Source organism: Gavia stellata, unplaced genomic scaffold, assembly GCF_030936135.1.
Source record: "Gavia stellata isolate bGavSte3 unplaced genomic scaffold, bGavSte3.hap2 HAP2_SCAFFOLD_42, whole genome shotgun sequence".
Classification (NCBI taxonomy): Eukaryota; Metazoa; Chordata; class Aves; order Gaviiformes; family Gaviidae; genus Gavia; species Gavia stellata.
The window spans coordinates 1,170,183-1,240,072 of record NW_026776913.1 but is presented as its reverse complement, the minus strand read 5'-3'; the positions used below and the strand labels follow the sequence as shown (position 1 = coordinate 1,240,072).

General features: G+C 53.3%; 4 protein-coding genes across 4 annotated transcripts in view; 2 read left to right on the top strand and 2 right to left on the bottom strand.

Moving 5' to 3' along the window:
* Positions 1-15,096, bottom strand: part of LOC132321447 (antigen WC1.1-like) — a 15,453-nt gene extending 357 nt beyond the window's left edge. The window contains exons 1-13 of the mRNA XM_059834943.1: positions 15,030-15,096; positions 11,983-12,291; positions 11,006-11,329; positions 9,031-9,351; positions 6,103-6,411; positions 5,560-5,874; positions 4,690-4,782; positions 4,289-4,603; positions 3,617-3,931; positions 2,679-3,041; positions 1,802-1,939; positions 991-1,086; positions 483-566 (exon numbers count right to left, since the gene is read on the bottom strand). Of these exons, the coding sequence (XP_059690926.1) occupies positions 483-566; positions 991-1,086; positions 1,802-1,939; positions 2,679-3,041; positions 3,617-3,931; positions 4,289-4,603; positions 4,690-4,782; positions 5,560-5,874; positions 6,103-6,411; positions 9,031-9,351; positions 11,006-11,329; positions 11,983-12,291; positions 15,030-15,096 (3,049 nt within the window). The remainder of the gene's footprint in view (positions 1-482; positions 567-990; positions 1,087-1,801; positions 1,940-2,678; positions 3,042-3,616; positions 3,932-4,288; positions 4,604-4,689; positions 4,783-5,559; positions 5,875-6,102; positions 6,412-9,030; positions 9,352-11,005; positions 11,330-11,982; positions 12,292-15,029) is intronic.
* Positions 15,097-24,699: 9,603 nt separating this feature from the next.
* Positions 24,700-25,290, bottom strand: LOC132321446 (olfactory receptor 14C36-like). The gene has a single exon (XM_059834942.1). It carries the CDS (start codon positions 25,288-25,290, stop codon positions 24,700-24,702), a length of 591 nt encoding a protein of 196 aa, XP_059690925.1.
* A 14,801-nt stretch (positions 25,291-40,091) lies between these two features.
* LOC132321507 (olfactory receptor 14A16-like) lies at positions 40,092-40,841 on the top strand. The gene has a single exon (XM_059835002.1). The coding sequence runs from the start codon at positions 40,092-40,094 to the stop codon at positions 40,839-40,841; it is 750 nt and encodes a 249-aa protein (XP_059690985.1).
* Positions 40,842-54,476: 13,635 nt separating this feature from the next.
* On the top strand, positions 54,477-68,811 carry LOC132321445 (olfactory receptor 14J1-like; the record flags this gene model as incomplete). The annotated part of the gene is made up of 2 exons (XM_059834941.1): positions 54,477-54,938; positions 68,728-68,811. Coding segments are annotated over 2 exons (546 nt in total), but the record flags the coding sequence as incomplete, so codon positions are not given.
* Between the last annotated feature and the right edge of the window lie 1,079 nt (positions 68,812-69,890).

The window sequence follows — 69,890 nt, the reverse complement described above, 5'->3', positions numbered from 1 at the left end:
GTCCCTCCAAGGGAAACTCCTGGGTCAGGTTCCCTCTTCCCATGGTCTCAGTATGGCAGCGGCTTGGGTGGCGCCAGGGATGACACCCCCGGAACCAGCAACACTGAATTTCCCTCTCACCTCTGGCTGCATCCCTGGTCCCTGCTCCCTCCTCTGGCACCCTGGGCATTTCCCAAGCTCCCTGCCCAGGGGCAGCATCCTCCCCTGGGTCAGAAACCTCCCTGGCATCATCATAGCCATCCGCTGGCTCACCTCCGGGCAGGACAAGAACATCTGAAAGCAGAGGGGAGCTGGTGACAGTGAGAAGGTACGTCCTGCAGAGCAGAGGGCGAGAGGATGTTCTGGGACACAGGGCTGAGACACTGGTGTTGGCAGCACCACGGGAGACCCCCAGGTCCTGCCCATCTCTGACAGTGACACTCAGTGACACCTTTGTCCATCACAAGTCTGCAGGGAGATCAACCCCTTCCTGCCTCCGTTACCTGGTGCTGATCCCAGACCATCCTCCTCCTCGCTCACGCCAGGGTAGGGCTGCAGCTGGGTCAGGGACTCCTCTGAATAGGAGCCTGGAGGGATGCACAGCGGGTGTTATGGAGCAAGCCCCACTGACCTGGCTCATGGTCAGCACTGCTGGGGAAGGGGGACCCACAGAGCTGGGGCTGAATAGGGAAGAGGGATGGGAATTCACCCTGCTCCCCTGGGACAAACCCTGTCTCAAAGGTGCTCCCAGAGCTGCCCTAGGACAGCCCCTTCCCTCACTCCTCGGCTGTCCCATGGGGTGCAGGGGCAGGCAGAGAGGGGCTGTCCAGCTGGGATGGGCAAAACTGGTTGGGAGGAAGCTCCTCTCCCAGGCCCAGGACCTGCATGCTCTCCCCACAGACCACACGGCCCCAGCGCTGAATGGGCTGGGGGCCTTACGGGGATCAGCCCTGGGTTATGGCCAGGGAAAAGGGTCCTGCAGATGCGCCTCCAGGGACGACCCACACCCACCTGAGCGACCAAACCTCGCCTGCTTCTCCCACGCTGGGCTGTAACCAGCCTCCTCATACACGGCCTCGGGGAATGGTTCCTGAGCTCTCCAGGAGCCTGGGGACACAGGCAGGGCTGGCACAGGGAAAGGCAGAGGGGCAATGGGACCCCACTGTTCTCCTGCAGACCTGTTCCTTGGGACTGGTCCTACAGCACAGCCCCACTGTGTTGCCCAGGCACAGCTGCCACATCCCCATTGAGGGCAACATCACTGTGGAGGTTATCTGGGGCAGTGTCATCCTCGCATCATCCTTTTGGAGACAGCGCTCATGCCCCTCTGGCCCCTGGGTCATGCCCCCTTGCCTGACCCCACAGCAGCTCCCATGTTTCCTCTCCACCTGGAGCTGCCCCTTATCTGCCCCATGGGTCCGCAGCAGAGCCCCTGCCCTGCCTTGGGGTGGGAAGGGCTGGGCAGAGGGACAGCCCGGGGGCCTGACACCGTGGAGATGGACCATGCTGCCTTGCACTCCTCCTGTCATCTCCCTTGCCCCAGAGCCCCCTCCAGCGCTACCTAGAGCACTGCCAGCCTTGGCCATCCCCACTCTGCCATTTCTCTCCTCGCTCTATCGCTAGCTCCCCCCGCCTCTGGGCTCTCTCCACCCCTTGCTGCTGGTGCCCCACAGCCAGGCACTCAATGGGGCCGTGCATGGGACAGGTGGCAGTACACAGTCTCATCCCCCCAGCTCTGCTCGTGCCCCTTGCTGACACACCGCAGCACCCCAGAGCCCTTCCAGGAGGCATCTCCCCCTGGGACAGCTGTGGAAGAACCCACCTCTGCGCCCAGCCCTGGCGCTTAGCACTTGCCCAGCCAGGAGGGCCAGGAGCAGGCAGAGAAGGGCCCCCAGGATGATGCAGATGATGACGGGCACTGAGACTCTCCCACTGCTGGTCAGACGGCCTCGGGTGGGATCTGCATGGGCAAGAACATGGAAGGGGCAGCAGCAGGCCCGGGAGAGGTGGAGGCAGCACCAGTCCTGACCCCCATCACACAAGGCAGCAGGGGGTGGAGGGCCCCAGGGGTAGAGTGACGGGGAAGCTTCCACCCTGCTGAGTAAATTACAACCCTCCCTAACCCTCCACCACCCACCCAGTGCCTCCTCCTGGGAGTTTCACACCCTAGCAAGGAGCCCCTTCCATCCAGCTGTGGGTCACAGTCTGGGGGGATACCCAGCCCTGGGGGGAGGACAAGTTACCTGCTCGGGGTGGGGATGCTGCTGTCCTGGCTATAGCTGCAGAGGAGGAAAAGGAGAGCTTTGCTGAGAGGGCGGGTGTGCGGGTACCACACAGCCTCCTCCTCAGCACACCGTGTATGTGTCTGTAGGTGTCCTTGACACATCCCACCCAAATTGCCCCTCCTGTAGTGCTAGAGAGGGAGGCTGGGACTGGGTCCAGGGCTTCTGCTGTGGGCAGCAGGCAGGATGGCACAGCCAGCCCAGGGGATAGCCCTGGGGCTGCAGGGCCCCACGGGCAGTGGCCAGAGGATGTCCAGTTCCACCAAGACTGCTCCCCACCTGGCACCAGGCTCCTGCACTCTGCAGGAACGTTCTTGCTCTTGGGAGGTCAGGGGCCATGCCAGGACCAAGTGGACAAAAGGCCTTCCCCAGCTCCCTGCCAATACCCAAGCAAGGGGTCCCAGTCCTGCCACTCACCTGAGCAGCGCACGGCAGCATCTTCCTTATGCCGGCAAACACCGCTGTCCCCGGGCCGGGCCCAGCAGTCCTGTAAGGACAGCTCTGTCCCCTGGCACTCCACCTGCTCCAGCCAGATGGGGCCCATCCCCATCCCAAACGCAGCCTCATGCAGGGCAGACACTGCGGGGCCACAGCCCAGCTGCCTGCACGCCACTTCAGCATCCCGCATGTCCCAGGAGTCATCGCACACTGTCCCCCAAGAGCCACGGTGCCAGACCTCCACTCTGCCTGAGCACCCGTCCTCGCCTCCCACTGCACGAATCTTCTCCCTGTCTGGAGAAGGCAAAGACCTCCCATGGCACTGAGACAGCTGGCAGAGCCCTGCCAGACAAGAAGGGTACACAGGGAGCAGCTCCCTACCTGTGCAGCTCGTGGAGTTGGGGCACGGGGCCAACGGGCTCTGGGGCATTTCTGGGCGTCCCCCTGAAGAAGGAAACACTGTGGTGAAGGGGTTTGTTTGGGGGATCGTGCAGAACAGAGCAGGGCTGAGCTCTGCTTGGGCCTCCCTTTGCCATCATGATCACGGCAGCAACTGAACACCGGTCATTCAGGGGACACGCGTTGGACTGTGGGGGGACCCAGATTGCTCAGCCCCAAAAGGTCCCTGGTTTGCAGAGCAGCAGGAGGGTGTCCATGGAGGGAAGGCACCTCTGAATCCTGTCTGGTCTGTTCTGAGACCTCACCTAGAGATACCTCTGCCTCCCCTGGGCGCTGCTGGCAACCTGGGTGGCAACTGCTGCTGGACATGTGTGGCTGCGGTCATGCTTGTGCCACTGGCAACACAAGGGTCTGACATGGAAAAGAAAAGCCCCTCCAAGCCCTTTCTCTGTGTTTGACTATGCCCAGCGGGTAGCAGGATCTGGGGTGACACGGGTGCCCAAACGGCTCAGAGTTACCGTTGCAGATGATGTGGACCTCGTCTCGCAGGTCTTCGCATGACTGTGGGTCCCAGGGAGCCGAGGGACACTGCCAGAAGGAGCTGGTTTTCTCCCCACACTGCACCTTATCCAGCCACGCGGGGCCAGACATCCTACCATAGGGCAGGCCTGTTTCCTGGGATCCTCTGTCTCCGCAGCCCAGCTCCTTGCATGCCAGCGACACCGTGTCGAGAGTCATCGAGTTGGAGCAAATGCTCCCCCATGTCCCGTTGTAGAAAACCTGCAGGCGCCCAGAGCAGCCGTCACTGTTCTCCAGCCTCAGGGCCACGAGCTCTGGGAGGAAAGGCACCAAGGGGGAACAGGCTGGTCTGGGGCTGTGGGAGCCAGGACACCTCTGCACCCGCCAGGCACTCAGACGGGCAGGGGCAGGGCCAGCACACCCGCCTTGCACCCAGGGGCAGAGAGAAGTCCCTGATGGACAGACACCCCTGCCCTTCCCGCTAACCCTTGGGGACAGCTGAGCTCCCCAGGGACCCCCAGTGGGACTGAGGGTGCCCATGCATGGGTGTCCACAGGACGGGCTTGGGCAGGAGCTCAGAGGCAGCCAGGGAGAGCCTTGGCCATGCCCAGCCCTCCGTGTGTCCTGGCCTCCCCAGGAACCAGGCTCCCACCACAGCTCCCAGCACAGACCTGAACAGACGACTCCCGCATCCTCTTTGTGCCCGCAGTCGTGCTGCCCCCAGGGCCTGGCAGGGCAGTCCCAGAGAGCAGCTTCGGCCCCGGAGCAGTTCACGCCATCCAGCCAGATCTGCCCGGAGCCTTCCCCAAACTGAGCAGAGCCAGCCACCTCCACTGCCCCTCCGCAGCCCAGCTGGTGGCAAACGACGGCAGCATCAGACAGGTCCCAGCCATCGTCGCAGACAGTCCCCCAGCTGCCCTGGTAGTAGATCTCCACTCTCCCGGCGCAGCGCCCAGCCCCGTTCACCAGCCGGACCCGCCGGCTCCCTGTAGTGGGTAGAAACCCCTGTTGCTCTCAGGGGCCGGCTGCCCACCCACCCTGTCACCTGGGGGGCCCGTGCAACGCCGCTCACCCCAGCAAATGACTCCCACGTCCTCCGCAACCCCTGCCGCCAGTGCACTCTCAGGCAGGGAGGTGTTGCAGAGGGTCAGGTTGGCCTCGTGCCCTGTGCACCTGACCCCTCGCAGCCCCACAGGGCCCGTCCCTCGCTCCGGCTTTGGGGGGTTGTAAGCTCCCCCTGCCTCTCCGCACCGCAGCTGCCGGCACACCACGCTGGCCTCCTGCACATCCCACTGGTCATCCAGGACTCTGCCCCACGTCCCATGCTGGAAGATCTCCACTCGCCCATCGCACCGGCTCCCTCCACCCACCAGCCGCAGGGATGCAAAGCTGGCTGAGCCTAGGGAGAGCAGAGATACCACAGCCATTGGCGGCACCGGGGAGCATGGTACCCTTCAGGGAGCAGGGCAAGAGGGGATTTTCCGACCAAACAGGACAAGATTGAGCCTTGTGTTGGTGAGAAGAGAGGGCAAAGCTTTGGCCTGTTCTACAGCTCACACCCAGGTCTGCTGCTGCTGGGGGCTCCTGCCTGGGTGGTGGGATGAGGCTCTGCAGGGCCCTCTGTGGGGATGGGATGCAGCTGTCTGCAGCCAGAGGGCTGAGGCAGTGCCCTGCAGCCCTGTCCTGGGCTCATCCCAAAGTATAGGAACAGAGGAGCCCAGGCCTGGCAGCGGCACCAGGGCCTAAGCCACTGCCCTGATGCTTCAGTCCTCAGCTCTCCCGCAGCAGAGTGGTCAGACTAAGCAGGCAAAGCCCTCCCGTTGGCTCCTGGGTTTCTCCAGGGAGAAATTCAGCCTGGTACTGCCTTGCGACCCCTACTTTGGGTGGCCATGATGCACACAAAGGGCGAATGAAGTTAAGGCAGCATTTTTCCGGCACTCACCTGAGCAAATAACAGCAGCGTTGCTCCCGTGGGAGCATGGTGAGGCCCCCAGGGTGATCACTGGGCACTGACCCAGGTGGGCTTCAGTCCCGTCACAGTGGAATGAGTCTCTCCAGACAGGGCCAGTCTCTCTCCCAAAATACTCTCCTCCAGGAATGGACTCGGCAAACCCACAGTTGAGTTGATGACAGAGAACGTGGGCATCCGACAGATCCCAGTGGGAGGCACAGAGGGTCCCCCAGGTCCCCAGCACCTGGACCTCCACCCTCCCTGCACATGGCGTGCTGCCGTTCACCAGCCTGAACCCTGTGTACTCTGGGGACAGAGGAGGAGGAGAGAGGGCGGATTGGTGCTCTTGTACCCCCAGTAGCTGGCGGGGAGGCCAGAGGAACAGCATGCCTTTCTTCTCCTTCTGCACTATTTTCATGCTGCAGACAATCCCCTCATCCCTCCTGCCCTCACACCCGGCCCAGCACGGTCCTTGTTCTGTTCCCCAACCCCGGGCACAGCCCCAGTGTTCAACACCCCACCCCGAGTCCTTACGTGTGCAGGTGACAATAGCGCTGTTCACGTGGGTGCAGGGCTGGTCCCTGGGGGACCCTCTGGGGCAGGAGGCCAGGAGGGATTCATTCCCCACACACTGCAGCGCTCCATCCCAGATGGGACCGACCCCTTCTCCAAAGTGACCTCCTCCAGTGACAGGCAGGGCCACACCACACTGCAGCTCCCTGCAGACCACGTCAGCAGCTTTGGGACCAAAGTGGGAATCACAGACGGTTTTCCACTGGTCCCCATCACGGATCTCCACACGTCCTGAGCAGTGGCTCCTCCCTTCCACCAGCCGGACAAATCCTGGAAAAAACACAAAGCAGCTGGGAGTTCCCAGAGCCCTCTGGCAGTTACATTTCCACATCTCTGGTGACCTTCAAGCAAGCCATGACCAAATCACCCATTGCACATCCCAGAGGAAGCTGTGGGGGAGTGTTGGTGCCACAAAGGCATCCAGGAACCCTTGCGCCCCTTCACTACACCATCACAGCACTCAAGGGTACGTGCCTATCTCAGACCCACAGCAGACCCTGCAAACCATGTTGCTGCCTTTGGGACCAAAGTGTGAGTCACAGACAGTTATCCAGAGGTCGTCCTCATGCATCGCTACATGTCCTTAGAGGCGGCTCTCCCCTCAGACCAGCTGGACAGATTCTGGACCAACCAAAGACCCCTGAGATTTCCCACAGCCCTTTGGTTGCCACGGGCAAAAAGCCCCACGACCACCCCTGCTGTTCTCAGGGGGTGCTGATGGCACAAACACATCAGGGCCCCCCTGCTGCTCCTCAGAAATCAGCACAGCACTTGTGGGCTTGCTTCTCTCCCAAAGCCATAGCCACAGGCACCGCTCAGACAAACTGCTGCTGCCCCAGAGGCCTGGGGCTGCCTGGCACTGGTCCCTGGGCACTGCAGCACCTGAAGCACTTGGGGTCCAGGGAAATGCGCCCAGGCGCTGTTGGCTGCTGCAGCTTGCTCTGCCCCACTGAGCTCAGGGCCAGACGTGAGGAACCCCTTGGAGCTGCCAGAAATGCACCCCATTCCCCAGGGGGTCTTGAACTGTTGGGGTGCTTCGGGTAGATGGAGTAAGTCACAGAGCAGAAGCATGGTGAGGCTGTACCTGCGGTCAGTGTCTGTACCAGCCCCCCGCTCCAGCACCCTCCTGGGAAAGAGGTCCTCAGCCATGGCCAGAGTGCACTGCTGGATGCGCATGTCCCTGGCCAACAGCCGGGAAGAGGGCAGGAGAGTGGACAGAAGAGCAACCCTGGGCTTCCACGAGCTCCCAGTGCAAGGGCAGGCACAGAGGAGAGCCAGTAAACGGTGGCACATCCAAAAGTGCAAGGCAGCCCAGCACTGGGAGAGACCTGAGAGGCTGGGCAGCGGGTCAGCACTGCCTGGACAGGGCTGTATCCTCACGGGCAGTCTCTTGAGGGGTGACCCTGGGAGAGGAATGAAGTGCCACATGCCACCCCACTCGTCTGCCCAAGCCCCGTGGTCTTCCTCTCCAAGCAATCCCTTTGCTTGGGCCAAGGGACTCCTGTCTGCCAGGGGGCACAACCCAAAATTCCCCATCCATCTCACGCCCTTCCCTGCGGCTGTGGGTGTCTGCGTGAGTCACTCTTGGTGCCTCTGGCATGGGGGGACCTGGCCCTCCACTCAGTGCTGCCAGACAGGCCCTGGGTGAAAGGGAGGAGAAAGATGGGAACCAACAGACACTGCGGGGCTGGGTGGGGGATTTATCTGAGCCACTTCAGGGGCCAGGCAGGGTATGGACACCCTGGGGCAGGTTCCCACTGGGCCTTCCCCAGGGATGGAGGAAATCAGCAATGACAATCCCAGCTCAGCAGTTCAACCAGCATCATGGGACCCTGCTCAAGTGTCCATGTGTTGCTCCCTGAGGGCACAACCAGGCCCCTTTCCCTGTCCTACCTCCCAAGGCGGAGAACAGGCTCTCCCTTACCTGAACACGTCACTCCAGCATCCTCACCGTGACCACAGTCATGTTCACCCCATCCTCCGTGTGTGCAGTCAGACAGGGCAGACTCAGTGCCATTACAGCCAACATCATCCATCCAAATGGGGCCGGATCCTGGCCCAAAGTGTCCGTACTGAGGCGCTCCAACAGCAGACCCACAGTCCAGCTGCTTACAAACCACTGCAGCATCATCCATGCCCCAATAGTCACCACACACGGTCCCCCACTGGCCCCTGTGTTTCACCTCCACTCTCCCGGCACAGTGTTTGCCGCCATCCGCCAGCCTCACCTCCGCAGCACCTTCAAACACTGACACAGGACCAGTCAAGACAGTGCCGAGCCCCGGCACTGTGGGTCTGGGGAAACTCTTGCCCGGACGGAGTCAGAGGTACCAGGGTGGGAGCCCACTCCCCGCCAGGCTGTTCCCAGGGCAGTGCAGGGGTTCCTTCTATCCCCACGGGCTGTGCAAGGTTGGGGGTACCCAGCTCCAGCCCTACTGCGTCATTTGTGGCCCCACAGACCTTGACACTCCCACCCAATGGCCAGCTGTCCCCTGTCCCCAGCCCAGGGCACCCGCACCTCCCCAGCCAGCACCCTGAGAAGAGACCTGTCCCCACCAGGGCTCCCCCAGGCACACACTGCTGCTTCTCCCTGGGGCCCCCAGCTCCCCTGGACCACAGCCTGCCTAGGGCACCTCCCAACCCATCCTCCACCCTCAGACCTTTCTGTGCCCCCTGTGGGGCAACACGGTGATCCCAGGGAGCCCTCCCAACCCATGCCCCCTCCTTGTCCCCAAGGCCTCAGCCCAGCCCTGCCCTTGTCGAGGATCCCCCAGGAAGGTCACCTCTCTGCCAGCCTGTGGCAACAGATACCCCAGTTCCCTTGTCTCCACAGCACAACCTGCCTCCTCCGCCCCAGGCTGGGGCTCAACCCAGTGTTCAACACCCCACCGGAATTCTTACATGTGCAGGTGACAATAGCGCTGTTCACGTGGGTGCAGGGCTGGTCCCTGGGGGACCCTCTGGGGCAGGAGGCCAGGAGGGATTCATTCCCCACACACTGCAGCGCTCCATCCCAGATGGGACCGACCCCTTCTCCAAAGTGACCTCCTCCAGTGACAGGCAGGGCCACGCCGCACTGCAGCTCCCTGCAGACCACGTCAGCAGCTTTGGGACCAAAGTGGGAATCACAGACGGTTTTCCACTGGTCCCCATCACGGATCTCCACACGTCCTGAGCAGCGGCTCTTCCCTTCCACCAGCCGGACAAATCCTGGAAAAAACACAAAGCAGCTGGGAGTTCCCAGAGCCCTCTGGCAGTTACATTTCCACATCTCTGGTGACCTTCAAGCAAGCCATGACCAAATCACCCATTGCACATCCCAGAGGAAGCTGTGGGGGAGTGTTGGTGCCACAAAGGCATCCAGGAACCCTTGCGCCCCTTCACTACACCATCACAGCACTCAAGGGTACGTGCCTATCTCAGACCCACAGCAGACCCTGCAAACCATGTTGCTGCCTTTGGGACCAAAGTGTGAGTCACAGACAGTTATCCAGAGGTCGTCCTCATGCATCGCTACATGTCCTTAGAGGCGGCTCTCCCCTCAGACCAGCTGGACAGATTCTGGACCAACCAAAGACCCCTGAGATTTCCCACAGCCCTTTGGTTGCCACGGGCAAAAAGCCCCACGACCACCCCTGCTGTTCTCAGGGGGTGCTGATGGCACAAACACATCAGGGCCCCCCTGCTGCTCCTCAGAAATCAGCACAGCACTTGTGGGCTTGCTTCTCTCCCAAAGCCATAGCCACAGGCACCGCTCAGACAAACTGCTGCTGCCCCAGAGGCCTGGGGCTGCCTGGCACTGGTCCCTGGGCACTGCAGCACCTGAAGCACTTGGGGTCCAGGGAAATGCGCCCAGGCGCTGTTGGCTGCTGCAGCTTGCTCTGCCCCACTGAGCTCAGGGCCAGACGTGAGGAACCCCTTGGAGCTGCCAGAAATGCACCCCATTCCCCAGGGGGTCTTGAACTGTTGGGGTGCTTCGGGTAGATGGAGTAAGTCACAGAGCAGAAGCATGGTGAGGCTGTACCTGCGGTCAGTGTCTGTACCAGCCCCCCGCTCCAGCACCCTCCTGGGAAAGAGGTCCTCAGCCATGGCCAGAGTGCACTGCTGGATGCGCATGTCCCTGGCCAACAGCCGGGAAGAGGGCAGGAGAGTGGACAGAAGAGCAACCCTGGGCTTCCACGAGCTCCCAGTGCAAGGGCAGGCACAGAGGAGAGCCAGTAAACGGTGGCACATCCAAAAGTGCAAGGCAGCCCAGCACTGGGAGAGACCTGAGAGGCTGGGCAGCGGGTCAGCACTGCCTGGTCAGGGCTGTATCCTCACGGGAAGTCTCTTGTGGGGTGACCCTGGGAGAGGAATGAAGTGCCACATGCCACCCCACTCGTCTGCCCAAGCCCCGTGGTCTTCCTCTCCAAGCAATCCCTTTGCTTGGGCCAAGGGACTCCTGTCTGCCAGGGGGCACAACCCAAAATTCCCCATCCATCTCACGCCCTTCCCTGCGGCTGTGGGTGTCTGCGTGAGTCACTCTTGGTGCCTCTGGCATGGGGGGACCTGGCCCTCCACTCAGTGCTGCCAGACAGGCCCTGGGTGAAAGGGAGGAGAAAGATGGGAACCAACAGACACTGCGGGGCTGGGTGGGGGATTTATCTGAGCCACTTCAGGGGCCAGGCAGGGTATGGACACCCTGGGGCAGGTTCCCACTGGGCCTTCCCCAGGGATGGAGGACATCAGCAATGACAATCCCAGCTCAGCAGTTCAACCAACATCATGGGACCCTGCTCAAGCGTCCATGTGTTGCTCCTTGAGGGCACAACCAGGTCCCTTTCCCTGTCCTACCGCCCAAGGCGGAGAACAGGCTCTCCCTTACCTGAACACGTCACTCCAGCATCCTCACCGTGACCACAGTCATGTTCACCCCATCCTCCGTGTGTGCAGTCAGACAGGGCAGACTCAGTGCCATTACAGCCAACATCATCCATCCAAATGGGGCCGGATCCTGGCCCAAAGTGTCCGTACTGAGGCGCTCCAACAGCAGACCCACAGTCCAGCTGCGTACAAACCACTGCAGCATCATCCATGCTCCAGTCGTCACCACACACGGTCCCCCACTGGCCCCTGTGTTTCACCTCCACTCTCCCGGCACAGTGTTTGCCGCCATCCGCCAGCCTCACCTCCGCAGCACCTTCAAACACTGACACAGGACCAGTCAAGACAGTGCCGAGCCCCGGCACTGTGGGTCTGGGGAAACTCTTGCCCGGACGGAGTCAGAGGTACCAGGGTGGGAGCCCACTCCCCGCCAGGCTGTTCCCAGGGCAGTGCAGGGGTTCCTTCTATCCCCACGGGCTGTGCAAGGTTGGGGGTACCCAGCTCCAGCCCTACTGCGTCATTTGTGGCCCCACAGACCTTGACACTCCCACCCAATGGCCAGCTGTCCCCTGTCCCCAGCCCAGGGCACCCGCACCTCCCCAGCCAGCACCCTGAGAAGAGACCTGTCCCCACCAGGGCTCCCCCAGGCACACACTGCTGCTTCTCCCCGGGGCCCCCAGCTCCCCTGGACCACAGCCTGCCTAGGGCACCTCCCAACCCATTCTCCACCCTCAGACCTTTCTGTGCCCCCTGTGGGGCAACACGGTGATCCCAGGGAGCCCTCCCAACCCATGCCCCCTCCTTGTCCCCAAGGCCTCAGCCCAGCCCTGCCCTTGTCGAGGATCCCCCAGGAAGGTCACCTCTCTGCCAGCCTGTGGCAACAGATACCCCAGTTCCCTTGTCTCCACAGCACAACCTGCCTCCCCCGCCCCAGGCTGGGGCTCAACCCAGTGTTCAACACCCCACCGGAATTCTTACATGTGCAGGTGACAATAGCGCTGTTCACGTGGGTGCAGGGCTGGTCCCTGGGGGACCCTCTGGGGCAGGAGGCCAGGAGGGATTCATTCCCCACACACTGCAGCGCTCCATCCCAGATGGGACCGACCCCTTCTCCAAAGTGACCTCCTCCAGTGACAGGCAGGGCCACGCCGCACTGCAGCTCCCTGCAGACCACGTCAGCAGCTTTGGGACCAAAGTGGGAATCACAGACGGTTTTCCACTGGTCCCCATCACGGATCTCCGCACGTCCTGAGCAGCGGCTCTTCCCTTCCACCAGCCGGACAAATCCTGGAAAAAACACAAAGCAGCTGGTAGTTCCCAGAGCCCTCTGGCAGTTACATTTCCACATCTCTGGTGACCTTCAAGCAAGCCATGACCAAATCACCCATTGCACATCCCAGAGGAAGCTGTGGGGGAGTGTTGGTGACATAAACACATCCAGCCCCGCCCTCCCCGCACCCCTTCTCTACACCCTCAGGGCTCTAGAGGTTATGTGTCTGGTGCAGCACCAGGCTCCGCTCTGACAATCTGCTGCTGCACAAAGTGCCCTTCGCTGCCCGGCATGGTCCCCCCATCACCGCAGTGGTGTGCGCAGTTTGGGTCCACAAGAACTGGCCCAGATGATAATGACTGCTGCAGCCTGCTCAGTCCCTGCAGAGCTTGCGACCAGGCAGGGCCATCACCTTGATGCAGCCATAAATACAACGCACTCCCAGGGGTGTTCCAGGGTGCTGGGAGGTTCCTTTTAAGCAGGAGATGTCACAGAGCACAGAAATGCTGCAGCTGTAATCATGGCTGGTGCCTGTCCAGACCCCTCTGATGCCTGTTCAAGGGGGAATGTTCTCAGCCAGGGACACAACGCTCTGCCTGGATGTGTGCACAACCCGGATCAACGGCCAGACAGAGGGGCAGGAGTTTCACATGCCCCCCTGGGCCCATGCCTACTCTCACGGAACAGCCAGCACAGATGAGGATCTGCAAGTGCTGCCAAAGTCCCTGGTGTCATGGGGCAGTGTAGGGAGATGTGGGCAGGCAGGAGAGGTTGGGCAGTGGCCAGCACAACCTGCACGGGGTCATGTCCCCGCAGGGCTGTCACAGTCCCAGGGACGTCCTAGTGCCAGCCTGGGACTCTGGCGATGGAAGAAGCAGCCAGGGTCAAGCAGCCACCAAGCCCTGAGCCCTCGGGACAGGCAGCAAAGGGCTTTGTGGCCACCCTGCTCCTTTGCCCAGGGCCCACCACTCTAAAAAGTCCCTTCAATTCAGTCGAGGTGCTCATGTCTGTGAGGGGGAACTACCCAGTGTGACCAGCCATCTCACGCCAGTCCTCCAAGATGTGGGGTGCCAAGCAAGTCCCCCGTGGTGTTTCCAGGACAGGGACCCTCAGCATTTTTGTCTGGGAACTGGCAGAATAGGTGGAGATCGATGAAGCCCAGTGGACACCCTGGGCCAGGGATGGAGGACTCATCTGCAGCCCAAGACACCAACTGAGGCGGGGCTGAGAAACTGAGGCAGAGTTAGTTCGCCTTGGGGTAGGCTCCCACTGGGCTTTCCCTGGAGACCGATTACACCAGCAACGACAGTCCTGGCTCGGCAGTGTGATTGGCCACACTGGGCCCTGATTAGACATCTGCTTGTTGCTCCCTGAGGGCACAGCCAGGTTCCTTTGCCTGTCCCAGCCCCAAAGGCAGGCAACAGGCTGATCCCTTACCTGAACATGTCACTCCAGCATCCTCACCGCTAACACAGTCATGTTCACCCCATCCATCGTGTGTGCAGTCAGACAGGGCAGATTCGGTGCCTTTACAGCCAACATCATCCATCCAAATGGAGCCAGATCCTGGCCCAAAAGAGCCAGCCTGGTGAGCTTCAACAGCAGACCCACAGTCCAGCTGCTTACAAACCACTGCAGCATCATCCATGCCCCAATAGTCATCACACACGGTCCCCCACCGGCCCCTGTGTTTCACCTCCACTCTCCCGGCACAGCGCCTGCCGCCATCCGCCAGCCTCACCTCCGCAGCTCCTTTAAACAACAACATGGGATGGGTCAGGAGAGCACCAAGCCTTAGCACTGCATGTCTGGGGGAACCCCCTGCCCAGGTAGAGTCAGAGGTACCAGGGTGGAAGCCCACTCCCTTCCAGGCTGTCCCCAGTACAATGTGAGGGTCCCTTCTATCCTCAGGGGCTGCACAAGGCTGGGGGTGTTGAGTTCTGGCCCGGCTGAGTCATTCGCCATCCCACCACACAAGGTACCTTTTCCCATTACAATGACCACGTGCCCCCCTGCCCATACCCACCCGCACACTGCCCAGCCCTGCACTGGGCACCCGCTCCTCCACAGCCCAGCACCCCCTGAACAGCCCCAGGCACCCAGGCCTGCAGCTTCCCATGCAAACCGCCTGCCCCAGCACCGTCCAAACCCAACCCCATGCCGGGGCTTTCCATGTTCCCAGGGAGGACCGAGACGATCCCGATGGTCCCCCAACCCACATCCCCTCCTCGCCTCTGGTGTCAGTTCAGTCCCTGCACTGAGCCAGGCCCCCCAGGAAGGATGTCTCTCTACTGTAGATGCCCGGTCCCCTTCTCTCTGAGAGGTACGAACTGCTGTCATGGGGTCAGGGCTCCCCTGGAACAAGGGGGCAGCGAGCCGCACAGAAACCCTCTGGGGTAGCCCAAAGGTTGGCAGTGCCCTGGGGATCTCTGGGTGCTGCCATCACTAGCTAGGCCACCATCGGCTCCAAAGGCACCGTGTTGGGGAAGAGGGGGGTGTCCAAAAGGGTACCCCAGGACAGGGTGTCTATGAATCAAGCTAGGCAGAGGCTGCCCTAAACACTGGAACCCCGGAAAAGGAGACACTCTCTCCCACCCAGATGGGCACAGGGAAAGGCACAGGGTCCATGGACTTGAGCACCTTCTGGCCCTCGTCTCAGTGGCACCTGCAAAGAAACCCCGTTCCCAGACAGATCCCGATGACCACGCTGGTACCCGCTGGCCCTGGGCTGTGGGACAAGGGAGTCGGCACTTACCTCTGCACAGCTGCACCCAGAGCAGCAGCCACAGCACCTCAGGGGACAGGAGTCCCTCTGTGCCCATCCTGAGCCTTCTGCCCTGCCAGCGCATCCCTGCTCTGCCACACTCCCTGCCACAGCACCTGGGGACTCATGGGGACAATGACAGCGGGATGGCAATATATCTCCGCAGATGCCAGCCCAGCTACAGAAGGAGCCAATCGAAGCAGCAGCAGCACCTTTTTAGACATTATCGGGAGCTATCTCCCCTCCGACACAGCCGAGCCCTCCAATGAACTTCTCCAGTTCAATTCATGACCATATATGAGGGATGGCTCCGCTGCAAATGTCACGTCACTGTGGTGGTGGGACATCACAGGACAGGACCGGTTGTAGTGGGGGAAATGCATTTTTTCACCCCTTGAACCCTGCTGTGTGGACCAGGAGCACTGAGCATCTCCTATGTTGGGCACATCCAAGAGCCCAAGGCGCGAGTGTCCAGCCATCCCCCTGCCATGGGAACCGCAGGGCTGGGACTGCACTGAGGGCTGTGTCAGGAAGGGAAGGGAACAGCCCCTGCCCCTGCTACAGACCCCGCTGCACTGGGAGCAGCAGCTGCGAAAGGGCCTTAGCCCAGGCCAGAGCCCCATGCCAGGAATGCTGGCTCGCCTGTCCCTCCCTGGAGAGCCCCATGGAAGGTCCCTTCAAATGAGCTGGAGCTGGGATGTGTCCCTGTCCTGGCAGCAGACATGCAGCCTGCAGGCTCACATGCATCCCTGACTCTTGGCATGTTACCGAGGGGCCGTTATTCCCCGCGGGTGGCTCCGGAGCTGCAGCCTGCAGGTGCACAAACCACAGCCCACGTGGCCTCGCAGCGCTCCCCGCGCTCCCCCCATCACGCCCAGGCAGGAAGTCTGTGGTTTCCCCCTGGCGCCGTGCCCTGGCACATCCCTGTGGTGCCCCCGAGCCACCCCCACCCCGACTGCTCCAGCCAGGGCTGCAGGGGCTGCTCCTTCGGCCTCGCAGGCATGGGGCCGGGCAGCTCCTGTCCCCCGTGATGCCCTTGTGACAGCACACGGTTGCTCTGCACGGAGCCCCGATGGCCATGGGCTGCCACTGGTGACGTGACCTCATACCCTCCTACTGCCACTGCTGTGTGCTCATGGGTTATAGTGATGGTGACCTCATATTCTCCTACTGCCACCGCTGTGTGCTCATGGGTTATAGTGATGGTGACCTCACACCCCTCCTACTGCCACCGCTGTGTGCTCATGGGTTATACCTCCCCCATGGCATCCCTGTAATGAAATGGGATCTCCCCAGTGCACTGGGGAGATTAGCAGCAGTCATCCCCATCCAGCTGGAGCTGCTTCCCTCCCTGACCAGCAAGGCCAGTGTGGAGTCACTGGTGGCCCCAGGCACCAGAGCCAAATAGCTCTGCAGAGCAGCACCACGAACTCGGGGCCCTGGGAAGATATTGGGGAGCCATATGAGTTTGCTGCTGTCCCTTGGTCTCTGTGCCCAGCACATGCCCTTGAGACAGCCTCCTCCACCCCATGCGCTGGCCCTTACCCCAAAGTCACGCCCAGTCCTTGTTCCCCATACCAGCCGTTTCCAGCCCTGGCCATTCACCGTGGACCAGGTGAAGGCTGATCTTTGAAATATGACCAGCTCCATCCTCTTGCTGGGCTCAGTGTCTGCACTGGGGGAACAGCCAGACCTGCATGGGCTCACACATGCCCAGACCCTGGCAGGCCCCAGAGCAGGGCTGAGCCCCAGTGCCCTGCACCACAGCTCGTAGTACCTCCCCTCCCATGCCATCGTCCTCACTCACGAGCACCACCAAGTGCATTACTCCCTGACCAGGTATGCAGAGGAGCTGCTGGAGGGCTTCTCTGCTCACCCCTTCTGCCTCAAACTCTGCCTTGGTGCCAGCCCACAGGCACTGCCACATTCCCTCTGTGTGAGGTGCTGGGTGTCTCCACATGACCTCCTCTGAGCCCACGCACGGACCCCTAGGGTGTAGGTCTGCTTGGAGCTGGCCACCAATGCTTGGCTGTGCAGTCGCAGGGGATCTCAATGAGGCCACACTTGGAGAGAAGGTTGTGATTGTCCATGGTCAGAGTAGGCATGAGGATCTGCCTGGCAGTCAGGAAGGGCAGAAGAGGACAAGAGACAATGAGGACAAGAAGCTAGAAGGGAAATTTCAACTGAGGTTTAAGAAAACAACCAGTCACTTTCATAGTTGATTAGCACAGAGTGTGGGGCTCAGAGGTTTTCAAAACTCAAGTGGAAAAGCACTGACCAACGTGATCCTACTGACAAGCTCTCCCTGCTCAGAGCACATCGTAGCACTAGACACCTCCATTGGTTCCTTCTGACCCTTCTTGGCAGTATCTCTGGAGATTGCCTAGCCTAGTCTAGAGCAGGTTGCCCAATACAGGGTCCAGCTGGGTTTTGAGTATCTCCATGGATGGAGACTCCACAACCTCTCTGGATAACCTGTTGCAGTGATCAACCACCCTCACAGTAGAAAAGTGTTTTCTTGTGTTGAGATGGAAGTTCCTGTGCTTCAGATTCTACCCATTGTCTGTCACTGGGCAGCATGGAGAAGAGTCTGGCTCCCTGATCTTCGTTCCCTGCCATCGGGTATCGATACACATTGATGAGATCCCCATGAACCTTCCCTTCTTCAGGCTAAAAAGTCCCAGCTCTCTCAGCCTCTCCTTCTGACAGATGCTTGTGTGCCTTCATCATATTTGTGGCCCTTTGCTGGACTCGCTCCAGTAAGTGCATGTCTCTTTCGCTGGGCATCCCAGCACTGGACATAGCACTCCAGATGTGGCCTCACCAGTGCTGACTAGAGGGGCAGGACCACCTCTCTCGACCTGCTGGCCAAGCTCTCCTGAATGCAGCCCAGGAGGCTGTAGGTCTGCTTTGCCACACAGCCACACTGCTGGCTCGTGGCCAGCTTGGTTTCCACCAGGACCCCCTGATCCTTCTCTAGAAACGTGCTTTCCAGCCAGTCAGCCCCCAGCCTGTACTGGGCCATGGAGTTATTCCTGCCCACGGGCAGGACTTTGTGTTTCCCGTTGTTGAACTTCATGAGGTTCCTCTCTAGCCAGTTCACCAGCCTGCCCAGGTCCTTCTGAGCGGCAGTGCAACCAGCCGGTGTATCAGCCACTCCTCCCAATTTTGTATCATCCACAAACTTGCTCAGGATGCCTTTGGTCCCATCATCCAGGACTGTAATGAAAAGTTGAATAGAATGGGACCCAGTAACAACCCCTTTGCAACACCACTGCTGATTATCCTCCAGCTGGACTTTGTGCCACTGGACACAACCCTCTGGGACCAGCCATTCCATCAGTTTCCAGTCCACCTCCTTTTCCACTTATCTAGACCATATTTGCTCAGCTTGTCTATAGGGGTATAATGGGAGACAGGCTGACAGCTCCCTGCATCCTCCTCCTTGCCCTGCTTCAAGATAGGTTTTACCTTTGTTTTCTTCTAGCCCTCAGGACCCTCACTCAGTCACCATGACCTTGCACACATGGTTTCAAGTGGCCTACAATGACGTCAGCCAGCTTCCTCAGCACTCATGAGAGCATCCTCTCAGGTCCCAAGGACTTACGCATGTGCAGTTTGCTTAAACGTTCCCTAACCTGAGACTCCTGCACCAAGAGAAAGTCTTCCTTGCTCCTTGCTTCTGGTCTTGGGTGCCTGGGATTCCTGAAGGTTGGTCTTACCAGTAAACTCAGAGAGGAAAAGGCATGGAGTACCTTGGCCCTTTCTGTGCTCTCTGTCACTAGGGTCTCTGCCCCATCTAGCAGCAGGCCTGCATTTTCCCAAGCCGTCCTCTTGCTCCTGGACTGTTGTTGAATCCTTTGTTGAGGCATTTCACATCCAGGCTGAATTACCAGATTGAACTCGAGATGGACGTTGACTTTCCTAACACCCTCTCTGAATGCTCAGGAGGTTCTTGGTGCCCTCCAGAACCCTCCTGGGTGTCTTGTGCCCTGCTGTGCTGCCCCTCGGGCAGATGCCTGACTGGCTAATGCCCCCCATGAGGACCAAGGTCTGTGAACGAGAGGCTTCTACTTGTCTGAAGAAGGCCTCATCTGCTGCTTCTTCCGAATACGGTTGGTCCACAGCAGACACCGACTACGTTACCCACGTTGGTCTGCCCACTTATCCTGCTCCATCAGCTCTCATCTGGCTCATCGTCTGTCACAAGCAGAGCTCCATGCTTTCCTGCTGCTCGCCCACATACAGGGCAACTTCCCCTCCTCACTGACCTGCCCCGTCCTTCCTCAAGAGCCTCCATCCAGCCATGGCCACATTCCAGTGGTGTGAGCTGTCTGACTGTGTCTCTGGTATCTAAGTCAGATTACAGCTCAGGAACTGCCCACAGACTCCAAATTCCTCCTGTTTGCTCCCCTCTCTGTGTGCATTCCTGGACAGGCACAGCAGAGGTGTGCCCAGCCATGCTGATGTCCCTGCTCAGATTGAGGGCTACTTGGCAGGTGTCCATAAGCAGCCCTGCTTGTACCCTTTGCTTCACCTCCAACTTCCTTTTTCCCTGATTCCCCCATCCCAAGTTCTTCCCTTTGGTCATCCTCAATGCCTCTCATACAAGAAGCCCACCTCTGTTTTCACTTTACCCACTGGCCCTGGCTTTGCTTGCCTGTTGCTCTCCTTTGGTGTTTCTGGGATGGCTGCCTTGGGAATTCTTACCTTGGTCAGCAAGTCCATTAAACTAGTACCTCCTTTTATGATCCATCATGTCCTTCAGTTCCTCATGCTGTCGTCTTGTTCGAGGCACCACAGGACAGGGTGAGCCACCTACACGCACCCATTAACAGCTGACACAATGAAGCTTCAGTTCTGGGGGACCTCGAGAAACTCTGAGATTTCTCCAAGAGAAAGCTCACCAAGCTTTACAAGGAGAAGTGGCCAGTTCTGCATCAGGGCATGTATCAGGGCAAGCTTGGAGCTGATGGCTGAGGAGTGTCCCTATGGAGAAGGCCATGGTCACTACAAGGGATGCTCTAGGAGCCAGTGGAGCATGCTGGGCACGAATAAGGCCAGCTGCATACGGGGCTGAATTAGGAGGAGCGTGGCGACCCAGACAAGGGCAGTTACCTCCCTCCTTGACTCAGCACTGGTGTGGCCACATCCAAAATAATGTGTCCTGGTGTGGGGCTCCATGTTCTGCAGGAGTGGGGAGGAACTGGAGAAGGTCCAGAGGACGTCTGCCAAGATGGGGTGAAGGGGCTGAATCACGTGACTCGTGCAGAGAGGCTGAGGGACCTGGGCTGCTTTGGCCTCATGACATAGAGGCCAGAGCAATGTTGGAGTAGCCTGCAACTACTTGAAAAGTGGTTTCAGAGAGGATGAAGCTTTTCTTTGTAGAGGAAGAGGCATGAGAAAGGAAAAGCTTTGGAGGCTGAGACTAGACATGAGAGAAAATGAAATGTCACTTGAAGGGTTATGCCATGGTGCAACAAGAGGTCACCGGGGCTGGTGGTGTTTGTCTGTGATCAGCCCATGGCTTTCTGTTTCAAAGAGAGACATCGGTACAGGCAGGGACCTGTGAGGGTGACAGCAAGGTGGGGAAGCGGATAGTGGGTCTACAGCCTGCAGGGAAACTGGTGCAAGTGTGGGACAGTGTAGGGCATCCTGTGGTGGAGATGGCCAACAACGATAGCCGTGCAAGAAATGGTTTAGACAGAGAGATAGGAAGAGATAGGTAGAAATGCAATTAAGGAGCTGATTAAAGAATTAACGTGACTTCAGAAAGATGGGGCAAGTTTCTAACTCCCTGACACTCAAAGCAGCAACCAGATGGGTGGACGGTATTTGAATGAACAAAGAGCAAGGGGAGTGGGAAATCTGGCCAGCAATGGGAAGGGCAAATGTCCCAATACATCTGCTGAAAAGATGCCCTTAGACATGGTCATTTAACCAGGAGAGGTAGGAACACCTGAAAGATGAGGGACATTAAATATGCAATGTAATATAATAGATAGAGTAGTCGTAATGCAAGTACAGGAGATGACTATTTTTTCTCCTATGATCAATGCAATTCCTGCAAATTCCCATTCTGACACGGTGTGAAAACATTGCCATTATATTAGAAGTACTCCATTGTTTCAGCTGATGAAAATGTGCTTATATATGTTTTTTTAATGTTGCAGATTTGTTCATCTTTCCAGGCAGACCTTGTCTGTCTGACCATAAAATATCCAGGGCCACATTTAGAGACCTCAGTGTACCTGAGGTTTTGCACGGGACTGGCAAGCCTGAGCAGAGCTCCTCGGGAGCTACAGTTTCAGGCTGGGCAGGGGGTGTCCAGGGCATCTGTACTGGCAGGAGGTGCCTGTGTCCCCATAGCTGAAGGCATTTGTGTCTTACATCTAAACCCAGTTCTGGAAAAAACCTTCCTTTTAAAAAAAAAAAAAAGAACAAGGACACAAATTCCCCCCATTGACCAGTATATTAAAACACAAGAAAATAAAACAATGAAGATTTTAAAAGCTGAAAAGTGTTTTTAAACATTTTCTTTGCTTTGCATCTTCATGTTTAGTTCTTTGCTTTATTTTTATTGACATTTTCTAAACATGTCTCTTATCAGGCTGGCAGCATTTTAAAAAAGGTCATTTTGTGTCTTGCACATGTTACAAATCTGTAATATAAAAACTCATCTGCACAATGTATGTAGGTGAGCAGGCACTTCTTTATTGCAGTGCTGGACGCACAGGGGATCGCTCCACCTCGTGTGCGTGCTTAGTTTCTCTGCTACAAAAGTTATATACAATCAAAGTATACATATTCATCATATTTCCAAGAAACAATTAACATATTCATACAATTTCCAAGAACTCATTAATATATGTAAATGCTCGTGACGCATGCGCCTTCAGGTATACAGGTGGTCGTCTAAAGGTCCTCTGGTGGTCGGCCATAGTCTTCCTCATGGTGTCCTTTAGTTGAACCCAATCTTTGCGCATGCTCAGGTTGGTTGCAAAATCCCATTCTTGGAATCTTCTTTAGTTTTCCCCGGTTTACTGACCAGGCCTACAACTTATCATTCTCTTGACAAGCAAATTCTACCTCTTCACAATGCTACATTGTTCAACAGTTAGTTTATGAATAAATCACAGATAAATCATACCTAGTTACCTTCATACAAAATATATATGTAATTTAATTTTTATTAATCGCTCTTTGGACTATACTATTCTATCAATATCCATACTTAAAATAATCAATGGTTATTTCTATTAATATCTATTGATCGGCATTCTTGATATTCAAATCAAGATGGGAAAGGTAAGGAATTTTCCAAGCAGCATCATTGGTGCATATCAGGTCACATGGTCACAGGACTCAAGCAAGACTTTTCTATTCAATTCTTCATTGTTCCATCTCGTTACTATTAGTTCCTTAGAATGGAACAGTGACTCCCTGGTGAGGTTCCTATGGTTATTGTTTCTAACTTCACAATCCTAACTTATGCATTTGTATCTTATTATTTCATTATTATTTCATTATTTCATTTATTAATCAAATTTAACCTTTCTATATGATCATATTTTGATTATTTTAAAAAAATCAGAGTATTTACAACACACAGAGCCCTGTGCCCCCAAGACAGTTCCTGCTCAGGACTGTCAATGATACCCCTCAGTCTTTGCAGAGAGAGAGTCACACGGTGGTCTTGACGTCTCTTTGCTGGCTTAGATGTTAGTTTAGGTGGTCACATGCAGCAAAGGAAGATTCTTGCCCCATAAACATTTGCTCTGTTGCTGTCAGAAAAAGGGCCTGACATTATAGGATCAATTCAAGTTGGAAGGGACCTTGGGAGTTCTGCAGTCCAACCTGCCAGAAAAAAGTGTCCGACCAGGTTGTTTAAGGCTTGGTCCAGTCAGAGTTTGAAAACCTCCAGGGACGGAGTCTGCACAGCATCTCTGTGTGACCTGCTCCAACGCTTGGCTCAGCTCATGGTGAAATAGACTTCCCTTATCTCCAGGCTTAATCTCTCCTCTTTCACCTCCCACCCACAGTCTATTGTCCTCCGGCCATGCACCATGGTGTAAAGCCTCTTCCTCTATTCTCTAGAATGTTTTTGTAGGCACTGGCAGGCAGCAATGAGGTCCCTCTCAGCCTTCCTTTCTCCAGGCTGGACTAGCTCAGCTCCCTCAGCCTCTCCTCATGGGAAAGGTGCTCCAGTCCCTGACCATCCTGGAGGTCCTTTGTTTCAAGCAAAGTGATTCAAGCTCTGAGCCCAGCAGGAGAATGGAGATGGACAGGCAGGAAAATTCACCTGTAAACTTGGGGTGTGCTGCCAGTGTTGGAAACAGCCAGCGAGAAAGGCTGAGGGGTTACAAATGCCCTGGGCCACCTTCCCCAACTCTCCATGCCACCAAAAGCACAGAGCAGCCTCATCCCTCCCGCGGCTGCAAGTCTCAGCTGCCTTCCACGAGCCCTGGTTCTGCACCACCAACCCCCTCGCATGAGTCCGCACCCTGCATGGTCCAACAGTTCAGCTAACTTTAGTGTGTTCTTCTCCCGAGCACTTTCAAGCCCAGCCCAGTCCCTCTCTGGCTCTCCCCATCACTTCCCACCTCCCACCCATCTCTCCCCTACCCAGCCCAGAAAAGCAGCCCATTCTGGGCTGACCCCACGGCAGTGCCCACTGATGGGTGCTGCAAAGCTCTGCGCACTCAACCCCCCAGCCCCAGCCCCTCTGGAAGTCACTGTAACTCCTGGGGGGCAGAGAGGTGTCTCAGCCTTCCCATCAGCTCCAGGGCTGAGGGCCAGCCATGGCATGAGGAGACAGAGGCCAGTGTCTCCCTGTGTCCCCTGCTCCTGTCTCCAAGACATCCTTGTCGTCCAATGCCAGCAAGACCCTCTGTGCCAGTCCCTCTCCCGGGAAAAGACTCCTGGCCCAGGGGCTCCTCAGGCTGCTCCGGCTGCCCCAGCAATAGAGAAGCCTGCCCCGAGCTGGTGCATGCAGAAATAGGTTTCTCTTGGTGATTTATTGCCCCCCTGGAAGCACAGAGTTGCTCCTTTGCTCTTGTCCAGGGATGTCCCTGCCCCCAGAGAGCCTTTTCCCAAGGAATTGTGTCCGTGCTGGCCTGGCTGGCCTCTCTTGCCCCCTTGCTGTGCTCCCCACAGGACCCCAAGCTGGCAGTGGTGCTCTGCAGAGTGAGCAGGCTGTGGTGCCTGCAAGCCATGTGGAGCCAGTCCCAGGCAGATCCCTGTGGATCATTCACCATCTCCAGGGACACTGGGAACCCACAGGTGAAGGCTCATCCCAGGCCCATTCCCTAACACGTTGCCCCATGCCCTTCTCCCCTGAGCCCATGGAGAGCCCAAGCAAAGCAGCATGACCTCGTAAGGGCAATTTCTTCAGCCTGACCTCAGCTTTGGAAGAACCCAACCACCAGACACCAGCAATGAGGAAATCCCCTTTTATTACGGAGACACGACACGGGAGGCTGTACCATTGTGCCAGAAACATGCAAACAGGCCTCTGGGTCAGACGGGCTGGGTTCCTGCCTCTGGTGGAGTGGAGTGGATGCAGCCGTTCCTGGATAAACATTGTTATCACAGATAAAACGCCCAAAGCACAGGAGGTTCCAAGGTGGATTTGAATGACTTCTGAAGAGACACAGGCAGGTTAATGCTGCTGCGAGACTACTGACAGAATCAGCTTCTTCAGTGTGACCTTAAGCTCCTGGTTCCTCATGCTGTAGATGAGGGGGTTCACTGCTGGAGGCACCACTGAGTACAGAACTGCCACCACCAGGTCCAGGGATGGGGAGGAGATGGAGGGGGGCTTCAGGTAGGCAAACATGGCAGTAGTGATAAACAGGGAGACCACGGCCAGGTGAGGGAGGCATGTGGAAAAGGCTTTATGCCGTCCCTGCTCAGAGGGGATCCTCAGCACAGCCCTCAAGATCTGCACATAGGACAGCACGATGAAAATAAAACACCCAAAACTGAAACAAGCAGTAACCACAAGAAGTCCAACTTCCCTGAGGTAGGTGTCTGAGCAGGAGAGCTTGAGGATCTGTGGGATTTCACAGAAGAACTGGTCCAAGGCATTGCCTTTGCAGAGCGGTAGTGACAATGTATTGGCTGTGTGCAGCACAGCATTGAGCAACCCACTGCCCCAGGCAGCTGCTGCCATGTGGACACAAGCTCTGCTGCCCAGGAGGGTCCCGTAGTGCAGGGGTTTGCAGATGGCAATGTAGCGGTCATAGGCCATGATGGTGAGAAGAAAATATTCACCTACCATTGAGAAGGGAAAGAAAAAGACCTGGGCAGCACATCCTGCAAAGGAGATGGCCCTGGTGTCCCAGAGGGAATTGGCCATGGCTTTGGGGACAGTGGTGGAGATGGAGCCCAGGTCGAGGAGGGAGAGGTTGAGGAGGAAGAAGTACATGGGGCTGTGGAGGTGGTGGTCACAGACTATGGCGGTGATGATGAGGCCATTTCCCAGGAGGGCAGCCAGATAGATGCCCATGAAGAGGCAGAAGTGCAAGAGCTGCAGCTCCCGCGTGTCTGCGAATGCCAGGAGGAGGAACTGGGTGATGGAGCTGTTGTTGGACATTTGCTGCCTCTGGGCATGGGGACCTGTGCAAGGAAGAAAAGTCATTGAGAAGCTAGGGGAGACTTTTCTGAGCAAAACCAAAGCAATTTCCTTCAGACCCTCCCCTTGCTACACACCCTGCTCCCCTGATTTACTTTTCTAGGAGACCTTCCTTCAGCTCCATGGCTGAAGCACTGGTTTGGTGCTGCCTGAATATGCTGTGAGAAGTGGGCTGCTGAGGTATCAGCCCTGTTCTGCAGCAGTGAGTTCACGGGAACGGTGGAAGCAGGGGCCAGTCCTGGTGTTCAAATATGTCAGATGAAACCACCCCTAATGCAGAAGAGCTTGTCAGCATCTGCATTCCCAGTGCTAAGGAACGAGGTTGGCAGAAAGCAGACTGAAAGTTTTCTCTTTGTTTTTAAATTCCCCCATCTTGTTTGAGGATGGTTTTGGGATTTCAGAAACCCTCAGTATTTCTGTTGCATGCAGTGAGAACAGAGTGAAAGCAAGAGGATTGCCTTTGGGTTAGAGCAGAGTGAGGGGAGCTGGTCTGTCCGTCAGTCTGAGATGCCCTGGGTTTGCGTCTTTCTGAGACTGAGGGCGATCCCACTGCTTTGTTTCTGTGAAAAGCCCCCAGACACTGCTGAGAGCGGAGGGATCCACTGCAGACCATTAAATGTCTCACTCTTTCTCGACGTCTCAGCAACCCATTTCTAGCCAAGGACACACACGGCTTATTTCACCAACCCAACAGCATTTCCTTGGTCATAACATCTCTGTGCTTATCCATGGTGCTTTCAGATAATACAAAGATGCTATGGGACAGATTTGCATCCTGGAGGGCAGCTCACAGCATGAAGGATACCTCAAGGAGATACCTATGTTTTTCATGATGGAGTCTCACTAAGGGAAAAATAGCTCATTCCCCAGCCCCACAGACTGCACTGTCCACAGCCTCACAGGTGTGAGGAAAGCTGGGACCCTTGTTCCCATGGACACACTTGCATGGAAGGACGCACAAGATCAGTGTGTGACTCTGCAGATGAAACTCCCATCCCCAGAGAGCCTGACAGCAAGAACGAAGAATCCGAGTTCACATCCCTGATATCATCCCTGGGAGAAGGCAGTCCTGTCCCTCTGATGGTGCAGCAGGAAATACCTGCTCTGGAGCACATTTTCCTCCTCCAGAGGAAAACCCTCCCAAAACATCCCATACTCTGTGGGGTGTAAAAGCTTTTGGAGAGTCATGTAGGAACCGCAAATCCATTCCCCTTCAGCCAGATACTTACCGTGTCAAGGGCTGTGAAAACATCTTTCCAAGTGAGCTCTCAGCATCCTCCCATTCCAGACTGGCTTTAATCTCTCCTTGCCTCGCTTCTCTTCCCCTCGGTGCCTGCAGGCAGTGCCCTCAGCCCTGCTGCGCTCTGCAGAGGAGCTGCTCCTGGGCAGAGCTGTCTCTCCTCAGCGCTGCCCGCTTGCCCTGAGCTCCCTCCATCCCAGGAGCCCGGCCCAGCTCAGCAGCAGAGGAGCAGCCCAAGGCGGCACTTTCTCTGCCCCCTCGGGGCTCCCCCCAGGGGTCCCTGGGGCTCCAGGGGAACCTGCTGTGAAACAGGCTGGAGCAATCACTGAGGTTCCCTCCCGCAGCTGGGGAGAGACACTTCTTTCCAGCACTGTCATTTCCCTGCTGAGAGACAGAGTCACGCCTAAATATCAACTTTTCTTGGCCCATCTTTAGACAGGACAGCCAGACAGGGACAGGCAGGGATCTCCTTTACCCCTGCTGAGGGAAGGGATGCAGCTGAGCCCGACAAGGCATCTCATCCTGGGTTTGGAGTGCTGGGGCTGGAAGGGCACTCAGCTCCCTCCCATGCACACCACAGACCCACAGCAGGTGGGATTCCTCCTGCCCCCCTTCAGGTGGACACACAATAGGCACCTGCATGTGAGCTCCTGCTCTCAGCTCCCATGGTAATTAATGGAGCTGGAGGCCAGGAGTGAGCTGTTCAGATGCAGTTGTCTGGTGACATCTGAGGTGCCAGAGGTGGTCAAAGATATGTGCCGGTAATAGAGACAGATTGAAGGTACGTGCAGGCTGATGTAGAGACAGGCCAACATCTGGGGCATCTTCTTGGAGGCACTTGGGAATTTCCTTTGGCCAACTGAAAGGACAGCTGCTGCCCAAATTAAGGGCAACTGAACCTGTCCCTACTTGTTATGTTCAGGTCAGCCTATAGAGCTATTCATAGGATGGAATGGAGTCGTATGCCATAGGGAGAGCTCCATCTCTTTCTTCCTCTCCTCCAGGTGTTGGGTTTACTAGATCTTCACTGACTGTATTGGCAGCTGTCTTGTGTTCATCCCCACATTGTGGTACAGAATTCAAGGCAGCTGCTCAATGTAATGTTCAAATCCAGGCCCACAGAGCTACATGAGATGCCAGGGCTGGCAAGAAAATCACAGGACCAACAGGAAAGCAATTCCCATTCAGGGTGGGTGCGTGACAATACACCCCAGGTGGCATCGCAGAGAATGCGATTTGGTGCCTGTGTGCCATTGACTGTTGCCATCACTCAGAGGCATCAGTCATCAGATATCATCAGAGAGGCAAAGTCTGTCCCTTCTCTGCCCAACAGCTGCAGGCATTGCGTGAACACAAAGCACATCACACAGGGATCTTTATTCACTCCCTTGATGATACAGTCCGTGAATAGAACAATCCTTTTCTCAGTGTGCCTGCACACATCTTGTCTTCATGGACCGCATCCTCCAAGCACAGCAATGGTCCATATCAAAACTCAATTGACACTCAAAAGGGAATTCAAGGGCACTAAGATGACCTGTTGCTGCTTCAGGAAGAGTTAAGGAAGAGACAGAGAGACTGTGGAACCACTGCTAAGTTTAGTAAGAGTAGTGTAGATAGATCTGAGATGCTCTGTGTCCCCTTTGCCTCAGTTTCCACCAGCAAGGTCTCCCAGGCCTTTGTGCTTTGAGGCAGGGCTCTGGAGGAGAACAACCAGCTGTGAATGGGGATGAAGCCGGGGGTTACCTGAGCAAACTGCACACCTACCAGTCCATTGGAGTGTGCTGGAGAGCTCTTCACCAGTAGATCCATTATGATCCCAGTAAGGAAGGTACTTAAAATGCAGTAAGGTCAAGGATTATAATGAGAGAATAGTATAGGTAATCTTTTACCCAGTTAGGTGGTGGGATGCCTAGGTGGTGTAGCATCAGATGGGACTCCCAGCATGTGCAGCACACCATGCAGACCCCATCCAGAGAAGACAGTCTCCCGTTTTGGTCCTTCAAACTCTTACCGTATTCCCTTACGAGGAAACTACTCTATTCCTCTTCAACACAGTCAGTCAGAAATGATGTTCTCATGAGACCTTCCTGCTGCATTGTCAGACAGAGACAAGGCCATGCAGGTGCCATGATGGCCAGTACCGAGTGGGAGCTGCCCGCAGGCTGCACTGTGACAAGGAGCTGCCGAGGTTGTCCTGTGCCCAAGGGATCTCTGCAGCACAGTACAGGTGCGGAGGCCACGCTATACACGCAGCACAGCGCAGCACAGTACTAACTGCTCGATTCACAATGGTCTTATGGTCAGGATCAGTGATCAGGTTTCCCTCTGAGAAGTCTGCGCTCCACCCGGTGCCATGGCTGAGGTGCTGTAGCCCAAAGGTGCATGGCCAGGGGGAGCTGGAGCACAGGCAGGAGGAGCTGAAGCCCCAGGACTTGTCACTCTACTGTGATGGTTTGGGATTAAATGAGAAGTGGTGGCACAGCTTGCTGAGCTGGGGTGCTGCAGTGGAGGGATACAGGCTCTGATGGAGAAGGTGACAGGGAGGACAAGTATTGGGGGGAAGCACGCTGTGTGAAGGAGCAGCTAGGATATATGGAGCTCCTCTATGAGATGGGCCACAGGCTGGGCCAGCTTCTCTGAGTGAGGATGAGAAGAGAAGTCAGTAAGGGTGACATGGTCTTGGCAGTCATATCCTACCTGGTCAGGAAGAGGAAACAGCAACAGTCCTCTCTCAGCAAGCCGAGGAAGTCTCCAGGTTAAGGAGCAGGTTCCTGTGGGGGACTGTAAGTGCCCTGGCATTCCCTGGCCAGGCAAAGCGACAGGATGCTGGCAGCCTGGAGGCTCCTGGGACAAGTTCCTAACAGAGCTGCCAGGTGGGACAGTAAGGGGGATGCTCACCTGGAGCCAGTACTGGCAAACAAGGAAATAGTGGGGTGCCAGGTGTCAAAGGAAGGCCAGCAGCAGAGCACAGGCTGGTGGACTCCAGAGAAGAACACTTTGATGTATGGGGAGACTGATCCAGGTGGTGCCGTGGGAAGCAGCTCTGAAGGGGGAAGGAGCTCAGGAAATGTGATAGGCCTTGCAGGACAGCCTCTTCCGAGCACAAGAAGGATCCCTCTGAATACCTATGGAAAAGAAACTTTCATATGTTGGCCAACATTGCTATGACGGCCAACTGCATCCTGGCTTGTATCAGAAACAGTGTGGCCGGCAGGACTAGGGAAGTGATTGTCCCCCTGTAGAGAGGTGGATGCTGGTCTCTTCTCCCAAGTGACAAGTGATAGGAGAAGAGGAAACAGCCACAAGTTGTGCCAGGGGAAGTTTGGACTGAATATTAGGAAAAATTTCTTCACTGAAAAGGTTGTCAGACAGTGGAACAGGCTGCCATGGGACGTGGTTGAGTCACGATAGCTGGAGGTTTTTAAAAGATGTGTGGATGAGGCGCTTAGGGACATGGTTTAGTGGTGGGCTTAGCAGGGTTAAGTTTATGGTTGGACTTGATGGTCTTAAAGGTCTTTTCCAACCTAAACCATTCTATGAATCAATGATTCTATGATCCTTGTACAGAGTCCGCACATGAGTGCCACGCATCGATGCCACCATTACAGAGAAGGAGACAAGGCATTTGACCAGGTCGTTGAACCCTGGAATCGGTATGCCATGCCTCCTGTGGTTCCTGCAAGCACCTAAGCATTTGTGCAGAGGAGTGTGAGTCCTCTTTAGGTGTCCTGCCTGTCTCCTGCCCCATGCTGTGCTTTAGGCTGTGAAGAGAATCAAAACCAACTTTATGACTCAGTTAGCTTAATTTTACATGCTGAAATGCAGGGCAGATGAAGGGAGCTGTGAGCTTCCACGGTTTCAGCCACCCAGTTAGGACTTCAGAGAATGGAAATGCAGGTAATCCTCTTGTGCCAGTGTACACATCAAAATTCTGCCTTCCTTTGTACCTTTTCGCTAACCTGGGATCTGCCCTTTGGCTGCCTTTGGTTAAAAAAGAAACTATTCTTCTCTTCCACCTCCCCCTCCTCAAAAAAGCAGAGAAAAAAGATATGGAGCATGGATTACTTAAGGGCAATACTGTATCTTTAAATGATAAGAGAGAGCAAAGAGTACAACAAATGGCAAAACATCCTTGAGAGCTTCCTTATTTTCACTTGTCTCCAAAGGTCAGCCTGCTTAGATCTTGGAAGGACTACCTCAAATCTCTGCAACCCAAATCCCTCCAACCTTTTCTTAGCCAAGGTCTTTTAGCCCAGGATGCTTCTGCCCATCACTTCAGCGCACTCTCCAATCTCTCTTTTTCAGCTGGGTGACGTCAAGGTACTCCATTGCAACACCTTCCCTACAAATGTCTTCTCTCCATGCTGATCCCACTTGGATCATGCCATGTTATGTACAGCTCCATCCTCCTCTTGCAGAGCTCCATTGGATGGGCAGTTTTCCATTTCTTTCATGCCCATTCACCTTCACAACATTTTCTCTTGCATGCATACCACATATCGTCTGAAGAAGCACATTTACCACCCACAGCTTCATTCATTTCCAGATGCAGGCTGAGATATTTCTCCTCTTGGAGCAGACATTGTGCAAAACTGCTCCATATATGGAAACCCACTTCAATGCTGCATATTCATTTGGGCTAAAAAAAAGGTAATAAAAATATCCCGAGCTAGTTTCTCAAAGACACATTTTCAAAGTGGCAAAGCAGATTCAATATGTAAATGCTGAGAGCCAAGTTACAAAGAGAGAGGGAAAAATAGGTGAAGACTCACAAATTTGTCCACACTCACAAATTCTCTGTCAGTCAAGAGCAAGTCCCACAGCCTGGGGGACGTTTTCATGAATTGACCCTCTGGGAAGTTTTCTTTCTTGGGCCTCTTGGCTCGAGCCTGTGGCATTGACATTTCCAGGAAGAGGAAAAGTTCTGGTTCAGCTATCAAACTTTTGCCCATCCTGCCTGGAGATCCGGGACAGTTGTGTCACACAACACCCAGTGTCATAGTGAAGACGGAGGCAGTGTGAATTGTCGCGGTTTGGACTCAAATGGAAGCTCAACTCCTGAGCTGTCAGGACCACATTGCTGCAGTTAGACAGAAGTTCCTTGACACGGCTGTGCATTCCGACCTAGTTGGCAGAGTTTTTCACAGCCCTCACTGAAAAGGGCAGGGTGTCAAGGGGAGGAGAACTCATTTCCGTTTCCCAAATCCCAGGGCAGTGCCCAAACCATCCTTCCCTTGTCCCCTGGCACCCCATTGCTTGAGATGCTAATCTGCTGGGGCTTCTCTCAGAAAACCTTCAATAATCCTTCAGGTGCTTGTGTGATTTCCCTAAGAGTATCAGTATCGAAAAAGAAGAAACAAAACAAAACCAAACCCGCAACATTAATCTGCCTTAATATAATTATCTGCAGCATAGCAATTTGCATCTCTGATGACCACTCTGGGCAATGCCAGTTAAATCAGTATTTGCAGTGCTGGCCATTATACCTCATCCTCAAGGACAAATCTAAAGCAGTTCAGAGGAAAGGTGCCCTTGAAAAGTCATCTTTTGTGTCCCCCAGGAGACAGGAGCGCTGCTCATTCCCCACTCCAGAGTGGCAGAGGCTGGATGCCCTTCTCAGGACAGACTCCTTGCCAGGAAGCCACAGGCATGGGGGGAGCTCACCTGGTTCTTACTGGCACTTCACTCGCATCCCTTTTGCTGTATATCCTCCTTCTCTGTGTCTAATCTCCCCACACACAGGAATGACAGAAAAACAAACATTTCATAGAAACTTGTCACAAAGTCCTTGTTAGAGGCAAGAAGTCCCCCCATGAAATCTGGAGGGAACCCGGAAGATTGCCTTAAGCAGCAAGAAGAGCCAAGAAGCTCAAGGCCTCTTCTGAAGTGCAGCAAATTCTTGCAACCAAGACCTGAGCCTGGAAGTGGGAAGGAATTTCTGTCTGTGGGTGGAGGAGGAACAAGTGTGTTGTGGGAGTATGTCAGGGGGGAAGGCCCTTGCGCAAATCAGAGATGATGGAGACATTCCCACCTTGTGCGCTTGCCTCAGCCTAGGAAATGGGGAGAGCCTGCTGCTGGGGGTGTCTGTGCTCAGTCATGCCCCATGAGCTGACCTTGCTCTCTTTTGCAAGAAAGAAGAAAACAGGAGGACTCGGTTTGCAGTATCTAAGTCAGACAGTGGGACACAAATAAATAATTACATTGTTGGATGGGAGTCAGAATATGAGAAGGAAAGAAGGAGGAAGAAATGATTTCTGTGTTAAAAGATGGGGAAACTGAGACCCAACTTGTGCATCTTTCCTCTGCGCAAGGATCTACTTTTTTTTTTTTCAGAGGAGCTGACTCTATCAGAGTAGCTTTCACAGTTGTCCTCTGCTAGGAAGCCCAGAGAACAAGAGGGATTGGATTCACCGAGTTGGATTTAGACATGTCCAGTGGAAGGGCTTGATCCAGCTGCCCACTTCTCCCTGCCAATAGGGAGATGCCGGGAGGAATCCCAGACATGCAGGAATGCCACGCCTCAGCCTGGCTGGGTGACAGAAGAGAAAACAGCATGCTTAGAGTCAGTTTCCTCCCACTCCTGGGCAGGTGTGGCATTTCAACAGCCCCCACTTCCAGGATCACAACTGGCTTTACTTTAAAGAAGGAAGAAAGCCAGGCAAGTTTTTTACACTCTTCAAGACCAGACCTATATTTCTTTAAGACACAAATTCCCTTCTCCCGCTTCTCATTCCACAACCAGTCCCAAGATTCTGCACTTCTAAAGATATACCTGGTACACAAAAGAGGCACTTACGAGTGGTCCCCACTTGATCAAAAGAGATCCACCACCTGTTTATTCCTGGTGGATCACAACATGTATGAGCTCTCGATGCAGGCCACAGTTTTTCTGAGTGCATTTCCAAGAACCCCCTTGACCTCCCTGTTCCACAGGCTGTAGAGGAGTGGATTGACCAGGGGCGTGAGGATGGTGTAGAAAAAGGAGAGGACTTCATGGAGCTGCCTCAGGGAGGCTGTCCTGGTGTCATGTAGAAAAGGACGAGGGTGCCATAGAAAACAGTCACCACGATGAGGTGAGAGGAGCGGGTGGAGAAGGCCTTCTGCCTCCCCATGGTGGTTGGGATCCTCAGGACTGCAGCTCTGGTGCAGATGTAGGATACCAGTGTGAGTCCAAATGGGAAGGCTCCACACACATGGGTGTGTCCCAGTGGGTGGCTCCCCAATTTGGCACAAGTCCCTGATGATTCCCTGTCTCAAACTTCATATCTTTATCGTGACTTGGAGATGGCCGAGGCAGTCACCTAGACAGTCCAGAGAGCTCCTGGAATGGAGGAGCCCTTTTACTCAGTGATTCACCCCACCTACACTGGGGTGCCTTGGTCCTGAAGGTGCTTCCATGGGGAGGGTGCTTCAGATTCCCTGCTCGCTCTAAATCACTTCACATGTAGATGGCTGAGAGACAACTGTGAGAGAGCTGAGGGATTGAGATGGATCCCTAAGATACGAGCAAGATGGAGAAAGAGACAGCGAGAGATTAAGAGAGTTGAGAACATAAGGGACATGTCTTGGCAGCCTGGCCCCATACACTCTGCCCCAACCTCTGCCTGTTCAATGAGGTGTGTGAGTGCCCATTAGCTTATGCCCCACAGCTCTGACTGCACTGACCACCACGCTGCCTGTATCTGGGTTCAGCAGTGTCAAGCACACAGAGAGGGTATCTAAGGAAAGAGGAGCTGGAATGAGAAGACAGGCAGGACAGGGCTGTACCAAGACACGTGGTCTCACTTCATAGCTGCCACTGTGCAAAGAGCCACTGGCACTAAATGGCAACACTGTGACAGGGATTAGAGAAGAGGAGAGGTTTCCTTTTAATTTTGGAGAGACTTTAAGGTACAGTTGTAACCCTCATGTCTTCAAGGGAAGGCCCTGCTGAGCAAGAGTCCCTCCCTTCTGCAAATGAGCACACGTTGCCCAGTATGTGGCTCAGGGCACTTGGCATTACCTATGGGAAACTAAGTGCCAAGTCTATGCTAAGCACAGTTCTCATGAAGACCACTGTAGGAGGAGATGATATCACCCTCTAGAGTGCTGATCCTTCCCCGCTATCAAAGGAGGCCAGAAAACGAACTCATCTTTTTAGACATTAAATTTATAAAAGTCTGTGTCTGAACAAGCTAATTCCACTGAATGTGCTGGATTAGCTGAAGTATTGGGTCTGGGAGCATTGTGTCAAGGACTGGACATTTATTTCACCAAACATGAGTGGTCTGGAGACACGTGCACTGTTATTCAAACCTACATTCCTGACCAATATTCTAGATTCTGGACCAAATTAGAGGTCATTCTCAACAGTTCAACTGGACTGAATTTCAGGCATGTTTTTGTTCTGACCAGGACGTTAACAGAGATGTAAGTGCCACTTGGTCGAGAAAGCAAGCTGTTATTGTTCACTCCATTGTGTTCCACCTATTTTCTGTCATTTCCTAAAGACTAAGAGGTTCAGCAAAGATCTGCCACCAAAATAAGCAGGAAACCAGATTTAGGAGCAAGGTGCAGTTCCATGAGAACTGGAGGAGGGTGAAGCTTGTTGAGAATTGGGTGTGCCATGGAGGGATGAAGTCCTGTGCTTGTTGCTTTCTGTCTTGGTTTGCACGCTTAGAAAATGCCACTGTGGTATTCACCAGGGTTTGTAAAGTGCTTGTAGGTCATTTGAAAGGCATTGCTATGCAGGGTCGTCTTATGATGACCTGTTGCAGAAGAGAGTCTGGTGTGATATTCGATTAAGGAAATCTTACACTGCTAAGAAAGAGAGGTCTCATTTCTGCAGATGCATCATAACCATGTGTTTGCCCTCCCCACCCCTCTCCCCTTTCAAAATCCACTTACGACACCTCTTCTGAGGTGGAAAAGTGGTTTCTGAAGATTATCCCACTTCTCTTGAAACCTGCCTTGAGAGCATCTTTCATCAGCTGGTTCCTGAGGCTGAAAACAAAGGGACTCATCAAAGGAGTTGGCACTGTGTTGAGAAGGGCCACTGCCTTGTTTCAGGAAATGTGGTGACTTGAAGGCTGGACATAAATGAAGACGCAGCCCAGAAGGGAGCAGAAGTAGCAATGAGCTTATCAGCCTGGGCAGGAAATGGTTTTACTGCCCATCAGCAAGTTTCCTATGGCTTTGGGTATGATGGATATGGTGATGAAAACCTCCAAACAGGAGAGGTTACAGAGGGAAAAGTACGTGGGACTGTGGAGGTCTCTTTCAGCAAGAACGAGGGAATGATCGGCAGGTTTGTCCCTAAGATCATCAGGTACGAAGCCAGGAGAGCGATTGCCATGAGGGACTCCTGATGGTGGAGGGAGGGGAAGCCCAAGAGAAGGAACTCTGTGACAGTCGTATGGTTCAACATTTCTGCATCCGAGCTGCAGTGGTGGGGGGCGGGGGGAGAATAACCCCATGCATCAGGACAGGCTGGGACGTGAGCAGCTGAGGAGAAGGACCTGGGCACTACGAGGGATGCCCTACAACCAGTAGCGTACGGTCCCTATGAACAAGGGCAGCTGCACGTGGGGCTGTGTTAGGAGGAGTGTGGGCCACCCAGACAACTTGAGTGATCATCCCCCTTGACTCAGCACTGCTGTGGCTCCACACACATGGGTGTGTCCCAGTGGGTGGCTCCCCAATTTGGAGAAGTCAGGAGGAACTACTGAGTGTCGAGTGCAGGTCTGCCAAGATGGGTTTCGGGACCGGGTGCACATGACCTGTGTGGGGCGGCTGAGGGACCTGGGCAGCTTTGGCCCAGTGGCAGAGAGGCTCAGGGCAGTATAGGATTAGCCTGAAACTGCTTGAAAGGAGGTTTCAGAGATGATGGAGCTTTTGTTCGTAGTGGGAAATGGCATGAGAAAGAACTTATAGCACAAAGTGCAGCTGGAGAGGTCCAGACTGGACACAAGGAAAGAGAAATGTCACTCGAAGGGCGGTGCTGTGGTGTAAGAAGTCACCCAGAGGGAGACTGGATCAACCCAAGGCTTTGTGTTGCAAGGGACAACGAGGAAGGATGGAGAGATATCAGTAAAGGAAGATGCTCAGGTGAGAGCCAGGTGGGGTAGCAGGGTGGATGTCTACAGCCTGCAGAGAAAGAGGTGCAGGTGTGGGAGACCGTAGGACAGCCAATGGTGGAGATGAGAGAGGGATGGAGAAAGTCAGAAAAGCCCCCAACAGAGATCAGCTCTTTCCCTCCTCGGCTGTGGCTGTTGTCTCTGCCACTGACACCCATGAGGAAGCACCTTGTCCTTACAGCACTCGGGGCTCATTGCCTCCCCTTCCCCACCTGGGAGCCTGGGAGGTATCCTACCGTAGTCCTGCCCTGGGCATTGCCCATCCCCACATCACACCGCCCCAGGAAGAGCCCTGAGCAATGTGTGAGGGACCGGATCTCCCTTCCCAGGGACTGGGGGTCAGAGCTTGGCCCTTTGCCTTTAGGTAACACATCCAGGGTTACTCAGAATCTCTTCCTTCACATTGCCTTTGCCTACCTGTCATCACTGCCTGGAGTTTTCTGCTCTAAGCAGCCCCTGGGGAGGCTTTGTCAGCAATGTCCCTCCGTGGGACCCATTTGTCGGGAGTTTCCCGAAGATGTCGGGAGTTTCCCGATGCCAGGAGTTGACCGACGGTTCGCGGCTGAAGGAACGGATGCGTCCGACTCAATATGAGTGATAAAGCATAGTCCACTTTATTATTCAAGCAACACATATTTATACCGTTAGACCTAATACGCACCTACTTGTTAGATCCTAATTGGCTGAGCCTAAAACATACGTCTACTTGCAGTTTGAGCCTAACAGTTACTTTTGTTTATGTTCTTCTACTTGCAGTTTGAGCAGCTGTATAACTCCCTTCTACTTTGATCATAACTACTTGTTATCTACATCCTCACTTCTCAAGGACGCCCAGTCCTTGCCACGTAGCCCTTATTTATTGCTTCGCTTGTAATTTTCCACAGGCCTGTCTTTGTCTCTCTCAGAACAAGCTCTGATCCATCAGCTGCACAGGACCACCCCAGGGGCCCGCATCCTGCCCTGCACAGGACCACCCCAGGGGCCCGCATCCTGCCTTCCCACACCCATTAACACTGCAAGAAACAGTGGAGATGATTGCATCAGACACTGACTTCTTGAGAGGTTTCTTCAACTCCCTCTCACTGTCTGAGGTTCATGGACTGGGCACCAAACCCACCCGAGGGGTCATTAAAACACCATGAGCTGCTCCTCTGCTGCTGAGCTGTGCCGGGCTCCTGGGACAGAGGGAGCTCAGGGCAAGCGGGCAGCACTGCGGAGAGACAGCTCTGCCCAGGAGCAGCTCCTCTGCAAAGCTCAGAAGGGCTGAGGGCACTGCCTGCAGGCACCGAGGGGAGAGGAGTGAGGCAGCGAAGGGTTTAAGTCAGTCTGGAGGGGGAGGATGCTGAGAGCTCAAAGTAGGAGAAATCTTCACAGCCCTTGACATGGTAAGTCTCTGGGTGCAGGGCAATCCAGCTGCAGTTCATGGAGGGCTCTCGGAAAGCTGGCATGGTACCCAGGAATGTCACTCCTGTATAGAGGAGGAGGAGGTGCTCCAGAGCAGGGCTTCCCTGCTGCACCATCAGCGGGACAGGGCATGAGGGCTGCCTTCTGCCAGGGACGGCTGCAGGGTGTGAAGGTGGGTGTGCAGCCAGGGGTGCCCAGGGCTGTCCTTCCGAGCAGGGTCCCTGCACCCCCGGGGCTGGGTGCTGGGGCAGGGACTCTGCCGCCTGCCAGGGTCAGCACTCAGCCTGCCCGGGGAGCTCCCCACGGCGCTGTGGGGAGAAGCTGGGGGTGGAAGGATCGACCAGTGCAATGGCAGGGTGCTTCTGCTGTTGAGAGGGTGCTGTGTGGGTCAGGGCTGCTCACAGCTCCACATCACTGCAGGATCTTCCCAGGAGACTTTTCAGGAAGCACAGCAAGGCAGGGGCTGCCTGAAAGGGAAGGATCCTGGTCTTTCACTCTTCCCCTCTGGGTTGTCTGGATGGGCAATGGCACATAGAAATTAATCTCTCATTTCCGGAGGAGGCACTGAAATTCCAAGTCTGTTCCTCTTAGAGGTGAATAAAGCGGGGATTATTGGAAATCACCATGCCATGGTCACAGACAGCATCAGTGTCACTTTTCCAGCCTCGCCAGGGCTGGTCTGATGTTCCCCTCAGAGCCTGCACACCCAGAGATGCCCCTGGGCAGTGTCCTGCTGCAGGGAGGGCTCTGCAGGGCAGAGCTGAGCAGGCAGCGGGTGGGATGGGCTCTGTGAGCACTGCCACGGAGGAGACACTCGGGGACAGAGAACCAGCTCCTGGCAGGGACAGCTGCAGGCAGCAGAGACAGGGACGGGGTTGGGAGGACACTGCAAACAAGCACAGGGGGAGGGTGCGCTCAGGCAGCTCTCTTTCTGTGTTTCCCTGCAGATGTCTGCTGGGCACTGTCTGCAGGGCAATGAGCTGACTCTCTCTGTAGAACCTCCCATCTGAGGGACCCCCGAGTCTCTGCTTTGCCTGTCCTGCAGGGCTTGCAAGCTGCCCCCCAGAAAGGCGCAGCTCTGCTGTGGGATCCTCGGGAGTGCGGAGCCTTTCCTTGGGGGTCGGCACTCTCCTCGCAGAGTCAGTTGCTTCTCTCTGGGAGGGGTCGTGTCCTGCCCTCTCCATCACACCTCCACCTCTGGGCTGGGCTGGAGAAGAGTTTGCAGAGCTGTCCTTTGAAACAGGACTCCTCTGGTCTCATCAGAGTCCAGGTTTAGGGTTTTTTTCTAAAACAGTAATTTGTGTGTGAAGTCATCTCCAAGGCAGCACAAGCGAAAGCACAGGGCAGATGGGAAAAGGGCTGATGGACACTGCAGCTCTGTGAGAAAACACAGACAAAATTATTAAAAAGACATGCCAAGCCTCTCTGCCACAGCCCACGTTCCTCTGAGACATTAGGGCAGATATTGAATTTTTCCATGAAAGGTGGATTACATTTTACATCCCCTGTGAACATTGGAGCTGTCACGAACCAGCTCCCATGTACCCACTGCAGCAGAGCAAAGCTGACTCCTCAGCAGCATCTACCTGGCTGCCCTCCTGGGCAATGGCATCATCATCACCGCCATAGTCTGCGACCACCACCTCCACAGCCCCATGTACTTCTTCCTCCTCAACCTCTCCCTCCTCGACCTGGGCTCCATCTCCACCACTGTCCCCAAAGCCATGGCCAATTCCCTCTGGGACATCAGGGCCATTTCCTACTTGGGATGTGCTGCCCAAGTCTTTCTGTTCGTCTTTTTCATGTCAGCAGAGTTTTATCTTCTCACCTTCATGTCCTACGACCGCTACATTGCCATCTGCAAACCCCTGCACTACGGGACCCTCCTGGGCAGCAGAGCTTGTGTCCACATGGCAGCAGCTGCCTGGGGTAGTGGGTTGCTCACTTCTCTGCTGCATACGGCCAATACATTTTCACTACAACTCTGCCAAGGCAATGCTGTGGACCAGTTCTTCTGTGAAATCCCACAGATTGTAAATCTTTCCTGCTCAGATGCTTACCTCAGGGAAGTTGGGCTTCTTGTTTTTACTTTATTTTTTTCTTTTCTTTGTTTTCTTTTCATTGTGCTGTCCTACGTGCAGATCTTGAGGGCTGTGCTGAGGATCCCCTCTGAGCAGGGACCGCATAAAGCCTTTTCCACGTGCCTCCCTCACCTGGCTGTGGTCTCCCTCTTAATTTGCACGGGCACTTTTGCCTACCTGAAGCCCCCTTCCATCTCCTCCCCATCCCTGAACCTGCTGGTGTCGTTTCTGTACTCGGTGGTTCCTCCAGCAGTGAACCCCCTCATCTACAGCATGAGGAACCAGGAGCTCAAGGATGCAGTGTGGAAACTGATGACTGGATGATTTTCAAAAGCAATAAACTGATTATCATCTTCTGCAAATCACTCCTAATGTGACTCGTTACAGGCCAAGCCCATCTTCTGTAGTTTTTGGTGGCTTTGGTTGTGGGTTTGGGGTTTATTTGCTTTGTCTTACTTTGCACAATGTTGTCCATAAAGAATTGTCATTATTTGTGCCATTTGTAATTATATGTCTATCCAACTTTTGTGTAAATAAGGAGCCATGCTGTCTGTGTGTTTAAACAAAACTAAGAACCCCTCAGTGACTTCTTTGAGATCCTTCCTTTGAGGCATTCTCTGGAGCTACAGGGTGAGTACGGGTGTGCAGAGGCGGAGAGGAAAAGAATCCCAGCACGGCAGCACTGCCAGGGAGCACCAGTGCCTGGTGTCTCCAGACCTGCTCACTTCCCACTTCCACTCTCTTCTTCTCAGCCCTTGCATTGGTGTAAGGCCTGAGTGCTCTGGCAGCTTGGGCACAGTCCTGCCATGTGGTAGTCCTGTGACAACAGGGAGGGACAGGGAATGGGCACTTCTGTGACAGAGCTGGCCTCCACAACAATGTTTCCATAAAAAAAAGTGATCTTCTCAGGGCACAGCCTGAAGGCTTAGGTCTTGTTCCAAGGCTGCTCTCAAGAACATGCCCAAGAAAGTGGCCCCACAGATGAAAACTCCAGTGAACAGCTCAAGTGTGTGAGTGGGCAGGGTGGGGGCACACAGCAGGGTCCTCGCACAGCCGGGCTCCTGCGAGAGACATGAAGGACCAGCAGAGCAGGGTCTGGCCTGTGCTCGTGTTTGCTGGACACCCCGGGCACCTGCCCCAGGGCAGTCGTCACACACCAGCCAATAACCACCACCTTTTCCAGCACTGGCCTCTCACCCCAGCTGTTTAATAACAGTTTAATAAGTGAAATGAGGCAAAATGAAATAATAATGATAATAATAATAAAAATTGTAATGAAAAGGAAAATAACAACAACAACAACAAACAAGAAAGGCAAGTGGTACAAATGAAAACAATTGCTCACCACCCTCTGACCAATGCCCAGCCCAAGCAGCGGTCCCCCAGCCAGCTTTTCCCCTAGTTTCTATACTGAGCATGACATCACATGGTATGGAAAATCCCTTTGGTCAGTTGGGGTCAGCTGTCCTAGATGTGTCCCCTCCCAACTTCTTGTGCACCCCCAGCCTACTCGCTGGCGGGGTGGGGTGAGAAGCAGAAAAGCCCCATACTAGCTACTGTGAAGAAAATTAACTCTATCCCAGCCAAAACCAGCACATTCTTCACCCCTTATTCCATACCATTTATGTCATACTCAGGTAGCACACCATCCAATACATTCTCCTTACCTACCATCACCCTTCAGATCCTTTCATATAGTACACAGATATCATTCCCTTAGTCTATGGACCACCCCTGTGAAATGCCTGTAAAGTGCCCACAGATATCCACAAATGTCCACAAAATGTCCATTGAGTTCATTTAGTCCGTGACTTTGGGCTCCATCTGTTGATGGTGGTCACTCAGGAGAGAAGAGGTGTTGTATCGCGTGGAGTTATTGGGCACCACAGCCAGCTCAGGTCAGGTCACTGCTGCACTTGCACTGCTTCTTGTAAGGCTTGTCCTTCATTGGTTCAGGTGGTTCCTGCTGTAGTAATTTCTGTAACATGTAACTCAAATCATGGATCAGTTTCACCTAGAATTAAATCACCTTGAGGTACACACTGGAGTCCACCATCCTTCTGCATTACCCACCAAGTGCAACCAGGTCCTTGAGCAAAAATAACCCGGCGAATAGGTTTACCTTTTCCTGAGGAAGGAATAACCCAGACTGTTTTTCCCAGCAAGTTCCTTGTATGTACTACGGGAATCTTATCTCCTTCCACAGTGCGCAGGGGTTTTGATTGGGCAGGGCCAGGTCGACTGGCAGAGCCTCTAGTGTTAACTAGCCAAGTGGCTTCTGCTGAATGTGTATCCCAATGCTTAAATGTCCCAGCACCCATTGCTTTCAGTGTTGTTTTTAACAGTGCGTTGTATCGTTCCATTTTCCCGGAGGCTGGTGCATGGTAGGGGATGTGATACACCCAGTCAATGCCATGCTCCTTGGTCCAGGTGTTAATGAGGTTGTTTCGGAAATGAGTCCCATTGTCGGATTCAATTCTTTTAGGGGTGACGTGTCGCCATAAAACTTGCTTTTCAAGGCCCAAGATGTTCCGGGCAGTGGCATGGGTCACAGGGTATGTTTCCAACCATCTGGTAGTTGCTTCCACCATTGTAAGCACATGCTGCTTCCCGTGGCGGGTTCGTGGTAGTGTGATATAATCAACCTGCCAGGCTTCCCCGTATTGATATTTCAGCCATCGCCCTATACCAAAAAGGCTTTAGCTGCTTAGTGTGTTTGATTATGGCACATGTTTCACATTCATGGATAACCTGTGCAATGGCATCAATGGTCAAGTCCACCCCTCGATCACGAGCCCATTGGTATGTTGCATCCCTTCCTAAATGTCCTGATGTGTCATGGGCCCATCAAGCTACAAATAGCTCACCCTTATGTTCCCAATCCAGATCCACCTCAGCCACTTCAATTCTAGCAGCTTGGTCCACCTGCTCATTGTTTCGATGTTCTTCAGTGGCACGACCCTTGGGTATGTGAGCATCTACGTGACGTACTTTTACAACCAGGTTCTCTACCCGAGCAGCAATACCTTGCCATAATTCAGCAGCCCAGATGGGCTTACCTCTGCGCTGCCAGTTGCTCTGCTTCCATTGCTGTAGCCACCCCCACAGGGCATTTGCCACCATCCATGAGTCCGTATAGAGATAAAGTACTGGCCATTTCCCTCATTCAGCAATATCTAAAGCCAGCTGAATGGCTTTCACCTCTGCAAACTGACTCGATTCACCTTGTCCTTCAGCAGTTTCTGCAACTTGTCCCGTAGGACTCCACACAGCAGTTTTCCACCTTCGATGTTTTCCCACAATACGACAGGATCCATCTGTAAACAGGGCATATTGCTTCTCAGTCTCTGATAATTCATTATACAGAGGGGCCTCTTCAGCACGAGTCACCTCCTCTGGTGACACTCCGAAGTTTCGGCCCTCTGGCCAGTCCGTGATCACTTCCAGGATTCCCGGGCGGTCGGGGTTTCCCATCCGAGCCCGTTGCGTTATCAGTGCAACCCACTTACTCCATGTAGCATCAGTTGCGTGATGCGTAGAGGGGATCTTCCCTTTGAACATCCAGCCCAGCACAGGCAATCGAGGGGCCAAAAGGAGCTGTGCTTCAGTACCAACTACTTCCGAAGCAGCTCGAATTCCTTCATATGCTGCTAATATTTCTTTTTCAGTTGGAGTGTAACGGGCTTCAGATCCCCTATATCCCCGGCTCCAAAACCCTAGAGGTCGACCTCGAGTCTCCCCAGGTGCTTTCTGCCAGAGGCTCCAGGTGGGGCCGTTATCCCTGGCTGAGGTGTAAAGCACATTTTTCACATCTTGTCCTGTCTGGACTGGCCCAAGCTGCACGGACTATCTCCCATTTAATTTGTTCAAAGGCTTGCTGCTGTTCAGGGCCCCATTCAAAGTCATTCTTCTTCCGCGTCACTCGATAGAGAGGGCTTACGATCAGACTTTAACCTGGAATATGCATTCTCCAGAAACCCACAACACCTAAGAAAGCTTGTGTTTCCTTTTTGTTAGTTGGTGGAGACATGGCTGTTATTTTATTGATCACATCCATTGGGATATGACGACGCCCATCCTGCCATTTTATTCTTAAAAACTGAATTTCCTGTGCAGGCCCTTTGACCTTACTTTGTTTTATAGCAAAACCAGCTTTCAGGAGAATCTGGATTATTCTTCTCCCCTTCTCAAACACTTCCTCCGCTGTGTTGCCCCACACAATGATGTCATCAATATACTGCAGGTGTTCGGGAGCTTCACCTTGTTCCAGTGCACTCTGTATCAGCCCATGACAAATGGTAGGACTCTGTTTCCACCCCTGGGGCAGTCGATTCCAGGTGTACTGGATACCCCTCCATGTGAAAGCAAACTGTGGCCTGCACTCTGCTGCCAGAGGGATCGAGAAAAACGCATTGGCGATATCTATTGTTGCATACCATTTGGCAGCCTTTGACTCCAGTTCATATTGAAGTTCTAGCATGTCTGGTACGGCAGCACTCAGCGGCGGTGTGACTTCGTTCAGGCCTCGATAGTCCACTGTTAACTGCCACTCTCCGTTAGATTTTTGCACGGGCCATATGGGACTATTAAAGGGTGAATGAGTCTTACTGATCACTCCTTGACTTTCCAGTTGACGGATCAAGTTGTGGATGGGAACCAGGGAGTCTCGATTGGTGCGATATTGTCGCCGATGCACTGTCATGGTAGCAATTGGCACCTGCTGTTCTTTAACTTGCAGCAACCCCACCACAGAAGGATCCTCTGAGAGACCAGGCAAGCTAGACAGCTGTTTAATTTCCTCCGTATTCAAAGCAGCTATACCAAAAGCCCATCGATACCCTTTTGGGTCTCTGAAGTACCCTCTCCTGAGATGCCCTCTATGCCAAGGATGTATGGAGCCTCTGGACCAGTCACAATAGGGTGCTTTTGCCACTCATTCCCAGTCAGGCTTACTTCAGCGTCCAACACAGACAGTTCTTGGGATCCCCCTGTCACTCCAGAAATACAGATGGATTCCGCCCCCTTGTAATCTGATGGAATTAGAGTACACTGTGCACCGGTGTCCACTAGAGCTTTATACTCCCGTGGGGCTGATGTGCCAGGCCATCGAATCCACACAGTCCAGTAAACACGATTGTCTCCAGGTAGGTTGACCATCCCACTTCCTCATGTCCTCCCCCTGGTCACGCAGGAAGAACCACAGGGTTGCACGTGGTGTGCGCCACCGGTACCCTTTCGCCTGAACAGGGAAAAGCTGACTCTTAATAGCCGAGGCTCTGGTTGGAGTGGATGAGGAAAACCTACCCTTCTCAGCTTGCTCGAACATGTTTTGAGTCAGTCTGTGTCTGTCCACAGCCGAGACACAAGCACACATGGAGGGAGCAAGGTTATCTTCGTATTCTCGGAGTTGCCTGGCCAGTTCATCTATAGTTGGTGCCTCAATGTCTGTCCAGTTCATTATTGCCAGGGTGTGGGTGTAAGACGTTGCTGCATTTCGTACAAACTTGCGCCACATGGACCGTGTGCATTGGATTTCATCCGGGTCTTTGCATGCCTGGTCATTATAGATTACCTCCAACACGGCTAATTCCCTTAGATACTGGATGCCCCCCTCGATGTTGGTCCATTTCCTTCGAGAGTTTGCAAGTTCTTCCTTGAAGGGATACCTGTCCTTCACACTTGATAGGAGTCGCTGCCAAAGACTGAGGACTCCTGCCTTTTTTCCAATCCCTTTGTCAATGGCCTTGTCCTTAGCAAGCGATCCCAGCTGCCGGGCTTCCTTACCCTCCAATTCCTGACTACTGGCCCCAATATCCCAGCATCAAAGTAACCAGCTGAGAATTAGCTCACCTGGTTGACGGCTAAAATCTTTTTGCATATCTCGTAGCTCACTTAGGGATAGGGAGCGGGTGGTTTCCGTTTCATTGATTATCTCAGCCTCTTCCTCCTGTTCTTGTGGCTGCTCTGCTGCAGAAGAGGCTGCCTCTTCTGATTCTTTTTCCCTCTTAGGAGAAGCTTCTTCATCCCTTACTAAACGAGCTGATTTCTGCTTCCACTGTTTCTTTTTAGTTATAGGGGCGACGAATACAGTGCCTGATCTCTTTCCCCTCTCTTCTCCCTGAGGGTGCTGCATAGTATCAAGCAGTGTTTGGTAGATACTGGTCAGGGCCCAGCACAGCGCGGTAAGTTGTGCCTCTCTGGAGTAGCCATGGCATTTTTTTTTCAAACATTCTACCACTTCATCAGGATCCTGTAGTTGTTCAGGGGTGAAAGTCCAGATCATTGGAGGTGAGAAGTTCTCTAGATACCTGCCCATATTCTCCCACATGCCGTGCCACCCATGACCATACTCTCGTGGAACTTGGGTCATATTCCTAAATTGCTTGTTGACCTTAGAGAAAACTGAAGCAATATGTCTAAGGAATATCAATAGAAGTATTTTAACTGCCCAAGGATGTTCAAGGTACTGAGAGGTCATTGTCATGAGGGAGACAACATCACAGAAGAAGGAAGCAAGGGTGCTGTTCTGTATTTCCTCCACAAAAAAACTCTCAGAAGGAGTATAATTGTGAAGTATCTCCACGAGATGGTACCCAAAATACAGTAATGGCTTCAGCCCAGAGACCAAACACCAGATTACCCAGCTCAAGGTCAACATTTTAAAAACAAATCTTCCAGGCAAAATGTCACTAATTACTGCAGAGCACAGCATACTGAAAAAGCACAGGCCAATCTTTAACAGATACAGCAAAAAGAAGATCATGGTGCAAATTAAACAGACTAATGTTGACCTATAACTTTTAAAGGATAGAAGTACTGTTGAATCTGTTATTATCTCGAACCCTTCGAGTCCCTGTTCGGGCGCCAAAAAGGACTGTCGTGGTTTAAGCCCAGCTGGCAACTAAGCACCACACAGCCGCTCACTCACTCCCCCCAGGTGGGGTGGGGGAGAGAACCAGAAGAGTAAAAGTGAGAAAACTCGTGGGCTGAGATAAAAACAGTTTAATAAGTAGAGCAAACAAACACCGCGCGGAGAAGCAAAGCGAAAGAAGGAATTAATTCACCACTTCCCGTCGGCAGGCAGGTGTTCAGCTATCTGCAGGGAAGCAGGGCTCTATCACGCGTAGCGGTTGCTCGGGAAGACAAACGCCATTACTCCGAATGTCCCCACCTTCCTTCTTCCTCCCCTGGCTTTATATACTGAGCATGACGTCATATGGTATGGAATATCCCTTTGGTCAGTTGGGGTCAGCTGTCCCGGCTGTGTTCCCTCCCAACTTCCCGTGCACCCCCAGCCCACTCACTGGTGGGGTGGGGTGAGGAGCAGAAAAGGCCTTGGCTCTGTGTGAGCCCTGTTCAGCAGTAACTAAACCATCCCTGCTTTATCAACACTGTTTCCAGCCCAAATCCAAAACACAGCCCCATACTAGCTGCTATGAAGAAAGTTAACCCCATCCCAGCCAAAACCAGCACAAGGAGGAACTCCACTGGTGATGTCCGCTTGTCCCATTCCTCTTTCTCCATGAAGTGCTGTAGGACCTTCTTTTCCCCACTTGGCAGGAAGGGAACCTGAGGAAGGGCATGCGCTTCTGTGTTTGTTGTACAAAGGAATCGGGAAGGAGTCACTGCCAGAGACAACATGGAGGTTTTCCCTCCTCTGACTGAATTCACACTTGGCTTAGGGGCTCCATTCCTCGTGAAAGGGCAGGAACAGGTTCTTTGAGAGGGCCAAACTGCTCTTCTTGGAAGAACCTCCTCTCATGAGAGAGATGAGTTGCCGCACTGAGGTGCCTATTTCTGTGGAATGATAGAGAATGTTCAATTGCTCACATTACATTATGACGCATGAAGTTATTCCCCATACTACCTGGCATAGACGTTAGCCAAGTCCTGCTTTCAAGCAACAGGAAGAGGGGCCCGACAGAAAAGCTCCATCATGCAAAAAAGCTTTCAGGGCAACGCATCGTGCCATGGACTGATCTTCACCCTGGGGAAGAATGGACACTACACAGGATTAGTGGTCTCAACTCCCTGAAACATTTGCTTTCTGATGAGACAATTCTGTCCTGGGACAGTCCATCTCTTTCCACTGACCGAGAGTGGCCAGGAGTTACTAGCTTGCTAGTCAAAGGCAGTGCCAAGGGTCTGTTAGACAGGAGACTTAGAAGCAGATGTGAACTAGGGAGAGAAGCGCAGGGAAAACTGAATTCCAGAGAAAAGGCACCTGAGCTGTCCAAGCCAAATGAGGAAAAGTGATGTTGCCTGAGGAGGAGGGGAAAGGAACAGGGGTGATGATCATTTGCTGAACGTCTTTTCCTCCTCATCTTCTCTTTCTGAATGCATTTGGGCTGCCTCCCTGCAGCGACACAGCACCTGGACGTCAGTATTCCCATCTGAGTTCTCAGGACTCCCTGTTCAGCATGGAAATGGTGACGGGGGGTGTCCCGCGGATGAGTGGGGGCTGAGGCCGTGCAGGATCATGATCAAGCACAGGTTTCCAGCAAATTCCTGGTACCTGTTGGATTGCCTGCCCAGGGAATGTCTGTGGCTGAAAGAGAGAGCACTTTGCCCACGCCTCCTCTTTGGGCTTTCATAACGCTTGGGTCAGAAAAAACACGGTCCCTGATGATTCCCTGTCTCAAACTTCATATCTTTACCGTGAGTTGGAGATGGCCGAGGCAGTCACCTAGACAGCCCAGAGAGCTCCTGGAATGGAGGAGCCCTTTTACTCAGTCATTCACCCCACCTACACTGGGGTGCCTTGGTCCTGAAGGTGCTTCCATGGGGAGGGTGCCTCAGATTCACTGCTCGCTCTAAATCACATCCCATGTAGATGGCTGAGAGACAACTGTGAGAGAGCTGAGGGATTGAGATGGATCCCTAAGATACGAGCAAGATGGAGAAAGAGACAGCGAGAGATTAAGAGAGTTGAGAACATAAGGGACATGTCTTGGCACCCTGGCCCCATACACTCTGCCCCAACCTCTGCCTGTCCACTGAGGTGTGTGAGTGCCCATTAGCTTATGCCCCACAGCTCTGACTGCACTGACCACCACGCTGCCTGTATCTGGGTTCAGCAGTGTCAAGGACACAGAGAGGGTGTCTAAGGAAAGAGGAGCTGGAATGAGAAGACAGGCAGGACAGGACTGTACCAAGACACATGGTCTCACTTCATAGCTGCCGCTGTGCAAAGAGCCCCTGGCACAAAATGGCAACACTGTGGCAGGGATTAGAGAAGAGGAGAGGTTTCCTTTTAATTTGGGAGAGACTTTAAGGTACAATTGTAACCCTCATGTCTTCAAAGGATGGCCCCGCTGAGCAAGAGTCCCTCCCTTGTGCAAATGAGCACGCGTTGCCCAGTATGTGGCTCAGGGCACTTGGCATTCCCTATGGGAAAACTAAGCTGCCAAGTCGATGCTAAGTACAGTTCTCCTGAAGACCACTGTAGGAGGAGATGATATCACCCTCTAGAGTGCTGATCCTTCCCCGCTATCAAAGGAGGCCAGAGAATGAACTCATCTTTTTAGACATTAAAGTTATAAAAGTCTATGTCTGAACAAGCTAATTCCACTGAATGTGCTGGATTAGCTGAAGTATTGGCTCTGGGAGCATTGTGTCAAGGACTGGACATTTATTTCACCAAACATGAGTGATCTGGAGACAGGTGCACTGTTACTCCAAACTACATTCCTGACCAATATTCTAGATTCTGGACCAAATTAGAAGAGAGGTCATTCTCAACAGTTCAACTGGACTGAATTTCAGGCATGTTTTTGTTCTGACCAGGACGTTAACGGAGATGTATTTTCCACTTGGTCGAAAAATTAAGCTGTTATTGTTCTCTTCATTGTGTTCCACCTATGTCCTGTCATTTCCTAAAGACTAAGAGGTTCAGCAAAGATCTGTCACCAAAATAAGCAGGAAACCAGATTTAGAAGGAAGGCGCAGTTGCATGAGAACCGGACGAGGGCGAAGCTTGTTGAGAATTGGGTGTGCCATGGAGGGATGAAGTCCTCTGCTTGTTGCTCTCTGTCTTGGTTTGCACGCTTAGAAAATGCCACTGTGGTATTCACCAGGGTTTGTAAAGTGCTTGTAGGTCATTTGAAAGGCATTGCTATGCAGGGTCATCTTATGATGACGTGTTGCAGAAGAGAGTCTGGTGTGATATTCGATTAAGGAGATCTTACACTGCTAAGAAAGAGAGGTCTCATTTCTGCAGATGCATCATAACCATGTGTTTGCCCTCCCCACCCCTCTCCCCTTTCAAAATCCACTTACAACACCTCTCCTCAGGTGGAAAAGCAGTTTCTGAAGATTATCCCACTTCTTTTGAAACCTGCCTTGAGAGCATCTTTCATCAGCTGGTTCCTGAGGCTGAAAACAAAGGGACTCGTCAAAGCAGTTGGCACTGTGTTGAGAAGGGCCACTGCCTTGTTTCAGGAAATGAGGTGACTTGAAGGCTGGACATACATGAAGATGCAGCCCAGAAGGGAACAGAAGTAGCACTGAGTTAAGCAGCCTGGGCAGGATATGGCTTTGCTGGCCATGCACAAGTTTTCTACGGCTTTGGGTATGATGGATATGGTGATGAAAACCTCCAAACAGGAGAGGTTACAGAGGGAAAAGTCTGTGGGACTGTGGAGGTCTCCTTCAGCAAGAATGAGGGAATGATCAGCAGGTTTGTCCCTAAGATCACCAGGTACGAAGCCAGGAGAGCGATTGCCATGAGGGGCTCCTGATGGTGGAGGGAGGGGAAGCCCAAGAGAAGGAACTCTGTGACAGTTGTATGGTTCAACATTTCTGCGTCCGAGCTGCAGTGGTGGGGGGCGTGGGGAGAATAACCCCATACATCAGGACAGGCTGGGACGTGAGCAGCTGAGGAGAAGGGCCTGGGCACTACGAGGGATGCCCTACAACCAGTAGCGTATGGTCCCTATGAACAAGGGCAGCTGCACGTGGGGCTGTGTTAGGAGGAGTGTGGGCCACCCAGACAACTTGAGTGATCATCCCCCTTGACTCAGCACTGGTGTGGCTCCACACACATGGGTGTGTCCCAGTGGGTGGCTCCCCAGTTTGGAGAAGTCAGGAGGAACTAGAGAGTGTCGAGTGCAGGTCTGCCAAGATGGGGTATGGGACCGGGTGCACATGACCTGTGTGGGGCGGCTGAGGGACCTGGGCAGCATTGACCCAGTGGCAGAGAGGCTCAGAGCAGTATAGGAGTAGCCTGAGACTGCTGGAAAGGTGGTTTCAGAGATGATGAATCTGTTCTTCGTAGTGGGAAACAGCATGAGGAAGAACTTATAGCACAAAGTGCAGCTAGAGAGCTCCAGACTGGACACAAGGAAAGAGAAATGTCACTCGAAGGGCAGTGCTGTGGTGTAAGAAGTCACCCAGAGGGAGACTGGATCAACCCAAGGCTTTGTGTTGCAAGGGACAACGAGGAAGGATGGAGAGATATCAGTAAAGGAAGATGCTCAGGTGAGAGCCAGGTGGGGTAGCAGGGTGGATGTCTACAGCCTGCAGAGAGAGGTGCAGGTGTGGGAGACCACAGGACAGCCAATGGTGGAGATGAGAGAGGGATGAAGTCGAAAAAGCCCCCAAGAGAGATCAGCTCTTTCCCTCCTCGGCTGTGGCTGTTGTCTCTGCCACTGACACCCATGAGGAAGCACCTTGTCCTTACAGCACTCGGGGCTCATTGCCTCCCCTTCCCCACCTGGGAGCCTGGGAGGTATCCTACCGTAGTCCTGCCCTGGGCATTGCCCATCCCCACATCACACCGCCCCAGGAAGAGCCCTGAGCAATGTGCGAGGGACCGGATCTCCTTCCCAGGGGCTGGGGGTCAGAGCTTGGCCCTTTGCCTTTAGGTAACACATCCAGGGTTACTCAGAATCTCTTCCTTCACATTGCCTTTGCCTACCTGTCATCACTGCCCGGAGTTTTCTGCTCTAAGCAGCCCCTGGGGAGGCTTTGTCAGCAATGTCCCTCCGTGGGACCCATTAACACTCCAAGAAACAGTGGAGATTGCATCAGACACTGACTTCTTGAGAGGTTTCTTCAACTTCCTCTCCCTGTCTGAGGTTTATGGACTCGGCACCAAACCCACCCGAGGGGTCATTAAAACACCTTGAGATGGTCCTCTGCTGCTGAGCTGTGCCGGGCTCCTGGGACAGAGGGAGCTCATGGCAAGCGGGCATCACTGCCGAGAGACAACTCTGCCCAGGAGCAGCTCCTCTGCAGAGCGCAGCAGGGCTGAGGGCACTGCCTGCAGGCACCGAGGGGAGAGGATTGAGGCAGCGAAGGGTTTAAGTCAGTCAGGAGGAGGAGTATGCTGAGAGCGCAAAGTAGGAGAAATCTTCACAGCCCTTGACATGGTAAGTCTCTGGCTGCAGGGCAATGCAGCTGGAGTTTGTGGAGGGCTCTCATAAACGTGGCATAGTTCCCAGGAATGTCACTCCTGTGTAGAGGAGGTGGCAGGGCATGACGGCTGCCTTCTCCCAGGGATGAGGAGTGAGGCATTGAAGGGTTTAAAGGCAGTCTGGGGTGGGAGGACAGAGGCGAGCTCACTGGAGGAGAAATCTTCACAGCCCTTGACACGGTAAGTCTCTGGCTGCAGGGTGATTTAGGTACAGTTCATGGGCAGATGTCCTAATGCTGGCACATCCCACAAACTCTGAGAGCTTTCAGGAAGAACTGTCACAGGTTCTCCAGTGTAGAGGAGAAGGAGGTGCCCCAGAGCAGGGCTTCCCTGCTGCCCCATCAGAGGGACAGGGCATGAGGGCTGCCTTCTGCCAGGGACGGCTGCAGGGTGTGAAGGTGGGTGTGCAGCCAGGGGTGCCCAGGGCTGTCCTTCCGAGCAGGGTCCCTGCACCCCCGGGGCTGGGTGCTGGGGCAGGGACTCTGCCGCCTGCCAGGGTCAGCACTCAGCCTGCCCGGGGAGCTCCCCACGGCGCTGTGGGGAGAAGCTGGGGGTGGAAGGAGAGACCAGTGCAATGGCAGGGTGCTTCTGCTGTTGAGAGGGTGCTGTGTGGGTCAGGGCTGCCCTCAGCTCCAGATCACTCTGAGGACATTTGCAGAGGGTTGTTCACCTCCTCAGCAGCTGGACCTCCAGCGTAGGACCAGTGCATGTGTCCTACACTCGATACACAACAAATATGCTAAAAACAAGTGCCCTGCAGTGTTGCTATCTGTGAGGTGGAGAGCACGGCTGGGTAAGGGGAAGGCTTCACTTCATACCCATTAGCCTTTCTCTCCTTGCTTCAGTTTTTCAGACCACAGACATATTATGTATTTCCACACCTGCCTGTGGTGCTCTCAATCTCAGGAGTTGGTGTGGAGGGTGAAGGTCAGCTTCTGTTTTGACTTCAAGTCTGGGGACACAGCGCCAGGTGTGTCTTCATGGCAGGTAGATGCCTCAGGTTTTTTTTAAACTGTGAGGCACCATGTCGCTCAGTTGGTGGGGTTGGGGAGTGAGCTGACTCACTCATCGTTCAGCTGAGGGAGGGGGAAGTCAGAGAAGTCCTTCTCAACTTGTCACTGCCTTTTTCTCCTTGCACAGTTCCCCATGCCCGGAGGAAGAAAATGTCCAACAGCAGCTCCATCACCCAGTTCCTCCTCCTGGCATTCGCAGACACACGGGAGCTGCAGCTCTTGCACTTCTGCCTCTTCCTGGGCATCTACCTGGCTGCCCTCCTGGGCAATGGCCTCATCATCACCGCCATAGCCTGCGACCACCACCTCCACAGCCCCATGTACTTCTTCCTCCTCAACCTTTCTTTCATCGACCTGGGCTCCATCTCCACCACTCTCCCCAAAGCCATGGCCAATTCCCTCTGGGATACCAGGGCCATCTCCTACTCAGGATGTGCTGCCCAGGTCTTTCTGTTTCTCTTTTTCATTGCAGCAGAGTTTTCTCTTCTCACCATCATGGCCTATGACCGCTACACTGCCATCTGCAAACCCCTGCACTACGGGACCCTCCTGGGCAGCAGAGCTTGTGTCCACATGGCAGCAGCTGCCTGGGGCAGTGGGTTGCTCAATGCTGTGCTGCACACAGCCAATACATTTTCACTACCACTCTGCCAAGGCAATGCCTTGGACCAGTTCTTCTGTGAAATCTCACAGATCCTCAAGCTCTCCTGCTCAGACTCCTACCTCAGGGAAGTTGGGCTTATTGTGGTTACTGTTTGTTTCAGTTTTGGGTGTTTTGTTTTCATTGTGCTGTCCTATGTGCAGATCTTGAGGGCTGTGCTGAGGATCCCTTCCGAGCAGGGATGGCACAAAGCCTTTTCCACGTGCCTCCCTCACCTGGCCGTGGTCTCCCTGTTTATCAGCACTGGAGTGTTTGCCAATCTGAAGCCCCCCTCCATCTCTTCCCCATCCCTGGACCTGGTGGTGTCATTTCTGTACTCGGTGGTGCCTCCAGCAGTGAACCCCCTCATCTACAGCATGAGGAACCAGGAGCTCAAGGATGCCATGAAGAAATGGTTTTCACGGACACTTTTCAACAGCTGAGACCTGCCATCTCTCTTCACACATGATTCCCAGTGCATCCTGTAATGTGTTAGAGCTTTGTTTATTCACTCTGTTGCTGGTTTTGTTGTTGTTATTTCTCCCTATCATTTTCCTGCATGACTCTTTGGATTTGTCCCGCTACACCTGAGGCAGGAATGTGCTCTCTCTCATCTGGACACCTCAGAGAAATTTGTGTAACTCTGGCTCATATCTGACTCTCTCACACTAGCTCTGTAATAAAATGGGATCTCCCCTGCACGCTGCCTGCACGGTTGGCTCTTCTTCCAAAGCTGGTGTTAAGAAGAACAAAAGCCCAAAAGGGCTCATTGATCCACGGATTTGGGAGCAAAAACCTCCTTGTCACATCATGCCCTTTTAGAGACCAAGGGATGGATTTTGAACTGATCTCTGTGTGTGTCTAGTGACAGTGGGGATGGTGAGTGTCACTGAGGGACATACCCAGGGCAAAGCCATCAGGGTGAGCATCTCCTGCCTCGAGCAGGAGGGACGGACAAGACAATGGTCAAGTCTCTTCCAACCTGAGTTATTCTGTCATGCAGTGAGTCTTTTCCATGAAGATAGGATAGGCAGAGGAAGGAGAAAAGAGAGAGAGGCAGAAGTAGAGAGATGAAATGTGCCAATATAAAGACAGTAGTTCTTCTGAGCAATGCTTCTCCAATTGAACAAAAGATAAGAGAATTTATTTTGCTAAGGGGCTGCATAAAACAATTAACAGAGAGCAAGGGCGTGTAATCAGCTTGCCAGTACATGCTCTTGCTGCTGTTAAGAAAAAACTATGAAAAAAAATCATGAAATTTCATGAAAAGCCAGCCATGCTGGAAAGGAAGAGTTTTCCAGCTATTACATTGAGGTCTTTTCTGCAGAGCTGTCAAGTTTCTCCTAAAAATCTACATGCAGGGCTGGATTCAGTTACCCACAAAGAGATGGTCGCTGCCCTTTGGAGCTGAAGCACCCACGTGGGAAATGCGTCCCACAACGTCTGGGAGCCCTTCTGGAGCCTGAGCTGGCAGGCAGGCAGAGTACCTCGGGGTGGTGGAAGGCATCACCTGCCTTCAACACTGCTGGGCAGACTGCGACGAGGCCTCTCCAGCACAGCAGCACGTTGTGTCCCCTTGGGTGCTGGCTGTGAGGTCAGGTCTGAGCAGCCAGCAGTGGGGAGACAGATACTCTGAGGTCTCAAAAGCCATTGCAATGCTGCCCCCAACAAGATGACAGATTTGGGGAGGTCAGGGGGAGCTGGGACAAGATTTGGAGGAGGGCAGAGAGGTTTGGCCAACAAAGATGAAAGGTTTTGAAGAGGAAAGATGCGTTTGGGTAATCCTGATGCCACTGTGATACTGACTGAGAAAACATTCACGTGAGGCCTTTACCCTCTTTCTAAGCAGTAACCTGAAGCCCTAACCCTACCCTGATATGGCACCCTTCACCCTGACAGGAATCCACTGCTCTAATCCCTAACCTCAAACCTTACCTCTAAACCAAAGCCCCAAACCAGAAACTCCTCCTCCTACCCTGTTACTCACTCCAATTCCCAGCCTGTATCCCTGCCATTAAATGCTAGCCTTGACCCTCACCCTCCCCACAGCCCTACACAAACCCTAATCCACAAAGCGAGCCCCTCCCCTGGCACTAACTGGACACCCTCAGCAGAACACCAAACCCTCCCCAAAGCCCAACAGGGCCAAGGTCTTTGTCCTCTGGGCTATGGCAGGTGCCTCTGCTACTGACGCCTACCAGGAGAAACCCGGAGGCTCTGGGCTTTGGTTCTTCCTCGCCCCTTCTGGGGAGGCCGGGAAGTGTTGCGCTGTTTTTCTGCACTTGGCATTGCTCATCCTCACATCCCCCTGCCCCCAGGAAGAGCCCTGAGCCACACGTGAGGGACCAGCTCTGCCTGCCCAGGGCCTGGGGCTCAGGGTTTGGCCTTTCTGCTTCATCTAACAATCCAAGGGCTTTCTCAGCATTACAGCCACCTGCACAGTGCCTTTGCCTCCCTGCAATCACAGCCTCCAGTTATCGGCTCTAACGAGTCCCTGGGGAGGCTCTGTCAGTAATGGCCCTCAGTGGGACCCAGTAATGCTTCAAGGTTCTTTAGCTTTTGCTTCTGCCTTTGACTTCTTGAGAGGCTTGATCACTCTCATCATCAGAGGTTCATGGACTACAGGCCCAAATACACCGTGGGGTTCATTAAAGTACAGAAAGCCCTAACGAGCTATTTCCCTGCGTGTCACTTTCTTCAAGTCTTCAAGACTTGTGCAACTAATTGGAATCATTTCATAGTGCAGTTAAAGAGGAAGATTTCAAAGTGCCCCTAATAAAAAATACATTTTTTAAAATGTTACATTTTATTCCTTTCATTTTAAAGAAGAGGTGACAGCAGCATTCTCCAGTTGATATTGACCCAGAGTGTCGGGGAGGAAAAGCAGTCCCTTGAGGCCTGACACTGCACGGACACCCTTGCTCCTCACCTCCCCAGCCCCACCATTTCTGTCCTTGGCCACCTGGGACTTGCCTCACTTTGCCTTCCGTCAGACTTCTCGGGACTCTGGGAGCTGAATGTTACAGCGCCATTGCACCACCTCCCACCTGCTTTCCTTAGAGAACTGCCTGCACACCGGCACAGAGGGAATGTTCCTCTTTGCAAGCAAAGAGAAGGAAAGCATGGAAAAGTTTCATAAACATTAAAACGCACTCCTCAGCCACACGTAAAGTACAAGCTAGGTCTCATGAGGCTGACTTTCTACAAGGGATAATCTCATGAGAAATGCTTTAGATAGGGAGATACAAAAAAGTAAATATCAACATAATTAAAGAGTTGGCTCTTAAAGAGAGACAATTAGACTACTGAAGGACAGGCCGGCTTTTAGTCCCTGAAGCTCAAAGCAGCAGCGTAGGTGAGAGGTACCAGAACGAACAAAGAGAAAGGGAAGGAGAAAACTGGAGAATAATGGAAAGGGCCTTTGCCCAGGCAGTCGTCATCTGAAACGACGACTTTAGAAATGGTCTTTGTATCAGGGCAGGGGAATGTCTATGAAAGATCAGAGAAATGAAATACAGCGTAGGACAGGCAGAAGAGTGGTACTGAAGTTACAGGGGAAGGTCAGCATTTCCTTGGAATATGCCTTTTGAAAGGTCATGGGATTGGTAGAGGTCTCTTGTGAGTGAGGACAAAGCAATGGTGCACCCCTCTTGGAAGGAGGCCAAAAGTGCACCCCAGGGAACCCCAGGCTGTACAAGCTCACTTCACAGAATCACAGAATCACAGAATCACTAAGGTTGGAAAAGACCTGTAAGATCATCAAGTCCAACCATCAACCTACAAACACTACCATGCCCATTAAACCATGTCTCACAATGCCTCGTCCACACGTTCCTTGAAAACCTCCAAGGATGGTGACTCCAGCACTTCCCTGGGCAGCTTATTCCATTGTCTTACCACTCTCTCAGTAAAGAAATTTTTTCTAATATGGAGTCTAAACCTCCCCTGGTGCAACTTGAGGCCATTTCCTCTTGTCCTGTCACTAGTCACTTGGGAGAAGAGGCCAACACCCACCTCTCTGAAACCCCCTTTCAGGTAATTGTAGAGAGCGATGAGGTCTCCCCTCAGCCTCCTCTTCTGCAGACTGAACAACCCCAGTTCCCTCAGCCGCTCCTCATAAGACTTGTGCTCCAGACACCTCACGAGCTTTCTCGCCCTTCTCTGGACACACTCCAGCACCTCAATGTCCTTCTTGTATTGAGGGGCCCAAAACTGAACACAGTATTCAAGGTACGGCCTCACCAGCGCCGAGTACAGGTGTACTCCTTTGGTGAGGAGTGTGCCATCAGTTAGAGGCCTCTTGGGTGACATTTCTGGGACCTTGAAAGAGAAGAATTTGTCCAAAAGCAGTCAGCATGGACTCACCAAGGGTGAATCATGCCTCACCGACTTGATTGCCTTCATGATGATGTAGCTGCATTTGTGCATGAGGGGAGAACAGTGGATGTTGTTTACCTCAGCTTAAGCAAGACTTGTGGCATAGTGTCCCTCAATATTCTTCTACCCAAGTTAGGTTCTTACAGTCTGGATGGGTTGACAAACAGATGGGTGAAACATCAGTTGGATGATCAGGCTGAGAGAGCAGTGGTGACGGGGTCATAGTCTACCTGGAGGCCACTGGGACATACTGGGGCATTGTGGGGCAGCACAGGGGACTCTGCTGAGACCTGTGCAGTTTAATACGTGTAGCTATGACTTGGAGGAGGCAACTCTCACCTTGTTTGTCGATGACCCTAAATTGGGAGGACCATTGCTGTGCCCTAGGGATGCCATAGAGGGGAAACTGGAGAGGTGGGAGGACCGTCCTGTCAGAACCTTCATGGGATAGAAGGTGGCCAAATGGCAGGTCCTGTGCCTGGGACAGACTAACGCCCTGCAGTGGTAGGGGCTGATGTCTGCCTGGCTGGGGATCAGCTCTGCGTATATGGCCCTGGTGGTGCTGGAGGACAGAAAGCAAATTAGAACATCTGTACACTACCATGTAAATTTTTGGGCCTCATGTGGGGCAGGGGAGGAGGGAGTGAGCGGCTGTGTGGCTGCTGGGCTATTGGCCAGAAATAACCCATTACAGCAAGGAACATGTTGATAGCTGGGAGCGAGTTCAGAGGAAGACCGCCAAGATGCTCAGGGGCTTGAGGACTTACATTGGAGGAGGAACTGAGGGACAAGTCCTTGTTCAGCCTGGAGAAGGGAAGGCCTCAGGAATATCAGCCTGCCAGTCACTGAGGGGATGTTTTCAGGAAGATGGAACCAGTCTTGTCACCGTGACCTTTGGCAGGAGGATAATCAACAATAGTCAAGTGTTGAAATAAGGACTAGTCAGGCTGGAGATAAGGAAAAACATTTTCTCCATGAGGGCATCCAAGCATCAGAGCAGGTTTCCCAGAGACATTGTGCCATCTCTGTCCTTGGATGCTTTCAGCCTTCACTGGATAAAGCCTTAAGCAACATGGTCTGACTCCATAGCTGCTTCTGCCATGAGCAGGAGGTCAGAGCAGAGACCCCCTGGAGTCCCATTCAGAAGAGTGGAAAACTAAATGATGCTGCAGTTCCTTCCCCTCTGGGTCTTCCCTTGATGAGAGTAGGGAAAGTTTTCAGTTCCACATGACCACCATGGAAGTAAGTCAGATGTTAGTATGGTCAGAGCAGCTGCAGCTTGCTTGTCCGTTTCCAGGCAGTGTTGCTCAGATGCAGGGCTGCTTGACAGCTATCCCCAAACAGCCCTGATCATTCCCTTTGCTTCACCTTTCATTCCCCTTTTCACTCTTTTCCCACCTCTCAAGCCCTACTCTTCAATCATCCTTATCCCCTCCCATGTAAAATCCAACTCCTTTTCACCGTTTCCCCACTGGCCCTGCCTTGGCTTCACTTTGGACCTTCCTTTGGTGGTTCTGAGATGGTTACCACGGTACTTTCTACCTTGGTTAGCAGCTCCATTACACTAGCAGTCTTCTTGTCATCTGTAGTGTTCTGATCTCGTTGGAGGCACCACGACTCAGGATGACCATTGGCACACGTGCTTTAACAGCTGGACTGTTGGAGCTTCAGTCCAGAGAGACCTTGACACACCTGGAGATTTGGCCATGTCCTGGACCTGGCTGGGGTGGAGTTAACGTTCCCCATAGCAGCCCTCATGGTGCTCAGCTTTGTATTTGTAGCCGGAGTGCTGTTGCTACCACACCGCTGTTTTGGCTCTTGCTTAGCAGTGCTGGTACAGCATCAAGGCTACCTCTCCAACCTCCCTCCCCTGCAAAGGCCTGGGGAGGTGGGCAAGGGCTTGGGAGGGGACAGAAAGTGTTTTGGGTGCTCTTGGAATGTGTGGTTCACACAATGATGTGTTTTGCATCGGTCTAAGGCTATCCACTGTGGAAAGTGGACTTATGAGGAGGTAACATGACCTTAATATACAGGTGAGGAATGTCTTCTATGTTGTATTGAACTATGTCTACCTTTGGTTTTGTTTGTTGGCAAGTAAGAAACTTCCTTCTGTGCCTGTGTGCAGCTCGTTCTCCAGGTGAAACAGTGGGAATTGGTGCCAAGGGGCTGAAACACGCAGCTGCAGGCTTTAGTTGAGAAGACTCTGTTTTTACAGCACTGCTGTAAGGCGCACGTGGTTGAAGATAGAAATGGTGGCGTTGGTGGAAGGTACCAAGACTGCACATATAGTTTCTGCCATAAAGGGTAGTGACTTCCCTATATATTCCTCGTCAGTTAGGATATGCTCTCTTTCAGTATCAGTGGCAGATTGCTGCTATCACTTGAGGTTTATGCAGAAAAATAAAGGGAAGTGGGAAAAGAATAAATTCTTTCTTCCTGTTGGTGAATGATGAACTCTTTTCACCTTGAATACACTCCTGAAAGCTCTCAAATGAACCACATAAAAACAGAAAATCAGGAAAATTGGCTTGTTAGGGCTTTTTTTAATGTTCGAGTGCCGTCTGGAGCCAAGTTCCTGAACTGCAGATCCTGAAAGATTGATCAGGCCTCTAGAGAAGGAAAAGGAGAAGCAAACCTCCATGTTTCTGAAGGTGTTAGTGAGCCCAACCGAGAGCCATCACTGGAGACCACGGAGGGAACGCTGGACAAGGTGACCATCCCTGGGGGCTGGTGAAAGAGGAAGTCAGAGGTGATGGATAAGAGGTGGCAAATGAAATGTGGGGGTGGCTCTGATGCCAAGCAGGCCCTTGATGTCTTTCTCTAGGGAGGATGACCTAGTCCTGACCCCCATCACCTTGCAAAAGGCATCCTGTCCCTCACTGGATGCTCAGGGCTCTTCCTATGAGCAGTGGGATGTGGGGTGTGCAATGGCAAGTGCAGGACAGCGGTCGCACAGCTCCCAGCCTCTATGAAGGATGAGGAGGCAAGAAAGCACTGGGGCTGTAAGGAAATGGTGACCTTCTTGGAAGAGGCAGAAGTGACAGCGAAGAGGACAAGGACCCCACTTGTGTTGTTGAGAGGTCCCAGACCCACCAAGACTCTCAGCTGTCCCCACCGCAGGCTTTCCTACACTGTCCTATGCCTGTGCCTGTTTCCCAGCAGATTTAACCACCTACCATGACTTCCTGAATACAGTAATACAATAAATTCAGTAAGTTTGCAGATGATGGTGAAATAGGAGGAGGTCTGGATTTGATTGAGGGTGGAGAGGCCTTATAGAGAGAACTGGATAGACTGGAGAGCTGGGCAATCGCCAACCACATCAAATTTAACAGGAGCAAGAGCTGGATTCTCCACCTGGGATGCAGTAATCCGAGTTATACATACAAACTGGGGGAGGAGAGGCTGAAGAGCAGCCCTGCAGAAAGAGATCTGGGGTTTTTGGGTTCAGGGCAAATTGAATAGGAGTCAATAGTGTGCCGTGGCAGCCAAAAGGGCCACCCGTGTCCTGGGGTGCATCAAGCACATCATCGCTAGCTGGTGGAGGGAGGTGATTGTCCCACTCCGCACTGCACTGGTACGGCCCCACCTCAAGTGCTGTGTGCCGTTTGGGGCATCTCAGTAGAAGAAGGACACCAAAGTATTAAAGTGTGTCCAGGGAAGGGCAACCAAGGTGGTGAAAGGTCTCGAGGGCAAGACTTGGGAGCAGTGGCTGAGGTCACTTGATTTGTTCAGCTTGGAGAAGAGAAGGCTGAGGGGTGACCTCATCGCAGTCTACAACTTCCTCAAGGAGGGCAGCGGAGAGGGAGATGCTGATCTCCCCTCTCTGGTGACCAGCGATAGGACCCGAGGAAATGGAATGGAGCTGTCTCAGGGGACGTTCAGATTGGACATGAGTAAAAGGTTCTTCACTGAGAGGGCTGTTAGTCATGGGAACAGGCTCCCGAGGGAAGTGCTCATGGTACCAAGCCTGTCAGAGTTCAAGGAGCGTCTTGAAAACATATGTCATGTGCTTTAGTTTTAAGTAGTCCTTGTGAGGATTAGGGAGTTGGACTCAATGATCCTTATGGGTCCCTTCCAACATTAGATATTCAATGATTCCTTGACTTCATCAGGTCAATTCTGTCTTTTACATGCAGTTGTTGATCTTCAGAATGAGACTCGTTCTATAGAAACGCTGTTGCTGGTACCAGTTGCAAAACCGATTGTCTGACTGCAGGATCTGCCCAATTCTTTTCAAACCTTTTCCCCTCAATAGCAGGATGGAGAAGAATACCATCTGCACCCTCCTGCCCTTGACCATCACACCCAGAGCAGCGTAGTCATGCTTGCTACTTTCCAGGTCTCCTAGGACAACATCAGTGGTTCTCGTGTGGAAGAGCAGAAGGGGTTAACATTCCAAGATCAGGACAAGCTTCCGCAGCCTCCCAGCAATGCACCCCTTGATCAAGGACAGCTGACAGAGCTCCTTAGAAGCTGCTAGAGCTTGCCAGCAGCTTGTCAGAAGTCTACGTCTCCTCTGACTCTTCTTACTTGGCAGCCAAAGGCCCCTTGAATGTCCTCAGAGGGCTCCATGGATCTTCAAGACCCAGGTTCACTAAGGCTCTCAAAAAAGTCCCCAGGAGACATTGTCAGGACTCCGTTCGGCCAAGAGCTGAGGAACTCGGGGTGATTCCAGTATTGATCCTGAAGTGAGCCCGAGGTTGGTCTAGAGGCATCCGAAGGTGCTTTCCAGCATGAATGGGTTTGTGATTCTGTCATGTCTCATAATAGCTACTGCAATTCTTGCAGTCCTCAATTCCTCCTCTGCATCTGGATTAGCACCAAGCATGGTAACCCTAGAGCCACACCCTCTCAATGGTGTCAGGATGCCACTAAGGACTGAAACATTTTATGTTCAAAGTTTCATTGTGGATGACTCTTTGTTTTCAGACAGAACAGGCCCTTCTCACAGCCTGAAACACCTGTGCATTGAAACATGATGCCAAATGAGAGGGATGCAATCAGAAATTCATGACACGAGGGTAATGATGTTATAACATCTGAGGGGTCCTTGGGAAAGCCAGTAAAAACTCAAAATCCCCTAAAAATCTCAGACATGATTTGTAAGGTTGGCTTTGCCACTATGGCAGTCTGAGGGAGCTGGGTTTGTTCAGTGGAGAGAAGAGAAGCCTTTGGGGACACCTGGGGACAGCCTTTCCACACCTACCAGGAGATCACCAGGAAGAGGCAGACAGGCTCTCCTTCCCTGTTGTGAATGACGGGAGGGTGAGGGCCAATGGACTTCACTTGAAACATGGGAGGAAAAGCTCTTTACCCATGAAGAGGGTCAAGCCCTGAGGCAGGTTGCCCAGAGAGGTTGTGCTCTGTCAGGCCTTGGAAGATTTCAAGCCTCACACAAATAAAACTCTGAGCCACCTGGTGTGACTTGATAGCTGACCTTGCTGGGAGCAGCAGGTTGGCTCTCGTGCAGCATGAGGGACTGCACATTTCCTTCCACCACAGGGCTTCCCTGAACCATGCTAGGGAAAGCACTCAGCTTCACCTTGGAGGTGAGCAAACCTAAGTTTGGTCAGATCATCTTTTTTGTCTTGCGCATGTCACCACTGCTTACCTGCAGAGCTGCTTGGCAGGTACCTCCAAACAGCCTTGATCATGTCCTTTGCTTCATCTTCTCTTTTCTTTTCCCCTCTTTTCCCCCATCAGAGCTCTGCCCTTTGGTCATCCTTATCTCCTCGCATACAAACAGCCCACCTGTGTTTGCTCTTCCCACACTGGTCTTGCCTTTGCTTGCTCTGTAGCTCTTTCTGAGATGGGCAGCATGGAAAATTCTACATTGGAACGTGACTCCATTAAACTAATACCTCATTTTACCATTTGTAGTGCTCTGCAACTCATGCTGTTACCTTGTGAGAGACACCACAATCAGGGTGAGCCATTTGCACAAACAGCTGACAAAACAGTGACTCAGTCCATGAGGACCTTGAGGATCTCTGGGATTCAGCCAACAGAAACCTCCTGAATTTACAAGGAGAAGCCACCAGTCCTGTACCGGGGGGAGAAGAATAACCCTGTACCTCAGGGCAGGCTGGTACCCGACTGGCTGAGCAGGGACCCAAAGCAGAAGGGCCTGGGCCCAACGAGGGATGCCATATGACCCAGTAGCACGTGCTCACCAGAAGAAAGATCAGCTGCATTAGGAATGATGTGTTCACCCAGACAGTGGGAGTTATCGTCCTCATCGAGTGAGCACCGTTGTGGCCACATTTGGACTAGTGTGTCCCTCTGTGGGGTTTCCTGCTCTAGGCAATTCGGGAGGAACTGGAGAGTGCCCAGAAGAGCTCTGCAGAGATGGGGGTCAGGGTCTAGTGCCCTCCTTGGGGGTGCTGAGGCAGCTGGGTGTTCGCCTGGTGGGTTTAGACTGGACAGGAGAGAAAGAAATGCCACTCCAAGGGCAGTGCTGTGATACAAGAGGGAGCCTGGGCCAGCCCAAGGCTTTGTGTTTCAAGGAACAGCCAGGGATGGCGGAGAGGAATCAGTAAAGGCAGTGAGATACTCAGGTGAGAACAAGAGGATGGAGTGTCCACAGCCTTCAGGGAAACAGGGCCAGGCGTACACACCATAGGACAGCCTTGGGTGGAGACGGTCGAGGGAGCTGGCAATGCCGAAAGCCCCCAACAGAGCTGACGTCCTCCTCCCCTTGGCTGTGGCTGTTGCCTGTGCCAGCCAGGGCCTTCCAGTAGGAACTTCATCGTTACAGCAGGAGGGCCTCATGGACTCCTCTTCCCTACCCAGGAGCCTGGCAGGTTTCAAACCGTGTTTTTGCACTTGCTCAGGGATCTTCCTGGGGCAGTGTGATGGAGGGATGTCCCTCGACCACACTGCCCCAGGAAGAGCCCCGAGCAACGTGTGAGGGAAAAGGATCTCCCTTCCCAGGGGCTGGGCGCCAGGCCTGGGCCCTTTGGCTGAATGTAATACATGAAGGTTTACTCCAAAGGAGAGCCGCCTTTACATAGCCTTTGCCGACCTGTCATCACTGCCTTGTTTTCTGCTCTAACCAGCCCCTGGGGAGGCTTTGTCAGCAATGTCTCTCAACGGGACCCCTTATGACTCCAAGAAACTGTGGAGCTTGCATCTGACTGACTTCTTGAGAGCGTTCTTCAACTCCCTCTCAGTGCCTGAGGTACATGGACTCAGCACCAAATGCACCATGGCGCTTCTTAAAACAAAAGAAGCCATGTCTCTTCCCATTATTTTCTACAAGTGTTCAAGACGTGGGCAGCTAATTGGAGAGGTTTCAGGAGGGCAGTTAACAGACATAATCGTATGAACAGCTAGTCAAACAAGAATTTCTCCTATTAAGGCTTTCTTTTTTTATTTTTTTCTGGACACAGGAAAACTCTTAACAACATCTTGCAATTGATATTGATGCACAGGGTTTTTAAATGAAGTCGGAAAAGTGGGCTCCCTGAGGTCAGGCATTGCACGGACAACATTCCTCCTCACCTCCCCAGCCCCAGCCTTCCTCTCCTGGGCCACCTGGGGCTTGCATCAGAGCTCCTTACATCAGACTTCTCCACCCAAGTCTGCAGCTGGAGGTTACAGCCTCTCTTGCACCAACTCCCACCTGCTTTCCTTAGAGATCTGGCTGCACACAGGCACAGCTGCCTATCTCTTCATTGCCAGCAAACAGAAGGAAAGCATGGTAAAGTTTAATAAACTTTATCCTTCTCCTCAACTGTATGCTCCATTCAAGCTGCCTCCAATGGGGTTCACCATCCACAAGGGATAACCTTACTAGAAATGTCGTAGACAGAGCGATAGGAAAGGATAGAGATAAACACAATGAAGGAGTTGGCTGAAGAGATAATTAGACTGCGGAAAGACAAGGGCAGGCTTCTAACTCCCTGAAGCTCAAAGCAGCACCTGGGTGGTTGAGAGGGGTCTGACTGAGCAAGGAGTAAGGGGAGGGTGGAACAGGAGAGCAATGGAAAGGGCATCTGTCCAGATAGCCTGCTCAGAAGATGCCTTTAGACCTGGTCATTTTATCAGGATAAATGGAAAGATTTGGGAGATTAAATACGCAGTATAATGGCCAGAGTCCCGGCAAGGCAAGTGCAGGGGAAGATCAATATTTCTTCTCCTGCAATTAATATGCTTCCTGGACATTCCCATTTTGGCACGGTGGGAAAACATAGTCATTTTAGTAAAAGTATTCAATTCTCTCAGCTGGTGAAAAGGTGCTCGTGTGTTTTTGACAAGTTGCAAGCAGTTCTTCCTTTTTCCAGGCAGAGCTCAGCTGCCTGACCATGGACATAAGTGCCACTTGCAGAGGCCCAGTGCAGCTGAGGTGTTTGCCTGGGACTGGCCACTGCCAGTCAGGACAGGAGGTCTCCTGCAGAAGACCAGAGCTCCTCAGGAGTTACTTTGTTCAGAGAAACTACTATTTCTCTATTGACATATTTCATATTTCTTCTTCTGCCTCTCAGCCCTTCCTTCCTTCCTTCCTTTCAGTCTCATTGACTTTCTGAGGAACTTAGAGTGTACAAGACCTCTGGACATGACCTAGGTCAGATAGATCTACGTGAGGTTTCTCAGGGGTTCCCTCCCCATCTGGCATCATCCACAAACAAGCCGAGTGTGTGCTCTGTCCCCTTGTTCAGGACATGGATAAAGATAGCAAACTCTATTGCCTAAGTGTTGGTCACTGATGGAGGCCACGAGTGACTGGCTGCGCTGTGGCTGCATGGTTCAATCTAGTTTCCACCTACCTATGATCCATTTACCCACTCCAGGTCTCAGGGGTTTGGCTATATGGAGACTAGGGGGACTGTGCTAAATGCATGGATTTACTCCATCACCTTCCCAGGGAATGAGGTGAGGCTGACTGGGCTGTAGTTCTCCAAATCCTCCTTCTGGCCCTCTTGAAGATGGGTACGATATCTGCCTTTCCACAGCCATCAACAACCTTCCCAGATGGCCCTGAAATTTCAAGGACAGACAAGCACAATCTTGCAAGGACACTGTCCAGCTTCCCCAGCACCCTTGGGTGTATCCCATCTTTTTCCATGGACTTGTGTGTGTCTCAGCCAGCTTAAGCGATCCATTTGGGGATGAGGGAGACCTGGGGTGAGATTTTACTGGAAGAAGGCAAGGTAAAGGAAGCTTGAACTCCACAGCCATTTCCATGTCTTTGTCACTACGTGTCCTGCTCCACGGAGCCCTGAGCCCACATTTTCCTCAGCTGACTCCTTGTGCTGCCAGTGAACTTACAACAGCCCTTGGCGTTGCCCTCCTTATCCCTCACTAGTTCCAGCCCCCGCTGAGGCTGGCTTTTCTGGCTCCACCTTTGCCCACACAGGTCATGTCTCCATCTGCCTCATTGCCAGTCTGTTTCCCCTTCCACCCTCTGTGCACTGCCTCCTGGTCTTTGAACTCTTCAGCCAGACGGTTCCTGTTCATCTTCAGGGAGGGCTCCATGGATCTTGGCTCTCCAGGAGCCTGACAAGCACATCTTGAACAGGCTGAAGTCCGCTCTCCTTCAGTGCAAGGCTGTCGTTCTGCTGTTTGTCTGTCTTCTCTTGCTTGATCGTTGCAGCCATGGCTGCCCTCAGCATTGACATTTTCATCCAGTTCTGCCTTGTTTGTGAGTAACAGAGCCCAGCCCTCATCAGTCATCAGCTGTTTGTGCCCAAAGAAAGGGAGGGGTGAGGCAGGTGAATGGGACATGTCTGGGTGCTGACTGTGAGGGCTCCTCTCCTACAGCCACTTGACGGGCTGTGGCAGGCCGGAGAGCAGGCCGGGCTCACGGACACCTTGATCCGCACTAGCCCCTCCGAGCAGACCTGACACCCAGCAGCACGTGGCTCCTTGCCTAGGCCTCCTTTGAGTCCCATGTGCTGCCCTTGTGGCCTGGACTCAAAGGGGATCATCCGCAGGCTTGCTTTGGCAGCTCAACCTTCCCAAAAGTGGCGTGTGATGTATTCTAACCAGCCAGAAGGTTTTTCATAGCGTGCTGCAGAAGAGTTCATAGTGTGTGCACTAAGGTACAGCCTTAGTGGGTGGGGTGTGTACAACGGTGCAGAGCCTTCTGGGACAGCGCTGGAGTACTGCAGAGATAATTGAACCTTGCTTGCCATGGCTCACGGCTGCCTCCTGTCCAGCTCCCTGCCCACCAAGACCTTTCCCACAGAGCTGCTCCCAGCCAGGCAGCCCCCAGCCTGTGCCATTGCCAGGGTTAGTCCCCTGCAGGGACAGAAACTGGCACTTGTCCTCGTGGGATTTCATGAGGTTCCTGTCAATACATGCTCTCCTCCTCCTTGAGCCCCTTCACTGAGCAGAGCCCTGGGAGACATTTTTAGCACAGACTAAAGCACAGACTGAGTGCCTCAGCCTCATCTCTGCTGTTATGAACCCATCCACCCCCCCACCATTCAGCAGCATGTTCCTTGTTCAGCCTTTTACTGCAAACACAGTGACGGAAGCTCTTCATTTTGCTCTTGACATTGCCTGCAGCCCCCTTCAGCTCCAGGGGAGCTTGGGCTTTCCTAAACACATGCCTGCACGCTCAGGCCATATTTCTAAATTCCTCCTTCATCGCCTGTCCTTGTTTCCACTTCCTGATCGTTGCGTTGTGGCTCCCATCTGTCACCCATCCCTGCACCAGCACAGCCTCACTGCCCAACACGTGCCGCCACAGCCCCCCTCATCAGACACTGCACAGAACAGGATATGTGTGGGGTGGGGAAACATAGCCCACCAGATTCCTCATGCCAGATCGCAGTGTCCATTCCCACCAGCTGTCCTGCTTTGGCAGCCCCCAAGAGCCCAGCCCCAGCCATGTCCCACACAATGGTTTGCAGACAGCCCTGCTCTGGGCTCTGCCAAGGTCTGGGTAAGAAGAGAGGCTGGGGCAGAGCTGGCTCTTC

What these genes read in the sequence shown, in the direction of transcription:
- LOC132321446 (XM_059834942.1), bottom strand. Translation starts at nt 25,290, where the DNA reads ATGGCCTATGACCGCTACATTGCCATCTGCAAACCCCTGCACTACGGG.
- LOC132321507 (XM_059835002.1), top strand. Translation starts at nt 40,092, where the DNA reads ATGTACTTCTTCCTCCTCAACCTCTCCCTCCTCGACCTGGGCTCCATC.